A 72,089-nucleotide genomic window follows, 5' to 3' on the forward strand; every position below is an offset into this window, starting at 1 on the left:
GCCTCTCTTTTTTTGGAGTATGCGCATGTGTCACAATAAAGGATCCCGTGCTATTTTTCAGCACGGGATCCCCTTTTCTTAGCAAACCTCTTTCATAAACCAACCTCTTGGCTGCCTTGTTGGTAAAAGGTCTAGTCTTTATATTCTGGTTCAAAAAAACATTAAGATTTCATAATGTCATATTTTGTCTTCTTAATCATAATATCTTGTCTCTTGCATAGCATGCCTAAGAATCACCCTCAAACCAAGGATTTTTGTAGAGTTTTTAACAAACATGATCATGCAGTTTGTGGGTATCATCTAATGGCTAGGATTGTGTACTTAGCAGCGACACGTGAGCATCGTTTAGCCTCATGGCGGCAGACCATAATCGACGGTCTTGTTCAACAGTCAAAACAAACAATCACAGTGACTTTGTTGTAGAGATTCTATAACCTAAAAATCTCACTCATGTAATAATCTCAACCAAAAAAAAGGAACCTTCCTGAATGATGTATATCAAAGTACCCATGTAAACCATCGTACGAATTTTGTTAAAATAGCAAACTTCTAAGGAAAATCCGAACTTGACTATTTTATGGACGGTAAAATATTTCAACATTTCTCATGACTCTGGTTAAAATGGCAAACTTCACAGGAAAATCCTAACTTGCCTATTTTATGGACGAGGTCAAATATTTCAACATTTCTCTGCCCCTCCTGCCCCATCCTAAGTTCCATTTTCTTTGGTTATTACCCATAATGTGTACTGATGATAAGGGGATAATTGACGGACACAAATGAGGATTTGGTTAGTTCAAGAGCTTTGTTGGAATCCTGTTGTGTTATACTATACTATATTTTTGTATGTAATTTAGATTATTTTTAGGGGCCGTTTGGATATGCGGATTTTAGTATCAGGTTTTTAGTTTGAAAACAGGGTAAAAGAGGGTTCATGATCAAGCTGCTGTATGCTGTCTTGACAGCGTTTCTTGGATTTTAAGTGAGAAAATCAGGTTCTAAAAATCTTTCCTGCATCTTGAGATTTCTAAAACCTGGAAATTTGGGAGGATCTGCTACTCTCTTGCTGACAGAAAGAAGGGCGAGAAGTCAAAAACGACAGCTGGTCCGCCTCTTCTCTTGTCTCACAGCTACAATTTTGAAGAAATCCCGGATTCTAAAATCCGCGTATCCAAACGGCCACTTATTGTTTACAAGCATTATCTTACTTATTTAAAAATTTAGATTAGTCAATAGATAAATGACTAATTTATCTGAATAAACTGCGTAGACATAGACAAACACTAATGGTAGACTGAACATTCTAGCTTCACTTGCAACTCTTTTCTTTCTTATTCTCTTCAAGTCTTTTAAGCTATTATTCTATTTTTCAACTTCCTTTCAAACTGCAACTTGGAGACTTTAGGGCAGAAAAGTTAAGCCATTTTACATGAATCAGGATAATGAACTTTTATCAGTAATCTCCTCACTGCCTAAATTTGAATTACAATAAAATACCAATTTTTTTCTTTTACTAGTTCTGCAGAAAACTGGCAATTGAATTGTGTGTTGCCTAATAATCTTATGTCTAAACAGAGAGAGAGAGAGAGAGAGAGAGAGAGAGAGAGAGAGAGAGAGAAAATCATTTAAGTTTCATATGAACTCGCCAAAAATAGCCCCATGAATATGCGGCATAAAGAGGCTCCACACCAAAACAACCTGAGGTCAAATAGATAACCCAAGAACAGAGAAACTATTTCCCTTCATTCCAAATGAAGACAAACCTGTTCATCTGAGACAATCTCTTGTCATTACCTGTATAGAAACCAAGAGGAATGCTAAAACAGGGTGCTGCCTTAAACTTTAGCAAGGTGCCAATTTTCGCCATCCATCTTGGTTTGACGGTCTGGATTAAACCCTTTACAAAGGTGAGAAAACTGGCTACCACTGGAAGCAGCAGCCATCCCCCAACTTTCTCTGATACTTACCCACCGACGCAATAATAAAGCCCTTACCGAAAACTCTCTCTAGACCCATCAAACAGTTCATCCTTTCTGTGCTTCTTATCTTTGTCACTGTGCAACAAGCTGATGCAACAAAAGATCTGTGTACGAATGTAATCAAAAGATCCACAGCTATATGTAATCAGCATGTTCTCTACGAATGTTTTTGGGTCACTTTGGGTCAGATATGTCTAACAATTCTGTTCCTCAAAAACCCACAGAGCAGACATTCGTACAATTCGCTCAAGAAAAATGCTACAACAGAAAATGCTAGAAACTGCAAGCCCATCAACAGTATCTCAATCCAACATTTCCCTCAAACTTCAAAGGCAGTCACTTCAAGAAGAGGGGATGGAGAATTTTGTTCAACTATTTTTGAAATAAAAGAGCACTTTTGCATCAATAGAGAAGTTCCCCATGGTCAAGAAGCTGGGGAGAGGAAAATGATAATGGACAAGGGAGAGGGGAATGAAGTAAAGCGATCAGGGCTGTTCTCCGCTGAGTGTTTGTGCCGGGTTATAGGAGAGAAGCTGATGTGAAAAAAGATCAGTACGCACCCCTGGCTAATTGGGGTGAACCAGCAACACTTTTTTGGTAGGTAAGCTGGGATTGAACCTCTGACCTCGAGGTTGAAGAAGAAAGCCTTGACCGTTGAGCTAGAGGGCTAGAGGCCCAATCCTATCAATGGCTACACACTAGTACTATACTAATAGGGACAGACTCAATTTTTGGCTAGCTAGTCATGATGGTGATGACAAAAGAAGGGAAGGAGAGGAGAGAGGAAGAGAAAAAAAGGTATCAATTTTTAGGATTAGGGTGAGCATGACAGGTGCAAGGTTCCTTGTTACCCAACTTCCTCCCTTTAGGCTAGTGTTAGTTAATCTAGCCATGTCTAACAAGGATAGATGGCTGAAGTTGGTGTTTCACTTTAATTGAGGTTGTGCCCAAATGGAGCATTCCTCTAGAACCAGGCCATTCAAAAGAAGAAAACTAGATTTACAACTGAAATGGTTCTATTGTCTACTGGGATTCATCAACAAACAAAATAGAAGCTTCTTGCTTGGTCAGATAAATGGACCCAAACTATAAGCAGCTAAACAGCAGATAGCATGTAAACTCAGCCCCCACCAATCAAGACAGGTGGCTAACTTAAAATATAACTAAGTACTTCTAACTTCTAAGTCCTAGGTTCTAACCAACGGATGTTAGAATGCCTAGATGGAATCAAATAAGAGAACGAGAAGCATCTCAAATATAAGACTACATGACACAACAACTAAGATCTGGAGAGGGAGGGGAAACATATAGATCATCTGTAAACCATAAGTTGCTGAACGGCATATTTACAAATTCAGATTATGGAATAATTCGACGAGGCAATTGTTCGAATAAAAAAAGGAAAATGTTTGAAAAAAAAAAGGAAAAGAAGCATGCATTTTTTATACTTAACAAGGCACATATCTACTAATACTACATATACATTTATTTTTTTACATAAGACACGTCAAAAACCAAGTAAAGGTAATGAAGTGCAAGTGTTTACTAATTAGGATATGAGTTAAATTTTCACTAGAAAGTCATTTTCAATAATTTTAAATTTCTTGTGAGATTTAAAAACAAAACATGAGAAATTGACAAATCATTCCTATTTAATTTGAAAAAATGAGAATTAGATAATTATTAGGGATTTTCAAAGTTTAAATGGGGCACAAAATAATTGGTTTTTTTTTTAAAGATTTTTTCAATTATTTGGGAATTTTGTAACTGTGGTAATAGGAACTACTTATGTGTTGGTCATTGGAAAGGTAGACGCATACGTCAACACATCCCATAATGATATTAGATACCCTTGCAGATAAAGGTGGAGGCAGAAGTAGGCACAAGATCAGAGAGCACACAACTAAATACAGGTCAAGTAGGCAATCAATCCAATCAGATTCAAGCACAATTTATAAGTGATGAACAGGGTAGAAGCATTTCAATCCAATAACTTACAAACATGTGATGCAGAAGGTCACAGCAACACATACACATCCATAAATGCCTGCGCCGTGAAATACGACAATACCATGCCAAAGAACACATATAAAGAGTAAAATCAAATAACAATGCAGACAGCCTTTTTGGCAGTCAGGAGCCATAGAAAGAAAATCGAGCCATGGAGATTTTAACATTATTTGTATGAAAATCTATCCAACAAACCACAAAATAGACTTTAACGTAATATTGAATTGTAATAAAAGAAAAAAATAGATTTTCCATGAAACTAACTAATAGACGGAATGGTCAGATTACACTAAACAAAACTACTTTTTTCACATGGACTATAAGTTACCCCAATTTTGCTAGCAGGAGAGCACTCTCAAGAGCGAATATTTAAATAGGTGCTGCACATGTAGTTCTAAAATGTCCTGTCTGATTGCAACGGCTACAATGTACAACTCGCTTTACTCGGCCACGGTCCTCCGCACGAACTCGTTTCTTTCTTGGCCGTCCAGGTGGTCTAAGAGACTTGGGTGGATTTATAATCATATCAGGTCTGTTACCGCCATTTTGTGTTCCCTCCAACAACTCATTCCAAAGGCTTTTATCAGGAACAGGATGTATAGTTTGTGAGTAGGTCTTGCGATAAGTTGCCACAGTAAAACAACTCTCAGTGAACCGGTGGACATTCTGCCGGCAAGAAAGTAGGGCTGCAACAGCATGGGCACAAGGCAAGCCATAGAGCATCCACCCACGACATATACAGTTCCGATTACGAATATCAACAACAAATGTTCCTTCGTGAGACATAACTTCGAATTCTGCTTCATTTGCACGGAGCACTTGGTAGCTCCGTGCGTGCTCAAGAGCTTCCTGTACACGCCTCTCAGCAGAGGGCACAAGTATTGTTGTCCATTGCATACTAGTCTCACGGCGTTCATTGAAAAAAGTCATTAGCTGCCTTCGGATAGACTCCATCATTTGAATTATTGGAAGCCCAGAAGCTTCAAGTATCCAGTTATTTAATGATTCGATTATATTCGCAGTTAGATGCCCCAACCGTGTTCCCTCGAAATAGGCCGTGGCCCACAGACGTGGTGGAATGCGTCTAATCCAATATGCAGCATCTTGTGAAATTTCTTCAATCTCGAGTATCTTGGCCTCAAATTCGATAACCGTGAGCGCATGAGCAGCCTCCCAAAGGAGGTTAACAAGCATAGAATTATTGAACTCTTTGCGAAAGCTATCGCTAAGGTGACGCATGCAGAACCCGTGAAATGCAGTCGGAAAATTCGCATCCACTCCATCGACAATTCCTTTCTGCCTATCGGACAGTATTGTGAGCATCAGCATGTTCTCTGTATTAAGCTCAAGTAGGTTATGCAGTTCCGATAAAAACCACATCCAATTGTCATCATTTTCCTCATCAACAACCCCAAATGCTAAAGGAAATAGAGCACCATCTCCATCAAATCCAGTTGCAAAAAGCAATGTCCCAAGATACTTGCTTTTCAAAAGGGTTCTATCAAGCCCAAGAAGATGTCGGCATGCATTGAGAAAACCATAGATCGATGCATGAAAAGAGACAAAAAGGCGCTGGAAGCAGTTATCTGTTGGATTTCCGTAAACTGATGCAATACTTCCTGGATTAGTCCGTTTAATTTGGTCACAGTATTGTGGAAGAAGCCGATAACCTTCTTCAAATGACCCACGAACAGTAGCCATTATCCGCTCCTTTCCTCGCCAGGCCTGCTTGTATGATAAGGTGATCCCATGAACCCGATGGATCTCTTCTAATATCTCCTTTGGTTTGCAATGTGGGTTCTCACGGAGGCGTTCTTCCACAGAGTTTGCAACCCATTGAACGGAAGCCTGTTGATGGCCAAGATGGTTGATTCCTCTACAAGTATGTGACTCATGAATGGTCCTAATCGTGAATGTTGGAACACCCGGAAGCTTTGCAGCATGAATGCGCCATGGACACCCCTCGCTCGCACACTTTGCTGTGAAACGGGACTTGTCGGACTTTACTGTCTGAATTTCAAAGTGAAGAGCAATAGCTGCATCTCTTAATGCCCTCCGACAACTCTTGACATCTGGAAACTCTTGCCCGACAGTCAAATCATGGTTCGGGAGAGGAACAAGTGCACGGGTCTGAAGGACAGGAGTGAGTACTAGTTGGGGCTCGGAAATTACCATATCCTGGGATGGTTGGACAGCCAGCTCATGTACCTGGTCAACAGCTAGCTCTAAGTTATGGTCAACTCCTAGCTCATGGTTCTCTGCAACAGCCAATTCATGGCCTTCGGGCATATCTAACTCGTGGTTCTGAGCAACGAGAGATATGGCATGGTCATGATCGGGATGAGGATGGTGATTCTGACCCAGTGCTAATTCATTGTCGTGATCATGGTCATGGCCATGCTCTTGTTCATGGGCATGTCCTAGAGCTAATCCGTGCTCATGGGTATGTCCTAGAGCTAATCCGTGCTCATGGGTCTGCCTCAGAGCGAGTTCGTATTCGTGGGCACGTCCTATACCGAGTTCATGATCATGGGCTGGCCCTAGACCTAGATCATGGTGGTTCTGCCCTAGGCCCAAGTCGTGGCTATGCCCGAGTGCTAAACCATGGCTTTGTCCAAGTACCAAATCGTGATTAGCCATGACGAACAACAAAATGACAGAATACAGATATCAATCACAACAATCCGCGACAACCTCCAAATATGAAATTTACTGAAACACTCAATTTCAACTGAAGATTGCCACACTTATACCTGCATCAAAGTACACCCGACTTACAAACAAATAAAACAGCCCAATATGCAGTATAGAAAGATCCTACACTAGATGCCCACACAGTTGCCCACCAAGAACATGAACGTGGAAAAAAGGAAGGCCAAAATAGAAATAAAAAACAAAATAATAACAATAAAATAAATACCTGAAAAATCCTCTTCTCGAATCCACGAAACAATAAACCCAAAACCCCACCGAATTTCCCACTGAAACATGAAGTTGAACTGCCCTGCCACATAAAACCAAAAACAAATCAGAAAAACAGCAAAAAAATCCAACATCAATGAATGGAAGATAAGAAGATGAAGAAGAAAAAACCTAAACCATGAGAATCACCAAAAAAAAAAAACCCTAATACTACCGTAAACCATAACAAGCACTGAAAAAAACCAACACTACAATCTCCTTAAAAAGCAAGATCACAACAAAAAAAAAAAAAAAAGGAAAAAGGAGAAAACAGATAACGCTAAAATTATTTTCAGAAACAATACCTGAAAAAAAAAACCTTAGATTCCAACACGAAATTCTCGTCCCAGAAAGAACAGATCTCGAGGGTTTAAAATCTTCACAACAAACAACGTTCAAGAGTAGAACTCAAAGTTGAAGCTAAGAAATTTCTCAGGGATAAAGAGAGAAAGATCTCGGCTAGGGTTTGAAGCCTGAGATTTGAAGAAGAAGAAGAAAAGGGAGGGTTTTTTTTTCTTTTTTTGAAAGGGAGAGAGAATTGGCGGGTAATTTCAGGGGTTTGGAAAACCTAAAAGAGAGAAGGGTAAGGATTAGGAGAGAGAGAGAGAGAGAGATTTTGCAGGGGTAAAGGGTAGAAGAGGGTTTGCAGCGAAATGAGGGGAAGAGATTAGAAGAGTAAAGATCTGGTGGTGATAAAAGAAAAGGGGGTATTTAGGTCAATGTATAGATTCAAGTTTCTTCGTATTTAGGATAAATACAAAACTACCCCTTTAAAACAAAAGGGGGTATTTATGTCAATATATAATAAAACTACGTTTCTTTGAATTTATTCCAAATACAAAACTACCCCTTTTGGATTTGGTCTCTCTCGAGGGAGAAAAACTTAATTCCTTCGAATATATTGGAAAATTTATTAAAAATCTGCTTATTTTTTTAAAGTAAAAATCTACTCAAGTTTTGTTAAATGACTAAATGCAGTTTATTTTTCACATATTTAGCAAAACTTACTTCAAACAAACAGGTTTTAATTAGAGATGGTTAGTGTTGAAGAAAAATTTTAGAAGGGATTTGCTAGCGTCAATCGCAAAAGACATTTTGGGGATGGTCTGTTGCATGTCAGAGCAGCCACACAGGCTGACTTTTTAGCAACTTTTGTCGTCGTCATTCACGAAGTGGCTTGCAACAGACCATCCGCAAAATGCCTTTTGCGCTAGCAAATCCCTTCTTTTAAATATAGATGAATGCTAAACTGAAGCAACCAAGTACCAAACTGATACACCAAAAGCTTTAGAACAGATGGAACGCATTAGGCTAGGCACTTTAAATCTGTCCCATGGTATGCTGGGTCCCACCTAATCCCATACCTAGGCAGGCCCGCACTCAGGACTGTAACATTCTATCAAGTTTACAACATCCGTCGTCCTCGACAGCCCATTCTATATGATGGCTTTCTCTCTCGCTCTTTTACTGGGTAGCAGGCCCCCACTCAGGACCGTAGCATTATTCCCGCTTATCGCATCTGTCAGCCTCGATGGCCCATTCTATTACGGCTTTCACTCTGGCTTTTCTTTTTCACCCAGTAACCCTTTCCATGTAATCCTCTCCACAAGTCACCCCTTCTGTGACTCGAAGAACGGACTTTGTGGCAGCTTTGATATCAAATTAATGTTAGGTACCTAACTAATAAGCCAAAAGCTCTAGAGCTAATGGGATTAGGCCAGGGCTTTCAAACTTGTCACATGTCAAACTGGGTCCCACCTAGTTCCACACATAGTAAGGCCTCCACTCAAGACCGTAACAGAGCCCTTCCAACTGAAAAACACAAAAATAAAAAAATAATAAATGCAGTTGAGTGACATGGTTCTAATGGGGCGCCCCTACTAGGGTGTTTTGTTTTTTTTTTTGCAAGGGTGCCCTTCATTTTGACATTCCACGTATCTGTATATACAATATATATAAATGAAAACCCACAACTCTAATTCATATAACCATATGATAACAACATTATAACTACCACATACACACCATAAGATGCCGTATCATACCACCACACTCGTGGCTTGGTGTGCGTCCATAGATGGGGAAAGGAGTCGAGGGGGTTTCGAAGTTTTGTAAATGAAGAGTAGTTTTTCTTCCATGATCCAAGGTTTTGTTTAGTTACAGAAAAAGCAGTTGTGTGGAAATCTAGGGTTTGAGGAGTTTTACAGGAGAGAGATGAGTATCGATCATGGCAAATGGAGAAAATATAAATCCATTTAGGTTTCTAGTGAGACGATGTTTGGGAAGGAATATGGAACAATTCGTTTCGTAAGGGGAGGGGCGATAAATGCACGAATACATGGGCCGTGGATCAAAGAGTGTGGTTTTATAGGTTCCCTTTGGCTACAAGAGTGAAAGCAATCAAAATTCAAAAACATCATAAATTCAAAACTCAAAAAACATTGAAACATCTCAGAAATAATAAAAATATTGAAAAATTTAAAATTTTCAAAAAACATAAAAAAAGTTATAATATATTAGGAGAGTAGTTAGGAAAGTCTGTTTCTGAACTACGTTGGCTTGATCATCTTCTACGGGGTACGTAAGCAGCTTGAGATCTTCATCCCAAGTCCAGTCAAACCTTTTAAACAAAACTTTGCAAATCTTCAGAAATAAATCATTCAAACCTTTTAAAACAAAAATCTTTTAAATAAAATTTTACAAATATTTTCAAAAGATCTTCCTCTAGAGTTAAAAGTTTGTCCTAGAAGTATAGAGAAACTAGAGTTAGGAGTCTGTTTTAGAGTTAGGAGAGTCCTAGAGTTAAGAGCCTCTGTCTGGTCAGTTTGCCTATGCAGTTCGTCGCGTAGTCAACTAGTGACTAGAATAGGATTCACTCAGTTAGCCTATTGTTTCCCTAGGATATGGCCTAGTTGCACATAGGATGTAGGGCCCACCTGCATTAGTTTAGGGTAAAACTTGCATCAAGTTAGGGCATATAGGGTGTCCTAAAATCCACAATTCACTTTAATCGTAACATATCACCTGCAAGAAGCTTTAATAAACCAGTCAAGTCTAATTTAGTAGTCTAGGCACAAATATGCATCGTAGCTTAGAATAGGCCACCGAACTACGATGATCTTGATTCCAAAAAGAGGCTTGGATACGTAGGCAACTTGGATGATTGGTCATCCAGGTGTAGACACCCCATTTTGACCGGACCCTAAAATCCCGAAATCAAATAAAGTTCCCGAAATCCGAGTCCCGAAACCAAATTCAAAGTCTCCCAGAATCAAGTCCCAGGTTCCCGAACCAATTCCGAAAAGGAGCTTCAAGCGTGAAAGACCCCATTTTATTAGCTAAACCATACCCTAAAATCAATTCCCAATGAACTTCATATGCACCCATATTCCCTAAGCCATGTTCCCCATGCCCAATTAACCCTCATCAGCACTCTTCATAACATCTATATAATCCCCATGTAATATCACAACACCCATCCATACCCATTAATTCTAACCCCATGGCTTAAATTGCACATACCCATTTACACATGTACCATCAGACCCCTCCCATGCCCTATGGATTAAATCCCATATGCCTTAGCCATGCACCCTCTGATTAATTCACTCCATATCATATAATCCGTTAGATCACTCGGCTAACACTTTTTTTAAGCAAGAGTAGTATAGTTTTAAGAAGGCCACCAATTAAAAGTTGAAAGGGGTAGAGCAAAGGGGCAGATCTTGTTCAAGAGAGGAACAAGGCTGCTGTTGAGTAGGTGGAAAATGTTTCATTTTTTGTTAAAGTTGATGGCACTACTATTTACCTAGCCACTCCCCCTTTCAGAGAAAAAGAATGCTCATAAATACACTACCAAGGGCTGTCCAAGTGAGATGGGGGGTTAAATATATCATTTCCCATTTTTTAAGCCCAAATCGATGGGTTTTGGGGAGATCCCATTTTTCATAAAAAACAGGGGGAGAGAACGAGAGAGAGAGAGAGAGAGAGAGAGAGAGAGGGAGAGGGAGAGGGCATCTCAAACCCTAACCACTTCTACCATCATCTCCACCTATAGAAAGAGGTTCGATTGAGTTTTTGAAGGGGGGCTCTCATTTTCGTCAAATCAGGGAGAGAGGGAAAGAGAAGAAGAGCTAGGGTTTGCATCTTATTCTTCCTCCGGTCTTCTTCTCCGGCTACTCCCTATGGTGAGGTTGTCGGAGCTCCGGCGAACCATTTTTCAGCCTATTACCTCATCTCCTTTCCTTTATTGTCATGATCCTCAACTTTATCAATCTCAAACCCATTTTTAAATTCAGAAAGAAAGGAGAATACAATTACCTCAGATCTGTGAAGAGATGAGGGAAATCTCTTATTTGGCTGAGCATTAGTTCAAATTACCTCAACTTACACTTAAGTATCAGCGTAAGGTAATTCATCACACGTTTCTTCTATTTTGCTATTGCTTATGTGATTGACATTTCAATTTTAGTTCATTCTAGTCTGCTTCATTCTATGTATCTCATTTTCTTTGAAAATTTATTGTTCATAATGCTATGGTCAGTATATGCTTTTATTGAGAAAATGTGTTGTTGTAATGCTATGGTTTATGTTTGATTTATTTATAGCTAAAATTTTTAACCAACCTAAATAATGAAGTGCTATATAAGAAAGAGGTTTTATCAGAATTTTCTTAGATTTTGTGATTTCTTTTAATGGAGGATGGTCATTTTTATTCTAGTCTTGGTTGTTTAGATTACAGATTCCTTAAATTTACTATTTAGGTTTTATTTCCACCTTATATATTGTTTATCTCTTAAGCTTTCCAGTGTTGGTAAACTAATTTCATTAGAATTTCAGTTTCGTGTCAAAAGCTTGAATACTTATGATTATGTTTAGTGTCTGTGTTCCAATGCCCGTGTTTAGGAAAGGATTTTCAATTGACTCAATCTTCATTGTCTCTATCAAAGGTTAATTTATACTTCATTGGTTTTAACAGAGTTTTCGTGATGGCTTCATTTCCATTTCCTCATTATTAGTTTGTTTAGTCATTCAGGGCTTATGGTTAGATCATTATCAGTTGTCAGCTTGTTCAGTTTTTTTTAGTCTATAGCCAAGTCATTGTCATCATATATGTCAGAAGCTGAGCGCCTAGCTCATTGTCATGATTTAAATTCCAGGTTTCTATTGTTTATTTTCATGGGAAGTAATGCGCTTCTAGTCATGCATTGTCATTTGCATCTGTTAAGGATTGTCTGCATCCAAACCTTGAATACCCTGTGTTCATTATTGAGAGCTGATGTTCACTTAGACAATTGTATCTTCCTTATAGGATATGGTGATGTTTATGTCTGTATTCTCCTCGATATGTTGATCCTTATGCTGTTTAGCTTCCTCATTAAACTGAAAAGTTCTGTCAGTTGCATAGAATTAGTCTTAATTCTTTACTTTAATTCAACCCTTTAGTATAAAGTGTACAAGATTTTTATGATAGGTCTGGGTTGTCAAATTAGTCATCTGATTAGGTTTTGATCTCTAGGGAATTCTACTATAGCAGATTTTCACTCACTGAACCTTGTTATATAGTAGGTGATTGGGCATTGGATTTGTGGGTTGTATTTGGTTAAGGGGCCTATAGACCAAAGCAAGCTCATAGTGTGTTTGAATTAATGTTTATGAGGAGGTCAAATATTATGTCTGATCCTTGGACACAAGTTGATAAATGGCTGCACTTATTAATGAATGCTAACTATTCATTGTTGTTACTACTATCTAGACTACCTTCTTGTACTCCCAAATCCTAGCAAGATGCTTGGAACCTCACCTAATCCTTGAAGCTTGGCCAGGGCTTGTTGCTTTGATAAAACCCGCTTTGATAAAACCCCATATCCATGGCAAATGATTAGAATAGTTATTTGGATTGCTTCAAAGAGGCCAAGGCACACCTGAATATTATCCTTGAGCTTCTTGCCTGTATGCCCTTGAATATAGGCTGAAATGTTGATTCATATTGATTCTTTGTTGTGAAGGATATTAGATCTTGGCGCTCCAGACAACTCACTTGAATATGCCCTTCAAGGCTCATGGTTTAATGCTCAAGTCTTTTACATCCCATCATTTAGCTCTTGCTTTATGTTTCTAAGAACTAGATATATTTATATCTTTCTTTTGTATCTTTACCTTCGCCTCCTATGATCTAAGAGCTAGACATTCCAGTACCCTTGATTTGACTATCGCATTTGTGTCTCTTTTAATATGTACTTATGTCTTTATTTTTCTTCTCCTAATTTCTTCTAGTGTACATGATTATTGTTTCTTGGGGTTGTAGGCCTGGGCCGCTTTCTCTAGACCTAATATTAGCATTAACCATTGTAGGTTTATTCTAGTGAAATTGGACATTAATTCATAAAGTGGACAGCAATGTTCGCAACCTAAAAAAGCTTTGTCTATTACACAATAAGAAATGTCAGAACACAGTTACAATTGATATCAGTCCCATTTTTTGTGTGTGGATGCTAGAATGTTTGTCTTACCTGGATAATATCTATAACTTGAATGTCCCTCTTGTATCACTTAGTTAGCTTGTGAAAAGACCCTGAAGAGAGTAAATATACTTGATCTCTTTTTAGCCAAGGAAGATTACTCAACGAGATGTCAGCATAAGAGTAATTTTAATATTCACATTTTTTTGTTGTTGTACAGTTGTTATCTTAAGTGTATACGATGGTCTATTAAGTCAAGTTGCAACATTCATTTCTTGTTTAGTTTGCTGAGCAAGTAGGAGTTGTTTTCGAATTGCAAAGAATTTGATTTTTTTTAGAAACCATAAAAGATAAGATAAGTGGCTATAATGAGAAAATGTGGTTGTAGCATTATGACCGTAAGCTTTTGGAAGTAAAACATGCATATGAATGCAAGGTCTGTCACCACTTTTGACCCATATGACACATTTTAGAGGGTTTCATGAATGCTTATGTAGTGATGTTGGATGGCTTAGATATCTTAAATCAGGTGTGATAATATACACCTAGTTTCCATTATCCATGAAGCACAAGGTACACTTGTTGTGCAACATATGTAATTAACTTTAACAGAAATTGTTCATAAGAAATTTCTATATTGGTCAATATTGTTTGGAAGTTATAGGAAACGTTGGTTTTGAGTGTCTTGTTGTTATTTGTATAACATGGTACTGATTTCAGTATGATATAGTTATGGTGATTTCATTTTTAGTTGGAATAACTTGTCTTAAATAAAGAGTGTAAAAGTTATTTGTCTCTTACTGGTCAATAATATGAGAACATGACATGTGTTGAAATTTGTTAATATTTGATGATACCTTTGTTCTGATATTAACACCCTTGGACTTGGTCTATCGAATGAGGGTTTACTTTATTGATGAGATAAGTGTTGTTTGGATTATTTTGAGGAATTGTTTTAGCTTTGGCAACTGAAATTGACTTGTGAGATTAAATAACATGTTTAAGGTTACAAGTTTTACAAGCACTGTATAGCCAAGTTAAGGATATAAATGTGTTGAGTTCATTTGGAAGGATATTAAAGGTAGCATTGTGGTAGGTCTTAGCATTTGTGATGTGGGTTCATAGGGTTGATCATAATGTGATAATTCTTCTTCAATATATAGTTAAAATTCTCATGAAGGCATTGTAGTGTAGCCTGTCATGCTCTCAACGTTGTTATTTATAGAGATCTTACGTAAGTTTTCAAAATTTTATATAGTTTTATCAATAAAGGAGTCATCCCAAGCCCATCCATAGGGGACTTGCTTGGTTCAAATAGCACTTCCCTCTTCATTTAGTAGACCAACCCAATCTTTTAGACACCCTTAGACATTAGAAGCCTTCTTATTGTAAGGGCAATGAAAGAGTCATCTAGAGCCCCACTAGGAGACACACTATGTCTCATTAAGGCGACTCTCCTTTGGAGACGAACTTGTTGTATAGAGCCTATCCTTAGGGAGTTTACTTTAGCCTCATTTATAGAATCCCTACTAAGTTAAAGACTAAATTAGTCTTTTTAGTTGCCCTACCCTATTTATCATTGCAAGGGCAATGATAAGGTTACTTGGAGCCCTCCATAGAAGACATTCAGTGTCTAGCTAGAGTTAGTTGTCTCTCCCATAGGAGACAGTCTTTGTCTCATTGGCCCCAGTTATCCTCTTGTTTTAGGAGACATGCCATGTCTCATTAGCACCCCTCTTAGAGTCACCAGTTTAGGAGTTAGTCCATTAGCATAGGAGCTGATCCTTAGTTAGAGAGTCAGTCTTTAGATAAGGAGTCCACCTTCTAGTTTAGGAGCCATCCCTTTAGGTTAGGAGTCTGTCCTACTGCCATAAAGTCATAGGAGTATGTCCAATCGTCATAGGGAGCTAGGATTTTGTCCAACCTTTCATCAAGTTATGGGATTCTGTCCAACCCTTGCGAAGTATAGAATTCTCTCCTTTCCTTTTTAGGAGTCTGTCCTATAAATATGAGTATACCCTTTAGCTCAAGAGATTATATCCTTAGTGTTGACACTCCTCCATGCTGTGTATCACGGGTTGTAGTCATATAGGTTCCCTTTAGTTGAAAGGGTGAAAACATTTCAAAAAATGAAAAAAAACTAGAAAACTTTCAAAACATCAGAAAGTTAAGAGTCATTAGGAGAGTAGTTAGGAGAGTCTGTTCCGAACTACGTTGGCTTGATCCCCTCCCACGGAGTACGTAGGCAGCTTGAGATCCTTATCCCAAGTCCAGTCAAACCTTTCAAAATAAACATGTTCAAATCATTCAAAAACACAGAAAGCCTTAAAGCAAAACTTCGCAAACTGTTTTCGAAAAGATCTTCCTATAGAGTTAGGAGTCTGTCCTAGATGTTATGAGTGTTTTAGAGTTAGGAGTCTATCCTAGCTAGGAGTCTGTTTACGCCTCTGTCCGGTCAGTTGGTGATACTCTTCGCCGACTGATGACTAGAATAGGATACGTTAGTGTCCCATTGTTTTCCTTAAGATACACAGCCTAGTTGCACATAGGATGTAGGACCACCTGCATTAGTTTAAAGCTAACTTGCATTTAGTTAGGGCATATAGGGAGTCTTAAAATCTATAATTCATTTTAACCTAAATATCATTCAAGAAACTTTAAAAACTAATCGAGTCTAGGATAACATTCCTAGATGTGTTAGGCATTGCAATTTAGAATAGGTGCAAGAACTGCGAGGCCTTGATTCCTGTGAGAGACGGGGATACGTAGGCGGCTTTGGATGAATATCAGACCATCCAAAGGTTTGGGCCCGAAAAATAATTGGAGTTTTAGGATTTGTTGTTAGTGTTTTAGGGTTTGAGTTTATGGTTATCATGGTTTCTTACATAGGACCATGACTGTGTGTTTTCTTTTAGACTGATATTATTTCCTTATTTGATTATTCACATGCTTAGTTGTAGCTCTTACATGTTCAGTTGTAGCGTTTGTATGCTCATCTTATCTAGTTACTGTTCATTCACATGCTTAGCTATAGCTCTTTACTGATTTTAGTTTATTATCTCCTGATCACATGTCTAGCTATAGCTCTTTACTATTGCTGATTATTATTTTTACTATCATCTACTAACATTTGCTTACTATTCAGGTTTGTTCCTTTAGCTATAACCATGCATGTGTTTGTTTACCACTTTCTTAGATGTGATGAGTTAGGGTTAGATGGATGTATAGAAACTGGTAACAGGGTTATCTGTTATCAGATTAATACTAGTCTTCTACGCCTTTTTATGAGACGGCAGATTCTAGTATTCATTCTAATGACAGATGATACTGGTACCAACTCTCTTTAGGCATGGATGTTAGACATGATGTATGGAGATAGGTAGCAGGGTTATCTCATATTGGATAAACATTAGTCTGTTACGCCTCTCTAAGAGACGTTGAATTCTAGTGTTCATTCCAATGACAGATGACACTGATATCAACTTTTCTTAGGACTTGGATGTTTATTTTTCTTTTGCTTATCCCCGAGGCATGCATGCTTAGGTAGACATCTTCTCGGGGATATCTATTCCCATTTCACATGATTTTGACTCAAAATTCTTTAAAGTTAATAAAAATTGCATAAGAGACCGAGTGCTTGCACTCAGGTGAATAGGGTGCTCTTCGGACCTTCCTCATTCGTCACCAGGCACGAACCCAAATTATATCTCTGAATTTATCCATTGCACAGAGCATTTATTTTGGTTCCATGGCCTATCCATGGATGACGACTCTAAGTTATTTTACGTACGTCTTGGTTTAAAAAATTTCATCTCCGGATCAAGAGGTATCTCACATACATCGCCACTCATACTGTGAGAGGCACTCTTTCGAGAGTTCCTTGGTAGAGCTCTCTTTCACATGTGGAGATCTTAGAGGCCGCTAGGGGCTCATCCCTCACCGATCTCGAGATTGGGGTCCACACCAGGCCCAGATCGTTGTGGTGCACATTTTTTTAGGTTCTTAGAGTTTTAGGAGGTTTGTGGTTTATTGGTTGTTATGACTCCTTGTATAGGAGCATGTTAGTGTGTTTTTTTTCTCTTATTTTGAATGTTTATTCCCCTTAGATACATCTCTTGCATAGTTTTGGGTTGTATAGTTTATTGCTTGTTACTATCTTCTGTATAGAGACATGCTAGTGTGTTTACTTCTTTCCTTTGATTATCTTTATTTCTTACACAACTTCGTATGTCTACACACACTTTGCTGTAGTGTTAAATTGCTTTCCTTATTGTTTATTCACATGTTTAGTTGTAGCATACTTACTCCTTCATTGCTTTCCTTATTGTTTCTTCACATGTTTAGATGTAGTATACTTCTTTACTGCTTTCCTTATTGCTTATTCACATGTTTAACTGTAGCTCTTTTACTGCTTTCCTATTTATTCTAGTTTATCATATCTCCTTATTATCATTGCCATTACCTACGTAGCTGTAGCGATGCATGTTATTGTTTAGATGTGATGAGTTAGGACTAGATGTGATGTGTTAGGATTAGTGGAGATAGGTATCAGGGTCATCTGATATTAGATTGGCTCTACTCTTCTTGGCCTCCTTGAGGGATGGTGGATTCTAGTATTTTTTCCAATGTGAGGTGATACTGATATTAACCCTCCACAGGACTTGGATGTTTTCTTTTCTTTTACCCATCTCCGGGTCATGCATGTTTAGGTAGACGTCTTCTCGGGGATGCCCGTTCCCGTTACACATATTTTAGCCCAAAATTCTTTGAAACTAATAAAAATGGCATAAGAGACCGAGTGCGCTCAGGTGAGTGGGGTGCCTAACACCCCTTACTCGTAACCATGCACGGACCCAATTATCTCTGGATTTATCCATTGCACAGATTGTGTTTTTATGGGTTCCGTGGCCTTAATCCATGGATGACGACTCTTTACTATTTTTAGGTACGTCTTGATTCCAGGCTCTGTTTCCAAATTAAGAGGTATCTCATATATCACCACTGATGCTGTGAGGGCACCATTTCGAGAGTTCCTTGGTAGAACTCTCTTTCACATGTGGAGATCTAAAGGATGAGAGGGGATCCATCCTCACCATTCTCGGATTAGGGTCCACAGGTGGTTTCATAGGAGTGAGGACAGGGCAGGGCGGGCAGATTGGATGTGCTAGCAGCATGGTCCAAGTACGACGACTCAAGAGGTCTTCAGCACAGGTCTCATTGCCCGTTTCTTTGTTCCAATATAAAGCCGGGCTCGGAGATCGATCGTGAATGCAGTGTTTAATATTCTATGTGTGTAATGGAGTAGAGCTTGTAAAGCTTCAAAGTAATCAATGAAAATTTTATGTGTCTTGTGTCTTTGCAATATTGTTGTTGTCTTCGGGGAGGAGTGTGGAGTGGTTGGTGAGGGTGATAGAAATGGGTGGAGTCGAGGTGGCCTTGGAGCATGATCAATTGCTGAAGGTGAGTTGTTCGTGTAAGGCACTTGCTCTATCCGGGCTTAGGCTATTAGAGATGGGTGAGGTTTCCCGATACGTTGCTCTTCCAAGGCTAAGCAGGGGGAGAATCCCACTGGATTGTAAAGAGGCCCACAAAGAGTCTTGTAAAGTAGTTAATGGGGTCATGGAGAACTCTAGTTGGTCAGGTCCTTAGAGTATTATGTTAGTCAGTGAGTTGTACTTAACTAGGCCGTTAGGCTACTCTGCTAGTGAATCTGCTGTTGAAATCCATAAAGCACTCGTCTAGCAAGTGAGTTTTACTCGTCATGGCTTCGAGGATGAGACATTCAACGAGCCTATGAGTTACACTTGTCTTGGGCTGCAAAACCGGAGAAGTCTATGAGTTCGAGAAGTCCATGAAGCACTCGCCGAGCCTGCGACCTGTACTCATTTGGGGTAGCGAGGCTGAGGCATTTGACGAGCACTCGTCTAGCCCGAGTTGTACTCATCTGGGGCCAAGAGGCTGAAGCGTTCGACAAGCCTGTGAATTGCACTCGTCCAGGGCTACGAAGTCAGAGAAATCCATGAGATAGTGAAGTTCATGGTGCACTTGTCTAGCCCATGAGTTATACTAGTCTGGGGCCACGAGGTTGAGGTATTCGAAGAGCCTATGAGTTGCGCTTGTCTGGGGCTGCGAAGCCGGAGAAATCCACGAGATGGAGAAGTCTGCGAAGCACTCGTCTAGCCTGCGAGTTATACTCTTCTTGGGCCGCCAGGCTGAGGTGTTCGACTACCCCGTGAATTTCACACATCTGGGTCTCTAAAGCTGGAGCTGGTTCCACTGGCAGAGTGACAATGTGCTGAGTATGCATGGAGCCCCTTCATCACTACAAGGATATAATAAACAGAAGGAGTTGAATAATCTGGCGAGGTCACAACACGTGAAGCACGTGTTGAGCCCTCTCGACGTGGAGATGATGTAACTGCCAAAGAGATCAACTCATCCGGTGAGGAGACGACACATGAAGCGAGTGTTGTGCCCCCTCGACATGGAGAGGATGTAATTGTCAAAGAGATAGACTCATCCAGTGAGGTGGGGACATGTGAATCGCGTGTTAAGCCCCCCATGATGTGGAGAGGATGTAACTGCCAAAGAGATCAACTCATTTGGTGTGGTGGCAACACGTGAAGTGTATGTCAAGCTCCCCTTGACGTGGAGAAGATGTAACTGCTGAAGAGATCAACTATCCGAAGAGTTGGCAATGCGTGAAGTGCATGTTAAGCCCCGTCAATGCGAAGAGGATGTAATTGACAAAGAGATCAACTCATCCAGTGAGGTGGTGACGCATGAAGCGTGTGTTGAGCCCCTGTCTACATGGAGAGGATGTAACCACTAAATAGATAAACTAATCCGGCAAGGCGGCGACACTTGAAGCGAGTGTTGAAACCCCTTGACACGGAGAGGATGTAACAACAGGCTGCTAATGCAGGGATGGAGCCGTGATGTGTTTGTGAAAAAGACCCTGTTGATGGAGTTTGTAGGGAACTTAAACGGGTAGAACTCACTCCTAAAAGTTAGCTGTTAGAGGGAGGGTGCACATTCCCTTATAACCCATCCCCATCCAATTCACTTTACCGATGTGGGACTATTTGCTTTTGCGTGGAACTCCAACAATCCCCCCTCCACGCAGAAGCAACGTGGACCATCTCACCCCTCCACGCCGGCTGCTACGTGGGAACCACGACTCAGAGGGAATTCCACCGTCCTCGGAGGCATACCTGGGTTACCGAGATCTTCCCGGGAGTTACCACGTCCCAGCTTTGATGCCATTTGTAGGGAATCTAACCGGGTAAAACTCACCCCTAAAAGCTAGTTGTTAGAGGAAGGTTCCCATTCCCTTATAACCCATCCCCATCCAATTCACTTTACCAATGTGGGGCTATTTGCTTTTGAGTGGGACTATTTGCTTTTGCTTTTGCGTACAAGAGAAGAGAAAGAGAATGAAAAAAGAGACAGGAGAAAGAAAAAGAGAAAGAGAGGAGAGAGAAAAAAGAAGAGAGTGGGCTTTTCTTCTTAGGTTTTTCTCTTGGGTTTTCTCTTTTACAGTCTTGGTTTGATAAGCAAGGAAAGGGTTGCGGGTTTGTGCATTCTGGGTTTAATCCATTGTAATCCTTGTATATTGTTTTTCTCATAGTGGAAGATTGTGTTTCTTGCCCGTGGAGTAGGCTTGGCCGAACCACGTAAAATCTTGGTGTTCATCTTGTAGCTTGCTTTTGTTACTTTTACTTTTCTGTTTAATTTGTGCACGATCAGATCGTTTTGCCCGGCTGATTTTCTCAACGGAGTTCTTTGACTTGATCCCTCAATAGGTGACAGTTCTCGGTATCATGTTTATAGCCCGGGGGAACTGATAGAACCTGCTTTTATCAACTCTTCTGCCACTAGATTGCAACCTTTTAGGCCATTGGAGGAGGCCCCATTCTCCTAGGATATGCATTAAAAGATAAACCCTAGCGGGGTGTTGAGTAGGGTATGCTCCCCATGCCTCGTGCAAGTGTTTCCGGTGTAGGTTAAGGCTTGTAATTCTCATCGCGTGGTTTGCTAGACTCACCTTTGAGTTGCGCCGACGCTAATTACTCGGTGTTGATGGAGGGGTGCTCCTCCACAGTTTTGGGTGCGTATGCACGCTCCTGATGTTCGACGAAGGTGTTGACCCAGGAGACTAGTTCATTCATGTTTTGTGGAGGCCTCCTCTGTGGAGACTGGAAGAGGGAGCGAGGAGTTTAATCCCCCCCTGAAAGGCAAACATCGCAATTTTGGTGTCAGAACCTTGAAGACTAGCTACAAAGGCTCTTTCACTGTATCGATGGAGGTAGGTTTTAGGGGATTTGCCTTTCTGTTATCTAAGAGGGGCTAAGGAGGAGGGAGGTCTCTGGCCATATGCTCACTGAGTTCCTTATAGGACCCGATAGATTTGGGTTGGAATGTAGTGAACTAGACTCGTGCAACCCTTTCTAGAGTGCAGGGAAAAATCAACACATGACAATGTTGGGAATGCCTTCCAGAAACATGGTGGGTGCGAATGCGTCCATGTATTCCCCAAGATCGGTGGGACCCTTGTATGGTGCGAACGAAGGCACTTGAAATTCCAAAATGGGGGGAGGTCGTGGTCAGGGTGATGGTTGTTGACCATTTTTGTCGTTTAGGTTCGAATGAGGATGTGCTGGCAGGAGGCTTACTGTCCTTGTCTATGTATGAGGTCACCTCTCAATGAAAATTCCAATATAATGCTATCCAAATCAATGCGTGAGTACGAACGGCCTGGATGCTAGAGTACTGCCTCCTGTTACGTTCGGCACAGCAGGCTGGTTCGACGTGTACCCTGTGTCCACAGACAAAAAGTTAAGGACCACCTGGAGTCGGAACTCCGGGGTCAGCCTTCGACACTCAAGTCAGATCGAGGCATCAAGAAAGGAGAACTGAACGAAGGAGAGGCGAGGAGATTGTCGTGAGCTAAGGGTGGATACACACACTTGATAGTATGTTTATTAGAGGGAACGAGCCCAGTTGTAACGACCCGATTCCGTCAAGTCGCTATGAGCAAAAGAAAAACCCAAAAATCATGAATTTTTTTTTTTTAAGATAATCAACAACCACGACAAAAATCTTATTCCAAATTAAATAAGTCTACCATAACAAGAGGTCCTTTCAATACTCATACTCCAAATGAAAAGTAAAGTTTTAATCACTAAAGTTCAAACTAAAGAGAATCCCGACAAAATAAAAATAGAAAATGACGCAAGACGTCATAGCGCAATAATCCAAGAAGCGAACTCTCTGATCACACGATCCCTTATCCCATGGTTTCTTCGTTTGCAAACGCTCCGCCATCTAACGCCTCAACTCCTGTGGTGGAGAAAACAACGTTAGAGCAGGGTCCTCCAGAGACCGAGCGGAGTAAAAGGAACAATATAAAAGGGCATGCAATAATAATTCAGATCCTTAGAAATCATCTAGAAGCAATAATAAATAACTGGAGAATAAAACTACACCATCTATATCAGTATAAACAGGAATGAATGACAATAATGAATGATATGTTATGAGTGCATCGAATATGTAAAATGAGACAACACTTTTCCCAGGTACATACGGCTTTTTCCCAGTTTACTTTTTTGACTTTCTCTTTTTTTTTTTTTTGCCGGTGTCCTTGCCGCACGACTACCCACTACCCCTATCCAAATGTAGTGGCGTTATGGACTCGGATTTCGGTCTCGCATTTAATGCCGAGCCGTTTCGGGGATACTATCCCTTTGAATGGTTTGCCAACGAAAGGCTGTACACGCTTCTCGCGTTGGCCTTTGGACCTTAGGTCCCAGGATGATACCACCACATCCTTAATTTCCCCTTCACTCTCCCCCATGTAGGATATGCAATTAGGGACTTTAAGGTACGTTACCTTTGCCTTCTTTTCATGCATCCTTTCACATAAAGGTTAGAAACAGTTTATTATTTATTTCATTTCAAGTAAACAAGTATAATGAGCTATACAGTTATCACAAAGAAAATAGTATACGTAAGATTACTTTGCATGAAACAAGTTATATTGAAACCATTACAATACAAGGTCTAGCTGTCACCTGCCTTGATTTCTGAGTGTGGGGACAATGCTAGGTCTCTACTAGCCACACAGAAAGGCCCCCTGAAAGTTTTATATATCAAGGGTGTTAATGTAGTACTTTGGGAATTCCTTCCTTATTTCTAATATTTTACACTATCATACGCTCTTTATTTTGCAGGTTTTATCAACGAGGGTTTGGGCGTGACGGAGATCTGAAACCAAGGAAAGTGTACTGGGTCTTTGATTGCAGATTTTGCGGTTAGCCATTTTGAAAGGGGTGCGTGCTTATCAAATGAATGCTAGGGTATTATGTCTATCAAATGAAAGAATGTGAAGGGGTGTCATTATCAAAATGATAGAGATGAAAATCAGCACCTTTGCTTAAAATTTTGAGACAAGGCTATATTAATCAGCTAAAATTATTAGTATAAAATAATGCTGAAAATCAGCAACTTCTATTAAAATTTTGGGAAAAGACGAACTGAGATTATGCCATTATTAAAACGAAATAGTGCTGAAACCAACAGTATATTTCATAAAAATTAAATGACAAACCTAATTTGTGCCAATATAAAAATATAATAATGCTACAACAACCTTTGTCGCATGTCTTTAGAAAAGACGAATTGGCTTTGTTTGTGCAGTTGTTAAAATATTTTTGGGCTGAAATCTAATAACTTTTTGCCCTAGCCATCTCCCCCATTTAATGTAAAATAAAACACCACAAATTAACTAGAAGGGTGTCTCAAGGGTAAAACGAGGTGCATATGTATATATAGATTACTTTATTTATTTTTTTCTTTTGTATCTTGCTTCCTTTGTTTACAGAATCCCTATATTTATTTTAACATAGGTGTGGGTTTTGCAGGTGTTGGAAAGTAAGATTGGGCATGGAAGAAATCTTGGAATAAGATGGTCGTGAGCAGACCATTGGATCTAGAATGAAAAATTTGCATATAAGCAAGGGCTTTTTAGGGTGTGGCTCTGAGTCAACATGGAATGGGTTTTAAAGAAATAAACAAAGAGGGTTCCATTGTATATAAGGTTGGGGATGCAATTCCATGGCTTAAAAAAGGTTTGATGAAGAAGTTGCCATGGAATTGAGGGTAGTTATTGATCAAGGAATTTCAAGTAAATTCAAAATAAACATACCTCTCGGCTGTGGTGAATGGTGAAAACGAAGTAGCAAGATGGGTTCCCGGCCAAGAACAAGGATGTTGTACCCGAGCCTCTCTCTTTCTTCCTCTCGCATCGTATTTCTTTCCCCCTTTTTTTATTTTTGATCTTAACAACAAGGCAATGTAGCTAATTTGGTGGGATTTTTAAGTTCCAAGCAAGGATAGGTGGTCCCACAAAAATATGCGTTCCACATAAAAATCTTGAGTTTTGCCCACGCTTCTCTCAATTTTAGAGATCGTAATTTCCCTCCCCAAAATTTCCAACTGTCTTTCCTTTTCAACCTTACTAACCTTCTTAACTTATCCAACATATGACCCTAATCACTTACTCTAATTATGCATATTGAATGGCTTTTGAATGTTAGTTCAAATTAACATCAAGACATACTAAAACATTGGATTTTAAAAATGATCTTCAAGTGGGCTCACACTCCTTAAGGAAAAGTGTGCACGTTTTCCCACAAGAGGGAAAACGTGGGACTCTCCACTTGCTATTTAATCTCCACTTTTAAGTTGTTTTTCCATGTAAAATAATTTTCAAGGAAAATCCTATAATTACTAGCCATTTCATGTATTTACTGAATTAAATTAGGGCCCTTGATTCTCAAATCGTTTGATCCAAGATAATCAAGGAAGGACGAATTAATCACTCTCGAGAATCGATCCAAGGCAGATCGATAATCTCAACCCTCAATTTTGATTCAATTGTCTAGAATTTACAGTTTAAAAAAAATAACTTTATAGATGAACGAGGGTAGTCGTTACATTCTACCCCCCTTAAAAGAATTTCGTCCCCGAAATTCTTCTCTCAATTCTTTGATAAGGGTAATTACATCAAGTGTTACACAACAAATCTTGATATGGTACTACCTAGCAATGATTGCAATCATAAACGGTATCACTAAATAACTAAAGCCGTACCTCCAAATAACTCTGGAAATTTTTTCTGAATATCGGATTCTCGCTCCCAAGTAGCCTCATCGACGCCATGGTGATGCCAAAGTACTCTGACAAGGGGAATCGACTTGTTCCGCAAAACTCTTTCCTTGCGCTCCAGAATGCGCACAGGCCCTTCCGAAAAGGACCAATCACCTTGAAGCTCAACCTCGTCCTCCTCTAGCACATGAGAAGAGTCGGGATGATATAGACGGAGCATGGATACATGAAATACGTTATGCATTCGTTCAAGGTTTGGAGGTAATTCCAAATCATAAGCTCGAGATCCAACTCGCTTAGAGATGCGATAAGGCCCGATGTAACGAGGGCTCAACTTACCCTTCCTGCCGAACCGCATAACCGCTTTGAATGGCGAGATTTTAACAAAAGCCATATCTCCCTCAGCGAACTCAAGCTCTCTACGCCGCTGATCGGGATAGCTCTTCTGCCTACTCCGAGCTGCCTTTAACCTCTCTCTGATAAAGGTTACTTTCTCAGAAGTTTCTTCCACCAATTTCGGCCCAAGCAACTGCCTCTCACCAACTTCAACCCAACACAATGGTGATCTGCAAGCACGACCATAAAGAGCCTCGAAGGGTGCCATCTGAATACTCTGCTGATAGCTGTTATTATATGCAAATTCGACTAGGGGCAAGTGTCGCTGCCAGTCTCCCCCAAAATCGAGAATACAGGCTCTCAATAGGTCCTCCACAATCTGGTTAACCCTCTCGATCTGACCATCCGTCTGAGGATGATAGGCAGTACTAAAATTTAGCTTCGATCCCAAAGCCTCTTGCAACCCACGCCAAAACCCAGAAGTGAACCTGGTATCCCTGTCTGATACTATAGAAGCAGGTACTCCATGCAATCTGATAATTTGTGCCACATACACCTCAGCCAACTTGTCCAAAGTCCACGTCTTTTTCATGACAATAAAATGTGCGGAGTTGGTGAGACGATCAACTATCACCCAGATGCTATCACAACCGTTCTTGGTTTTGGGCAAACCCATGATGAAGTCCATAGAAATGCTATCCCACTTTCACATGGGTATCTCCAAAGGTTCTAGAGTGCCTCCAGGTTTCTGATGCTCAATCTTTATTTTCTGACAAGTCAAGCATTTCGAAACATAGCTAGCCACTTCTCTTTTCATTCCGCTCCACCAGAAGTTTCTTTTCAAATCATGATACATCTTGGTGCTACCCGAGTGAATGGTACAGCGAGACTTATGGGCCTCATCCAAGATACTCCTTCTGAGATCTTCTTTAGCTGGCACACATATCCTGCCTTTAAAGTATAAGTAACCGTCTGCCCCAATTGGAAAATCTGGTCTGGAATCTACCTCTTTCTTCAACCTGACCAACTCTGCATCATCTGCTTTAGCTGCCTTTATCGACTCCAAAAAGTCCGACTGAACTCGAAAATTTGCTAAGACTGATTTTCACCCACTTTGCAAACACCCAAAGTCAAATCTCTAAACTGCTCAAGGAGTTTCCACTCTTCCATCATCAAGCATGCAAGTCTAGCACCTCCTTGCCTACTGAGAGCATCGGCAACCACATTGGCTTTACCCGGATGGTAGCTCAATGTAAAATCGTTGTCCTTTAAGAACTCAAGCCACCTCCTCTGGCGCATATTTAATTCTTTCTGATCAAACAGGTATTTGAGGCTTTTGTGGTCCGTAAAAACCTCAAATTTCACACCATACAAATAATGACGCCAGATCCTAAGCGCAAAAACCACAGCTGCCAATTCTAAGTCATGGGTGGGGTAGTTCACCTCATGCCGCTTCAACTGCCATGAGCCATATGCAATCACCTTCCCATCCTACATAAGTACACAACCTAACCCCTTTATGGAAGCATCGCTATAAATAACAAAATCCCCTTCTTCAGAAGGGAGGACAAGTACAGGCGATGAAGTCAACCTCTTCTTCAATTCCTGGAAACTGAGCTCACACTCCTCCGCCAAAATAAACTTGACATTCTTTCTAGTCAACTTGGTCAGAGGACCAGCCAATGTAGAAAACCCCTCAACAAATTTTCGGTAATAACGGGCTAGCCCCAAGAAATTCCTGACCTCAGTTGCGTTAGTAGGCTGTTTCCACTGCAACACTGCCTCTACCTTAACTGGGTCAACTGAGATGCCCTCCTTAGAGACCACGTGACCTAGGAATGTCACGCTCTCTAACCAAAACTCACACTTGGAAAACTTGGCAAACAAGTGATTTTGCCTCAAAGTTTCATGTGCTCTCCTCAGATGCTCTGCATGATCTTCCTTGGACTTAGAATAAATGAGAATATCGTCAATAAATACTACAATGAACTGATCTAAGAAGGGTTTGAAGATCCTGTTCATTACATCCATAAACATGGCTGGAGCATTAGTCAGTCCAAATGGCATTACCACGAATTCAAAATGACCGTATCGGGTCCTGAAAGCTGTCTTGGATATGTCCTCATCTCTGACACGCAGCTGATGATACCCTGATCTGAGGTCGATCTTAGAAAAGTGACAAGCTCCCTGCAACTGGTCAAAAAGATCGTCGATCCTAGGCAAAGGATAACGATTTTTGACAGTAACCTTATTCAGTTGCCGATAATCGATGCACAAACGAAGGCTGCCATCCTTCTTTTTAACAAATAAAATAGGAGCACCCCACGGCGAAGAAATTGGCCTGATGAATTATTTCTCAAGCAACTCAGACAACTGCTCCTTCAATTCTTTCAACTCGGCAGGGGCCATCCGATAAGGTGCTTTGAAAATGGGTAAGGTCCCTGGCTCGAGGTCAATGGTAAAGTCGATCTCCCTGTGGGGAGGCAACTCAGTGAGATCCTCTGGGAAAACATCAAGGAACTCACTAACCACGGGAATATCAGCTGCTGATAACCCTACTCCATCATCCTCTCTCTTCACATATGTCAAGAAACTTTCACGTCCTGTACTTAACATTTTCTGGGCCCTTAATGCAGCAATAATTTTGATTTTGCCAGGGCGCTTCACACCTTCAAACATGAACTCTTCCTCTCCAGGTATTCTGAACACCACCACCTTATGGAAACAATCCACACTCGCGTGGTAAGACGCCAACCAGTCCATGCCTAAGATGACCTTGAAGTCATTCATATTCAACAATACAAGGTCTCCCAAAAGCTCACGGTCCCCAATTTTAATTATACAACCCTTACATATCATGTCAGTAACTACCACATCGCCTACTGGTGTGACCACTCTCAACGGATGTAGTAAGGGTACAGAGATAAAGCTAATTCTCGAACAAAATCAGGCGATATAAATGATAATGTAGAGCCAGAATCAAATAAAACATGAACAGATATACCATTAACGAGAAGCTGACCTTCGATAACTGCATCAGATGCTTCAGCGTCGCGCTGACTCAAGGCAAAGACCCGATTGATAGGAGCTGAGGGTGCATTTCTTCCTTGGACCGGTATGTGATTTGGGTTTCGCCTCCACTGATTTTGCTGCTGCGGCTGGGGTGGAGGTCTAGGAGGAGCTTGCTGCTGATATGGCTGCCTGGCATACTACTGACGCTTCTTCTTAGGGCAATCCCTCTGCTTATGGTTCTGATCCCCACAATTGAAACAGACGTTCATTGTTTTCCAGCACTGGCCTGAATGGAATTTTCCGCAAAGAGGGCACAAGGTCTTAGATTGCGAACCACCATCTGTTCTCTGCTTTTTGAGTGGAGGTCCCTGATTCTTGCTAGCAATTGATTGAGATCTAGCTGCTTGTACTGATTTCTCACAGTCTTCCACCACTTCGGCCTTCTCACAGGCCTCTGCCAAGGTCCTAGTACCAAGGTTAACGATACTCGCCTTAATGGAAGGGCGAAGACCGCTAACAAATTTCCGAACCTGATTTGTCTCCATAGCCGTGTATCCAGGTGTAAAACGTGAAAGCTCTCTGAACTTGGCTCCATACTGAGCCACAGTCAATGCCCCCTGCTTTAGTTCTGCGAACTGCCCCTCCAACTGATCTTTTATGCGCTCCGGAAAGAAATGCTCATTGAAGCGGGACTTGAACTGTCCCCAAGTTCCAGACAAGACTGCGGGATAGTTCTGAACCACAGTCCTCCACCAGACACCCGCCTCTCCCTTTAGTAGGAAGGAAGCAAGACGAATCTTCTGAACGCTAGTGCACTCCATCACGGCAAAGATCCCCTCTACCTCTGTAAGCCAATGATCTGCCGCTAAGGGGTCACCTGAACCAGTAAACTCAGATGGATGGTAGTCTCGGAACTGGCGGTGTACCTGAGGGGCATCCTCACGAGGCCTCGACTCCTGATGAGTCCCAAGATTGGCTACGATGGCCTGAAGGGCGGTCTGATTAGTTACCTGATTTTGTCTAAGAATCTCTGCCAACATTTGTAGACCATATTGATTTTGGGGTTGAACTGGGTCAGGTCCATCCTGGCCATGCGCACCGGGCTGAGCTGGTTCATGTCCATCATTATTAGGGACATTAGCCTGGTTAGCAGCTCCCCTCATCTGATACATCTGCAAAATGAAAAATACAAAGTCATATATATATATATATATATATATATATATATATATATATATATATATCAATGACATAATCTTTTTATTGCTAGGAAGTATCATACTACTAGAAGAATTTGTTTGTCATTTATTTAGTATAAAAATTTAGTACTGTGTCTTCCCTTTAAGGGTATAGAAGTCAGAGTGCATATATTTTAGTCGTCAAGTCTTAATTGTCTACCCCAATCCTATAACCTATCCACACTCACGCAGTCCAAGTCTTTCACAAAAACCTAGAGCTTTGATAGCACAACTGTAACGACCCGATTCCGCCAAGTCGCTATGAGCAAAAGAACAACACAAAAATCATGGAATTTTTTTTTTTTTTAAGATGATCAACAACTACGACAAAAATCTTATTCCAAATTAAATAAGTCTACCATAACAAGAGGTCCTTTCAATACTCATACTCCAAATGAAAAGTAAAGTTTTAATCACTAAAGTTCAAACTAAAGAGAATCCCAACAAAATAAAAATAGAAAATGACGCAAGATGTCATAGCGCAATAATCCAAGAAGCGAACTCTCCAATCACATGATCCCTTATCCCATGGTTTCTTCGTTTGCAAATGCTCCGCCATCTAACGCCTCAACTCCTGTGGTGGAGAAAACAACGTTAGAGTAGGGTCCTCTAGAGACCGAGCGGAGTAAAATGAACAATATAAAAGGGCATGCAATAATAGTTCAGATCCTTAGAAATCATGTAGAAGCAATAATAAATAACTGGAGAATAAAACTACACCATCTATATCAGTATAAACAGGAATGAATGACAATAATGAATAATATGTTATGTGTGCATCGAATATGTAAAATGAGACAGCACTTTCCCCAGGTACATTCGGCATTTCCCCAGTTTACTTTTCTGTCAATTCTTTTCTGACTTTTTTTTTTTTTTTTTTTTTTGCCGGTGTCCTTGCCGCACGACTACCCACTACCCCTATCCAAAGGTAGTGGCATTATAGACTCAGATTTTGGTCTCGCATTTAATGCCGAGCAGTTTCGGGGATACTATCCCTTTGGATGGTTTGCCAATGAAAGGCTGTACACGCTTCTCGCGTTGGCCTTTGGACCTTAGGTCCCAGGATGATACCACCACACCCTTAATTTCCCCTTCACTCTCCCCCATGTAGGATATGCAATTAGGGACTTTAAGGTACGTTGCCTTTGCCTTCTTTTCCTGCATCCTTTCACGTAAAGGTTAGAAACAGTTTATTATTTATTTCATTTCAAGTAAACAAGTATAATGAGCTATACAGTTATCACAAAGAAAATAGTATACGTAAGATTACTTTGCATGAAACAAGTTATATTGAAACCATTACAACACAAGGTCTAGCTGTCACCTGCCTTGATTTCTGAGTGTGGGGACAATGCTAGGTCTCTACTAGCCACACAGAAAGGCCCCTGAAAGTTTTATATATCAAGGGTGTTAATGTAGTACTTTGGGATTTTCCTTCCTTATTTCTAATATTTTACACTATCATACGCTCTTTATTTTGCAGGTTTTATCAACGAGGGTTTGGGCGTGACGGAGATTTGAAACCAAGGAAAGTGTACTGGGTCTTTGATTGCAGATTCTGCGGTTAGCCATTTTGAAAGGGGTGCGTGCTTATCAAATGAATGCTAGGGTATTATGTCTATCAAATGAAAGAATGTGAAGGGGTGTCATTATCAAAATGATAGAGATGAAAATAAGCACCTTTGCTTAAAATTTTGAGACAAGGCTATATTAATCAGCTAAAATTATTAGTATAAAATAATGCTGAAAATCAGCAACTTCTATTAAAATTTTGGGAAAAGACGAACTGAGATTATGCCATTATTAAAACGAAATAGTGCTGAAACCAACAGTATATTTCATAAAAATTAAAAGACAAACCTAATTTGTGCCAATATAAAAATATAATAATGCTAGAACAACCTTTGTCGCATGTCTTTAGAAAAGACGAATTGGCTTTGTTTGTGCATTTGTTAAAATATTTTTGGGCTGAAATCTAATAACTTTTTGCCCTTAGCCATCTCCCCCATTTAATGTAAAATAAAATACCACAAATTAACTAGAAGGGTGTCTCAAGGGTAAAACGAGGTGCATATGTATATATAGATTACTTTATTTATTTTTTTCTTTTGTATCTTGCTTCCTTTGTTTACAGAATCCCTATATTTATTTTAACATAGGTGTGGGTTTTGCAGGTGTTGGAAAGTAAGATTGGGCATGGAAGAAATCTTGGAATAAGATGATCGTGAGCAGACCAATGGATCTAGAATGAAAAATTTGCATATAAGCAAGGGCTTTTTAGGGTGTGGCTCTGAGTCAACATGGAATGGGATTTAAAGAAATAAACAAAGAGGGTTCCATTGTATATAAGGTTGGGGATGCAATTCCATGGCTTAAAAAAGGTTTGATGAAGAAGTTGCCATGGAATTGAGGGTAGTTATTGATCAAGGAATTTCAAGTAAACTCAAAATAAACATACCTCTCGGCTGTGGTGAATGGTGAAAACGAAGTAGCAAGATGAGTTCCCGGCCAAGAACAAGGATGTTGTGCCCGAGCCTCTCTCTTTCTTCCTCTCGCACTGTATTTCTTTCCCCTTTTTTTTGTTTTTGATCTTAACAACAAGGCAATGTAGCTAATTTGGTGGGATTTTTAAGTTCGAAGCAAGGATAGGTGGTCCCACAAAAATATGCGTTCCACATAAAAATCTTGAGTTTTGCCCACGCTTCTCTCAATTTTAGAGATCGTGATTTCCCTCCCCAAAATTTCCAACTGTCTTTCCTTTTCAACCTTACTAACCTTCTTAACTTATCCATCATATGACCCTAATCACTTACCCTAATTATGCATATTGAATGGCTTTTGATTGTTAGTTCAAATTAACAGCAAGACATACTAAAACATTGGATTTTAAAAAGGATCTTCAAGTGGGCCCACACTCCTTAAGGAAAAGTGCGCACGTTTTCCCACAAGAGGGCTTGTGGGAAAACGTGGGACTCTCCACTTGCTATTTATTCTCCACTTTTAAGTTGTTTTTCCATGTAAAATAATTTCCAAGGAAAATCCTATAATTACTAGCCATTTCATGTATTTACTGAATTAAATTAGGGCCCTTGATTCTCAAATCGTTTGATCCAAGATAATCAAGGAAGGACGAATTAATCACTCTCGAGAATCGATCCAAGGCAGATCGATAATCTCGACCCTCAATTTTGATTCAATGGTCTAGAATTTACAGTTTAAAAAAAATAACTTTATAGATGAACGAGGGTAGTAGTTACACCAGTTCATCCGGGTGGCCCGGTATATATGATAGTGTTTGTTCCTGGGAGAGCCGCATATCCCGGAATCCACGCTTTTGGAGTGGGGGATTCCCCTTTTGTTGGCAGGATTTTCGATTTCTGAGGCGTAATGTTGCGGTGACGTGGACCCCGTATATCGTTGGAGATACCGGTGTGGCAGACCACACGTATACGATCCTAGAGAATGACGTGGTAGGAAAAGTGGTTTGTTTCTCCATGTGGTGACAAATTGGCGGCTAGCAGATTTAGAATCTTGTGCCGTGCAGGCGGAATCTGATATGGATACTGGCGGTGGCAGTATGAGATAGCGACAAGACGTCCAGCGTTCTTATCAAGTATGGCGTCAGGTGGTTCGGGAGGCTTCCAGTTGGAGCGGAAGGCTGAGCAAGGGCGAATGCCAGGATCACTCGGAGTTGGAGACATCTTCGGGCCGTCCGTTGAAGGGGCCCGATACCACTGTTCTGGCTGAGTCGCCTCTATGTGGTGATGATGCCGTGTTTGGGCATCACATTAGAGGACGATTCCCGCCCCCACACACAAACATCGCCCAAGCCATACATAGGGTGGTGCCCAATATTTTCAAACCTTATGTTTTAATGTGCCGGGCCTCAAATATTCTACGCCTATGTATTGCATGGGCCAAGAATGCCAATCCATCATAAAGAGACGCAAAACTCAAATTCTAAATTCTTCTTTCAAGAGCTCGAAAAGATGCCTTACATCAAGAGGCTAGGACCATCTGATCATGGCAGAAGTAACACCGATGGATTGGACTCGTGGTGCCGGATCGGATCAACAGATCGAATCCCGTGCCACATCCTAAGATGCAATATTGATCGGTGGGCCACCACTAGTCCGGCCCATCATTCCAATCAGAAGATAGCTAGCCATTGATCAATACCTTGATAAGAAACGTAGGTTGCTGATCGAAATGTCTTTTAGTCAATGTAATTAACAGGATCACCAATCATAGTAAGACGAGAGGCAATGTATTAGAGTCATGATAGCTGATAGGATGGGGCACTACAATGGTTTGATAATTGCACTAACTCACCTTGTCATTTATGTTTTAATTGGCTCATGAGAGCTTTTTGGGACTTATATAAATGTTTTACAGCTGGATAAGTAATATAAGAGAAGGAGAATTCGTGCAATTATAAAGCTATGCTGGTGCGAATATCAATAGCCTTCTCGAATTCTTTTTGGCAATCTTCCTGACTTCCTTCCATTGCCATTCTATCATTATTTCTCTCTTTTCTTCAAATTTCTCCCCATTTTCTTGAGACCCAGATTGTAAATTCTCTCTTCTATCAGAACTCACAATTGCAATGAAGATTCGAAGCTCTTTGATCTCTCCTTCAACTTCTCATCCATTCGATCCTACTCATTCTTCTATTTCCTATTCTTCTTCATTAACTCCATCTTCATCAAATTCCTCATCATCCATAGATTCAAAGACCCGATGTGAAGGCCTTGATCTCCTCGTAAAGGCAGTCATCCACGTGGCAGGGTCGGTGGTCTTTGGATTCCCATTTAGGCAGAGAAAAGTTATCAGGAGAGGAAAGAGAGCATTAAGATTCAAAAAAATAGTTATAACTGATATTGGGAAAGAGGAGGAAAACAAGAATGTGAAGAAACAGAAACAAGTGGGAATTGAGATGGTTTCAAAGCATAACAGAGGAAGGAGGCTCATGGCTTTGCCTTCTAAGTACCAAGATTCTGTTCTTCAGCCCTGGAAGCGCCGTAGCCGTCGGATCGATGGATCATGTTAGAAGTCTTTTTTCCGAGGTGGGTTTTCCTTCATAGGTGCTAAAATAATATTTTTCTTGTCAAATATTTGATTACATCTATTGTGTTTTTTTGACTTCACCCTTTGATGCAGATGGAAAATCTTTATTGGGTTTTCTTTGTCTAGCTTATGGTATTTACAGACTTAGTTGGATCCATGAATTTTGTTGTATTGGTTTTTGTGATTGCCATCCAATTTGGCTGTTCTTGCAAAAGGGGACTGTATTACATATACATGCATTGAATTTTATTCCAATGTTTGAATGAGTTCGAATTTGGGAACTGACTTATTGGTACCTTTTTTTGTTTTTTGGAAATTTCAGTTCTGGGTGGAAGCATTTGTTTTTTTAACTATATCTATTTATCTGTTTTTCCCCCCTTCTTTTTCTTGTTGAAATGTGTTTCGACAGGAGGAGAATTAGTTGGTGAGGTTGAACTTTTTGAAAAATGTCCATCTGTTGAAGCTTATGAATTCAAAATCAAGATCTCCTTTCTGTTTACCAACATATCCTTGTGGGGATTTCGTCATTGCGTGGTAATATTATTAGCATTTTGTCTCTCGTAGAGATAGACACGTTGCTAATAGGATTGCATTTATTACTTCCAGTCTATACGCTAAAATTAGTCTGTTCATTGTCTCAACTATTAGTGATGATGAGGTGAGGTCACTACCAAGGAAAGGGCTCAATAGGAGCATTTGAAAACTTGATGGACTATACTATCCAGTTATACTAAATTCAGCCATGATTGGCCCTGGTTATAACCTCGTTTTCTTATGAGCTGACAAACCATGGATTAGTACTTGGTAAACTTCCTTGAGGAAAACTCAATGTTAACTGAGTTGGGTCCTCTAAAAGATCAATCTAGTACTTAATATAGCTTGAAAATTCTGATTGCACTTGTTTTTGAGCTCAAAAGGATTGATTCATTGCTCCATTAAATCCTAAGCTGGACTACGACTTCAACCCTTACTAAGTTCATGTTTAGTTTGAGTTTCTAGACCTTAATTGATGATAGATGTATGCTGCAAGGGGCCCGTGAAACGCACACTACTAGAATCCAGTACCCACCAAAGCTACTCTCTCGGAAAGGAAATAATCCATAGACTTGATTTTGATATCAATCAAAGTATTTCTTACAGCTAAACGAGGAATTGGCTCACAAGTACGGAAATTAGGTACCAGCAAATGACCAAGAAACTGACTACCTGATAGATACAGGTGCCCGGTAATGTATTACTGAAATGAAGTTACTTTTATAGTAAACCCTCACCCGGTAGTTACCTTACCAAAAGCTGTTGTCTTAGGGGGCTCGAAGGAGTTTCAGTGATCTTTCTTTTTTTGGCAGGTGTTGGGTAGGAGTGATTGTTAGGTAAGCTGGCTTAAATCCATACCTCATGTTTGTAACATAGTTTCAGTAATCTGTTAAAACAATTTCAATATAAGTAAATTCCTTTCTTGAAGTCCACTTCTCTCGATTTGGATTCTCGCCATTTTATCCTTCCATAAAGACATGTTAATGTTTACAATTCTGCTATCAGTATATACAAAGGTCATGGCTTCAATCTCAAGTGTCTTCACCATCTGTATCTCGATTTCGTCTGTGATTATCTGCTAAAAATTGATAATCTGTTTGCACAGGCAGTTCAGTTACTTCGTTGTTGGGTTTTACTTTTGATGGATAATGATACCATCATATCTAGCGAAAGAAAATGCAGACCAGATTCAACATAAGATGCATACCTTATTAATGAACACTCCTGCCCCAATTTCTAGAGATCCTGCAAGAGAAATTGAATCAATGGACAGTGGTTGGGAGAATTTTATGCAGAGTTAATGTAAGATTTATAGGTTAGACTGAGGAATAGAGATGTTCTCAATCCATTTGCCTTCAATTATCTTCTTTTATCCTCATTTTGTAAACTCTAGTGTACCCTTTCACTTAGGATGGCATCTTGATAAAGATGTGAAGGGGAGCCTTCTCTCTACAGTAGCACATTTTTGGCTGTGGATGGAGAACATTGTTTAAATTCAAAAACTATTAATTTCAAATTATTTTTAATAGAACTCAACATTGACATCCAATGACATAAGGTTTATATTCTAATGCCAGCGTTTTACACTTCATGACACATCCTTACAGTACAGAATTCAACTCTTTCATGTCTTAATCGATTAAGGCCATGTTGGGCAACCATGAATTTTTTTTCTCCATGGAGTATTAGTTCAATCAAAGTGGTGAGAGAATGGTGGGGAGGTTGCGTGAGAGTAGTAGAGACTTGAGAGGGCATCTGTGAGGAGAGGGTACCCTGCGAGATATTATCCTGAGAGATGCATCACTGTGCGAAGGAGCAGACTCCCTCTATTCCAAGCAACATGATCCTGCTCCTCACCCTCTGCGGCTGCACCTCCCTCTATCCGCCTCTCTCGCGAAACGCGACACATTGTGGAATCAAGAATGAAGAAGAGAGTAAAAAAGGAAGTTGAAATCCCAATAGGCAAACCAAGAGGGGGGGTGTGAATTGGGTCTAATTAAAAATATCTACAATTTGCAATTTGTTTAACCCTAGAAATTTAAAGTGACTAGCTTGTTGATTAATAAATAAATAAGTAAAAGATATTATCATAATTCTTGCACAAAGGAGAGAAGAGAGAAAGAGACAATGAAAACAAGATTTATAGTGGTTTGGTATATCACAAGACCTACTCTACTCTTCACGTCCGCACGCAAGTTCCACTATCTCGATCCTCCTTAAAATGGCCGGATCAAAGAGCCGATTTCAATGACCAAGCTTTTCCTTTCTTGGGCCGAAGCATAAAACCCTTTACAACCAAGCTTCTCCTTTCTTAAGGGCTGAAGCATAAAACCCCTAACACACGAGCTTCTCCTTTCTCAATGGCCGAAGCGTGAAACCCTCTCTACAAACACTTCTTCTATAGAGTTGAAGCGTAGAACCCTCTTTACAAAAATGAATGGAAGAAAGAGATAAACACTCTCAAGCCTCTTTATAGGCAAATACAACTCTCAAGCTCATAAAGTCTCCAAATGATTGAAACTAAACGCTCATGGAGATCCTCTTGACAAGTAATGGATGCAAGTTCAAATATACAAAAGGATGATGAACAATCCTTTTGATTTTGAAAGTTAAAAGCTCAAATATTTGATAGATGATATTTCAAAAGGTTGTAATGAAGGTCATTTATGGGGTTTATATAGCCCTAACAAGTTTATGACCGTTTGGGGGCAATACTATAATTTCTGGGTTAGGTACACCTACACTGCGCAAGCTCCAACGACTCTTTTGCCAGACCAGGGTGGTCAACCGAGCTACGGCGGCTGACCGAGCTACGGCGGTCGCCCGCCCTTTATCGGGCGCTCTTTTTTTATTTTTGAATTTCGAACATCTGCGGTCAACCGGGTTGGCCGCGGTCGCCCGCCGAGGGCTACTTGTCCGACAAACATTTAAGCTTAAAAACATTGCACAGTCGCCCGAGCTGACGCGGTCGCCCGCCAAGGGCTTTCTGATTTGAAAATTGTTTGGCTCGAAAAACTTTCGTGGTCGACCGAGATGACCTTCCTGGATGGTTTCTTACCTTTCAGAAACTCCATCCGAGGTCGACCGACTTTCTTCGGCCGACCGACCCGCTTTGTTTCGAGGTTACTGGAATTCCGGCCAACAATCCGCGGTCGTCGGGCCTAGCTCGGTCGACCGGCCTTGTTTTAAAATCTTGATTTTAAAAGTTTAATCCAAGGGACTGGGCCAAGGTCTTTGAGCTTTAAACATGTGTTTTCAAATATCATATAAGAGTTGTAAAACTGATTTTCAAAGTGATTTGAAAACACTAAATCATGCAAACATAACATGTCAAGAGGACTCCAATGCATTCTAAACTATATAAACCTTGAGTCTTCTTGATCTTCAATCTTCTTAATTGCTTGCATGAGCTTTTTCTTGTCTTGAGATAGTCTTCAAACTTGATCTCACACTTATGGTTCCTTTGATTCTTCGATAGACTATACGGCTCCAAGGTTGACCACCAAGACTAGACTTTTTCCAAGACTATCCCTTGTTCTTCTTGCTTCAAGTGTTGATATGAATGAAGCATGTCTAAATCACAGCACTAACAAAACCAATAGCATCATATAATCAATTTGAGTTTATAGATCATCAAAACATAGGTAGAGTTGAACCCTTGGGCTTACATTCTCCTCATTTTTTATGATGACAAACCAAATTGATTATGAGGTGGAAGCTCCCCCTTAGGGCTTGAAAAATGTAAATCTAGCTCCCCCTCAATCTATGCTTATAATAAACATTTTAAATTATGATATTAAGTTTTGTTTATGAAGTGTTTAACATTAAAGCACAATAAGCATAGAATATGAATGCTATGTGATCATAAAAGGGACATACGAGCATGATATGAGAAATATGAACAAAGTTAGTCCACATGTCATTATCACTATGTTAAACATAATCAATTTACCTTTACTTCTCCCCATTTTGTCACATCAAAAAGGTGGGGAAAAGATATACCTATTGAGCACAACTAGAGGGATAATGAGGAATGTGATTACATAATAATGGTTCATATGAGCATGAGAAATAAGACTCTAAAGCTCTCCCCCTAAGGATTTGTCATTGGCCTAGGATAAAACATTGAAGGCAAGGCATGACAAGCTAGATAGCTAAAGATATAACAATGATAGCTTATGTTAGACAAACTTATCATGAAGATAGATGTGTATATCTTCAAAAGCACATGATAAGCATAAAGATAAATAGGATAAATGATTAATCAAGTGAAATGGGATCCTATAGATGAAATTCAATGGAATTGAAGGTTAAGGCTCAAAATCAGAAACTTATCAAGGAAAAATAATGATCGTATGAGGTACCACATGATAAGTCCAAAATGGGACAGATATAGCTTTAAAACTCCCCTTTATTAATGACTCACAAAATAAGTGAATCTAAAGGGATGTCCTACCATAGTCCTCAAGGGTCAACAATGTGTAGGTGAAGGAGAATCCTTGGGCTACATTAAAGGGATGTCCCCCTTTAAATTGCATGCTTTCCATAAACTAAATGAAATTATGAAACAATTTGGCACACACATGCATCTAAAGTTTGTTTTCAAAAGATATTACATTTAAGCACACCCTACAAGGAAATATTCAAGTCTTGGTTTTAGGTACCCAAACCTTTTTGGGTCCATCTATGTTAGTTTCGCAAGACTTGTCCCAATTTTGTCAAGGTGGTACTAATGATAGGTTATCGCGAGGATTGGTCCCATGACGAGCCTAAGGCCCCTGTTCTCTTTCTCTCGATATCTCTCTAGTTCGCGAAACAGGAAATACTTCTCAAAAATGAATTTGTCCCAAAGTTAAAACCTAAAAGCCCGTTTTCACACGGCACCCGCCTTTTATGGCACAACCAAAAAGCCCCTTTTCACACGGCATATCCCCAAAATTAACTTTGGTCTGTCAAAGTTTTCGAAAAATCCTGAAAACCCCCGAAAACAAGATTTCAGATGCAACAAATTGCCCACACCACTTTAAAGCATGAAATTTGGTTCAAATCTGATCGCGCGTGTTTTGGAGTCTAAACGAAGGAGTTACGGTTCACCGAAACTCCCAAAAACTCCCGAAAATCCCCGAAATACCCCTGACCGACCAAACTGGTAAGTGAAAATCGCAATTTGCGAATTTTAAGTCGCAAATTGCGATTTAAAACCGTAATTTACGAATTTTAAGTCGCAAATTGTGATTTAAAATCGTAATTTGTGATTTAAAATCGCAATTTGTGATTTAAAAATTGAAAATTCCGATTTTATTTTGAAATTTTCAAAAAACCTATAAATAGGGGTAGAAGTAAAAATCAGTCTTTATCTTCAGAGATCAGAAAAAAATCAGATTTTCTACCTTTTTCCTAGTTTTGGACCTTCTTTTGAGAAAATGCTTTCTGCAAAACCCTAGTTTCCTTTCCAAAAAAGAGAAACCAGAGAAAAACTCAAGGAGCTTACACTGAGGGCCGGCATTCTGCCAAATTTCCGAGTACTCAGAGTGACACAACTTTCCAAGCGCTGTTGTTCTACCAAATTTCCGGAGAACCCGGAGCTACACTGCTCAAAAAGCGCCGTTGTTCTGCCAATTTTCGAAGAACTCAAAGCTACAAGTCTTTCCAAGCGTCGTTGTTCTTCCGAACTTCGAAAGCTCGGAGCTACATCATCCAATCAGCGCTGTTACGCCTCCGAATCTTCTGAAGATGTCCCCACTTTATCGGTATATTTACATATTATTTCCTAGCTTTCCGCATTTCTATTATAAAACCCAGTATAGGGTAGTTATAGGGTCCGGGCTTCCTCTTGCCCTGAATCCTATAACGTAAATCCTGTACCTCTCTTTGTAAATTGGGTTACGTTCCCTCTCCTTATCCTACCATTTTGTCTCTGGTCCCAACATAGACAAAAGAGATAGAAATGAGAGCCTAGCGCTCCGACGGTGTTGAACAAACGGAGGGAACCGTAATCCACCTTTTCTTTCTTTCCTCATTTTAATTATCTAGATTAAGGCAGTCACTACGTGATTCTGGAGTAATCCATCGATGACCCGAATCACGCAGTAAACACCCCTATTTTGGATCATTGTAACCGATTTTTCTGGTAAACCCACCGTCTTTCCAAAATAGGAATTAAGCTTAATCGCAATAAAGGATAAAAAGTCAAGGCTTTTGATAAAGTTCTTTAAAAACTACCAAGTCAAGTCAAGAGATCGGGTTTTCCGGGGCATGAGGAGTGCCTAACACTTTCCCCGAATGTAATCATATCCCTTACTCAGATTTCTGTAAAGACCATGCCTTAAATAACAATGTAGAATTACATATTCTAGGCGCTGACCTAGATGATAACTTCGGTCACTTCTCTTCTTATAAAATTCGGATCTTTATCCCTAGTTCATTGGAAAAGCAGACACGGGTCATAGGCCCTGACCTAGATGGGGACTCTGAGACTATCTTTTCTACGAAATTTGGATTACGGTCCCAAGTTCACAGAAAAGACAGCCACGCATTAACACCCCCTTTGATACCTCATCATTCGCAACCCCGATGTGGCGTCCGCGAGAATCCTGGCTCCCACAGTGCCAAGGGCTCTATATTAGATATGAATGGGCAAGAAATTATCATTGAATCGTCTAGAGGACACAGGAATTTTCCAGTACATGTGAAAAAGTTAGGCACTAAAATATTAGTGACGAGGACTGAATGGTGTCTTTATTCGATATCCTAAGAGAATAAAGGGTTATAAACCCTGGTTCGCAAAATTATTTTGCGAACTGCAATGGTGCATCATTGAAAGAAGTATTCTTCTTAAATGCAACAAAGTGGGAAAGGGTCGCAATATTTGAGCAAACCTATAAAGACCAATATACAAGACATATAAGGATAGTGAGCAGAAAAGCACTTAACCTATTCCAACACTCTTATATAGTTATAGGTAAATCAGGCCGCTTGATAAGCGTGTCTATCTGAGCGAAGATTACAGTATAGTCTCGGACTGGGTAGAGACAGGATCACCCAAACTACAAGGAGACAATGTAGGACATTGATGAAGACAAATAACTAAATATGATCCAGATGGACTCTATATCTTCCTATTGTTTCTAGACTCTATTAGATCCATCAAAGGGCTTGGATCCCAGTGGATATGAATGGATCTATAGAAGGAAGAAGGACTCAAAAAGGAAAGTTGGAGACCTATAGGGCTGAACTACTGGCAAAAGGACAATAATCAAATGGCTAGCATTGACATTGACTATAAGGAAACCTTTCACCTATAGCTAAGCTACAGTCCATTAGGATTCTTTTGAAGTAGCACACTAGGATTACAGGATCTGGCAGGTGGATATCAAAACCGCCTTCTTGAATGAAAACATTCGGGGAGATACATATGCTCCACCTTAAAGGTATTTGAGGTTTCCGGAAAGAGTAATCAAAAGAGTGTGCGATTTTCAGAATTCAATGGATTGAAGCAGTTGTCTCGCGAGGAACCGCTATTTTGGTAAAGAGAGCACAGAGTTTGGCCTCTCAAAAAACATGGAGGAGGCTTGTATTTGTAAATAGGTTAGTGGGAGTGTTGTGACATACATTTTAGTGTTGTGTTATAAATAATGTCCTACATATTGAAAATGGCATAGGGACATTGTTCTACACAGGATATGTATTTCCAATTGCTTTGCCATGAAGGACTTGAGAATCCTGCATTCTGAGGCATTAAAGTGTTTAGAGATAAGAAACAAAATATCAGGGATGTCCAAGGAGAGTTGGACTGGATACTGTCTAAGCTCAGTTTTGCAGATTCAGGAAGGGTTAATTTCCTTTCGGTATGGAAATAGGTTTTCCAAGATGATGTCTTTTGGGATTTCTGAGAAGGAGCAGACGATTAGCACCAGTCTCCATATATTTATTGTGGGCAGTCTTATGTGGGCCATGCTGAGTACCAAGCTGAATATCTGTCACTATGTGACTGAGGTCAGCAGGTTTTGTTTTGACCCATGTCATGAGCAATGTAAAATGGTAAAGCGTATTTTTCTAGTTCCTTAAGAGGACTAAGCATTACTTAGTCAATTGGTGGGATGATGAGATCATTAATGGATAAATAGACACGGATGACAATATGATGTCAAAGGCATGAAAGAGTTTCACTTTTAGCTAATTAATTGAACAAGTTTTTCAAGCAAGATACCATTTAGGACCCTACGACTGAGGCATGGTATACCGCCATATGAGATATGGTGAGAGAGAGGGGTTGTATGGCTATAGAAGTTTTGGCATGAACTCCAGTTTGTTCACTCTGTTAGGAGGCCCATTATGTTATCTGATTACAACAAGGGGCAAAGTGCTCAAGCAAAGGAACTGAGATGTCAACCGAAGTGAAAGCACATCCTTCGGTGATATCTAACGATACTTGAGATCATCAACAGGGGTGATGTAGCCATAAATCAGAGTGCTTTAGAGGTTCACCTAGTGGATCCCTTAACTAAGACCCTTAGTCAAAAGTAGTTTTGACAAGAAGCTGAAGGAATGGGTCTGCAGTATATGCATGACTGGCTTTGAGGCCAAGTGAGAGATTCTTAGAGTTAGTGCCCTAAAAGCTAGTACATTTCATATTTCATGTCACTTTAATATTAATAAAGGTTTAATTTCATTACATCTAATGGGTAATATATGATTGAATATGTGTAATGTGCTTGTTATTCATCACATATTCGTCCTTAGGTAGCAAAGTAAGAATACCATGCTCAAGGATTCACAAATCCTAGGGAGCAGAGAGATATGGTATCCCAGTTCTTTGCAGACCTTAAAGGTTTCTGGTTGGGGTCGAGATTAGACATGTCTTCCTGTACACAACTAGCGCCAGTCTTGCCTATATGCACGTGTCGTGGAGTGGCTTATCTCAGTCACTTGGGTAGTTGACCCTAAGCAAGAAGAGTAGGTGCGATGATAAGATCGCGCACTGAACATGATCACACTAGAATAGCCTATGGACATTAGTTATTAAGGCTATTCTACCAGACGGGACCCTTTTACATGTCCTTAGACCTGAGGGGTCATATTGGCCAGTGGGTCCGGCCTAGATTCTTGGTCTATCTAACCGTGGTCCTTCTACGGGTCACCAGAGGGTAGTACTGGAGTCTTGGACAAACCCACAAGGCTAATAAGGATACCTGACATGGAATTCTCCGCCCCAATTACAAGGATATCATTTATAGTTTTGGTCGGAGCAGTAGGCCTATAATATAGCTTGGCCAGGCAGATTTGATATATGGTTTATTAAATATTTTATTAAAAAGCTTACATGTTTTTGAAATGATTTTGCAAAAGCATTTGCGGGCCCTAACTGCGTGACTGGAAGGTATACAGTGAGTGGGCCCAGGGCGTAGTAGTTGTCCATCCCCCGTAGGACTCAACTCGGTAGTTGTGGAATGGAGAAGGGACTTGCACATATTAGATATGATTAGGGGTATGGTGATTTGACCCAAACTGTGGGACCCGATCCCGCGAGAGAGGTGAGGCGCGAGCCGCCACGCTCTCTCTTGGTCTCTCGTACCCACGCGAATGGCGTGTGCTTTTTATTATTGATTTTAATTACCCAACCAAGCAGGCAGCAACCAAGCCATAGGGTGCAAACAAACGTGCAACCCAGTACCCATAAGGGCAGGGGTAAGCCGCCGAGCCTAGCAAGGTGTGATTTAATTCATCTTTTCCGTGAACTTGGGATCACTAAGGCAATCCGAATTCTACACAAAAAAGAGTGACAGAGTCCCCACCTAGATGAGGGATCTAAGACCCATAATTGACCAGAAATCTAGACTCGTTACCTGGTTACGAGAATGGAAGGTATGGGGAATTACCACCACATGCACCATTCCTGCCAGATAATCGGTCTTCAATTCCAAAAGTTAACTCTTTTGAATTTCTTTTAAATCGCTCATTTAACTCTATATTGTGCGAACTACATGACATGCATCCTAAGATCTAATTTCAGTGTAATTCCTAAATGTGTATCTTGATTTTCTTAATTTGTTTGAATTCAATCTAATTGAAAGTTCTCCTAAAATTCTAATTTTATGAAAAATCCTAAGTGATTTAATTACTTTTAATTTAAGGATTAATGTACAAAATCCCACCACTTATGTGTGGAGCCGACTCGTGATTGGTATGCCATCAAGCATCCAAGCTGCCTACGTACCCAAGCCTCACTGGGATCAGAGTCGACATAGTTCGGTGCACCTAAACTAAGCTACTTATGCCTAACTCATCTAGGACACCGATCTAGACTGGATTGACTGTTTTAACAGTTTAAGAGAAATTATTTAGTTCAAGTTGAAGATTTTATTATCCTAGGACTTCAGCTAAGATGCTATATGATCCTATCTAAGTGCAAGTTGTCCCTTAGACTAATGCAGGTTAACCTACATATTAGGTAACTAGGCTTGTCCTATGGGAAAAAGGGATATGTAGTGTAACTAGATCTATGACTCAATTGCTAATAATAGCAATCGGTCGTCATGAGGCTGAACTCCCAAACTCTAGGACACCCTAAAACCTAGAATACAACATGACACAAGTGTTCCTAAATGGGGCTCTAATGGTTCCTACGATGGGAAGCCGTAATCTAACGGTTCCAAAGACATGAAGTGAGCTAGTTCAATTTGTTGAACTTGATGATTTTCGATTCCTAAACATCTAAGGAATACCAAAGGCTTTATGGTTCGCAAGTTTCGACCTCGAATCGCAACCATGGAAGGAAATCATGCTCTCAACCCTTGTATAATTTTAGCACGTAAGTTATAGTATCTTATTGCCTGGCATATTTCTCAGGATTTTCATGGACAGTGGACCTCGGAGCCAATAACATACTATAATTTACGCACTCCAATTATGCTGGATCGATCGCCATTAGTATACGATTATGGTTACGATCTCGGCAGCTAAACTATCCTAGCATGTTATTTTTCAAAGGAAATCTATTACTCCTAAGATTTCTGTTTCAGATGGCTTATTGATTGAATACATTATGAAAAGTTAGGGTTCTCTGAAAATTTTCAAGGTGCTTTGAATTAATTTGGATTTTTAAATGAAATTATCACAATTGGATCAAATTAATGATTTTACAAAGAAGCCTATAGATAATTAAGTTATCTGTTTCAGAAATTTTAGGATATGATGTGTTCATGTAAAATATAATCTTCTTTAATTTTTCATGATTTTAAAGATTGAAATTCGATTTTTAATTGATTTTCCACTTTCGGGTCAGATTGATGACATTACACTAACAAATATAGCAAATTAATTCCAAATCCAACCAAACTTTTACTAGACCATTCTCGGACAAATAGAAAATTATGAGAAAACATTCAGACATTATTTCGATAATTATCTATTTTTAACAAATATATTCATATTCTGGTCAGAGCAATTAAAGATCAATATAAAATATTAAAATATGCCCAAAATTTTCGAGAAATTCACAATATGATTCTGACTGGTCATTTCATCTTTCTACCAAATTTCAGATTTTAAAGAGTTCGGTTAATGATATGTCCTTCATATACATGAAAATCGGTGATTTTATCAAAACAATTCCAGTAGAAATAATAAATCAATTCCAAATCTTTTGAAAATTTTTGTATGATATTTAAACATAAAAAATATACTGAGAACAAAATTTCAATCAGTTTTGAATTGTTTTGTTATATGAACGATTTTTAGAACCATCAAAATCCTATTTTCGAGTATTATTTAAACAAATTTTCGAGCTATCGAAACAAATGAAATCTACCAGAATTTTTAGATTTGTAGTGCTATTTTAACCACATAGCTTCACGAAAAACCATTGATTTTAAAACACTCACTTTGTAAAAACGATTCAAAAGCCATTAGACATCCAAATCAGTTAAACACCCAATTTTCTTATATAATGATTCATTTTTTACTAAAATCGATAATCAAATAAACTGACCCACCAAAATCATATTAGATAATTCATGGTAACTTTTACGGAAATCATGAAGAAAACAAAGAATAAACGGCCCTAAGCATGCTTTTCTAACTTTGATATTATAAAAATGGAGAAACCTACCGTTGATCGCGCTCCTTGTCTCTAGGGTGCGTAAATCCGAGATATACGCTTTGTCGCACCCTTTTATATGCTTTAGAAAAAAACTTTTGATGAAGTTGCGAACCGAAGCTATGTACGAAGACCCGCAGAAAGATGGCTGACTTGGCACAATGAAGAGATAACACCTCCAAGAGAGAATGAGTGAATCTCTTTTTCTTTATGAGAGGATTCAAGAGAGAGAGAGAGAGAGAGAGAGAGAGAGAGAGAGAGAGAGAGAGAGAGAGAGAGAGAGAGAGTGGCAGTAGAATTTGGAGGAAGATGAGAGAGGGTTGGGAAGCCACAAAAAGATGGACGTCCCTCCCTTTCCACACTCGTTTCCTTTTCCCATTTCTTTTTTAGAAAAACCAAACAACTCCATATATGTACTTCTTGTAACTTCCTTATGCTGCCTTGTACAAAAAAGAAACCTCCAAGAGAGAATGAGTGAATCTCTTTTTCCTTATGAGAGGATTCAAGAGAGAGAGAATGAGAGAGAGAGAGAGAGAGAGAGAGAGAGAGAGAGAGAGAGTGGTAGTAGAATTTGGAGGAAGATGAGAGAGGGTTGGGAAGCCACAAAAAGATGGACGTCCCTCCCTTTCCACACTCGTTTCCTTTTCCCTTTTCTTTTTTAGAAAAACCAAACAACTCCATATATGTACTTCTTGTAACTTCCTTATGCTGCCTTGTACAAAAAAGAAACCTCAAGAATTAAATAATATAAAGTTTCCACTTGTGGTCTTTCTCAAAAAAGAAGGTAAGAGAAAATATCTTATAAAACATATATTCTTCCCACATCTCATGTTTTGATTGTGTCCAAAATAACACTAACTACCAGCTGCTTGTATGGCATCTTTCCTATATAGAATTTCGATGATGTCACTTTCAAAGAAATTTTCTTTCCTTATTTTTCTTTCTAGGTGCTTCTCCCATTTAGTAACTACATATATATTCTGCCTGCTAAACCTGCTTCCCCCAAATCAATTTAGCAATGCTTTGGATATGTCGGCAATTTTTCTAAATAAGAGGGAGAGATTGAGACCACCGTTAGATACTTGCCTAAATGAGAGCTTTATTCGATTCATTCTTTTCCACAAAACCAGAGAGCTGCTTGCCTTGTTTTTGCCGTTATTTTTATGCCTTCTTTTCATGCCCTTTAGATAGAAACCAAGACTTAATGGGAATTCATTTCCTTGGATTCGGCATCAACCCCAAGTGGGTCCCATGTTGTATGGCCGAATTCTACATCTTGCTTCATTATTTTTTTTAAAAATTGGTGGGGCCCACTCCATAGGATAATCTAAACCATCCGATTAGCGAGTCATTAATTTAAATGGGATATGCTCAATAAATCATTCCTTATAGGGCAATCCAAACCGTTATGGGTGGGTCATAACACGGGAGGCTGTGCCCCGCCAACCTCTTCCATAAAATGATCCAAATTGTCCATTTAGAAAGCTTCGGCATAGACAAGTTGTATCCTCCAAATATCACCTCCATGGAATGATCTAAACCGTTCATTTAATGGGGTAATTTGAACCACTCAATTGATGGGATTTGATGTAAATTGACGGTGCCCGCCAAACTATTTACATAGGCCGATCCAAACCATTGATTCGATGGGCGACTATGTAAACCGGTTGCACCCCCCGAATTGCTTTAGTGGAATGATCCGTACCATTGAAATGATGGTCCACTATGTAAATTGGTTGTGCCTCTCAAAATTAATTCTTATTACAATGATCTCGACCATCAATTTGATGATCCACCGCTCAAAACCAATTTCATAATCAGGATCTAAACCGTCCAAGCGATAGCCCCTACATTGTAGATTCATTATCCTTCTAGGAATCAACACCTTAGGACAATCCAAACAGTCCAAACGATAGGCCAAAAATGTAAATTGGTTACACCCTTTAGAACATTTCCATGGGCTGATCCGATCCATCCGAATAATGGGCCGCAAGGAGAATATACTACACCATCTTTAAATCACTCCCATATGATGATCCGAACCGTTCATTTGATGGGCGACAATTGATGATCTTGACCGTTCAAATAGTGGGCTGCGATGTGATTTAATTCCATAGGATGATCCAAACCATCTATTTTAATGGGCCACAGTGTAATTAGGTTGTACCTCAAAATTAGATCCCCACTAGAATGATCTCAACCATCAATTTTATAATCCAAAGAGCAAGTAGGTGGCGCCATTGTCATAGAAAGGTCCGAATCGTCCATTTGATGGGCGAAATTCCGAATGGATTAATATCCCCAAAATCATTTCCACTAGCCACCTCAAATCATGATATCATGCCCACTTCAGCCCACATGCATAGTAATATATTAATCAATTGGGCCATTGGCTCGTCTAGTGGACCCCACAAAATGATGAACGAATTTGGGAGTTTTTCCAAATTGACCGAATCATGGTCATACCACCCAACTCATTTACACTTCCTACATCTAATTAAAGTTAAAATCAGCAGGGACTCTTCCTCATTCAATAGCTAGTATTTAGATAAGAACAACTTTTGATGGGGCCCACTAGCTAGCGTAAGTTGTAAGGAAAGAGGGTGTTGGGTAGAAAAATCCAAAAGTGAGATTAGGGACCCTAAGAAAATTTTACCGAATGGTGACACTTGGGTTTTATAAATTCCATATTGCATTGAGGCTCCCAAACTAGCCGGATATCCATGGAAATTCTAAATTTCAATAGCGGGCTCCTCTTGAATTTGGCCAAACATCCATTGATTGAAATTCTGCAATTTTTGAAATACAAATTGCAGGCCTTGCTTTAAATTACCGAAACACCAACCATTGTCAAGTAACATTTTTGAAAAATGATATGCACCACCTCTTGGCGAAAATTTATGAACAATAATAAAAAGAAACATATGGCGGGCTCCGAAATTCCAACTTCTTCAAATTTTCCATGAAAAATGAACTCCAAAGAGAGGGATAAGAAAATGAGATAGAAAGTGATGGAAGTAGAGGGAAAAGGAATGCTATGGAGAATATGACTTGGGACATAGAGAAAAGCTCGAGAAATCGGAAAATGGCCTTCAAATGAAAAATGCTAACGAAAACCTTTGTTGGTTAAAGCGGAGCAAAATGGGGGTGTCTACAGACGGCCATCTTCAGGGTTATGTCTCGATGGAGGCCACTGATCCAATGAGATTATAGTTATTGACTACCAAGCAAAATCGCAGTGGGGCCCATTATTAGGTTCTGCAGGATCGACCGTCAGATCCATGTAATGATCTCACTCATAACTCGAATGACCCATTTATATCCTTTGGATAAGGGTCCTGCATTTACTAGATTGTATAGATGGACTAGATTTGTCGCATTTGATGCAAGGGAAATATTTACGTAGTTCCTTCGGTGTATACACACTGTAAGATGCATTTGGAATACCCAAAGAGCTAATTGTTAATTTAGGGTATTTTGGGAATTATAAAATACTATGGATGGAGCTTTTGTCCCATTCGATTGGAGGAAATAAGTTTATTTAATTAGAAAAATTAAATAACAAGTGTGTGTTTAGTTTATGGACTCGTTTTACTAAAACAGTCATAACTCTTTGATCTTTTAGCCAAAATGACTGTGTAAGTACTTGTTTCTAACAACTTTGTAATTTATGCCTTTTCCAGATTCAGCCATCTAACAGTCCAAAAACGAAGTCGAAAATTGGTCAGTAGCTTTGTAACGGGAAAGTGGAAGAGGAGAGAAATTCTAGAAGATTTTTTAGGGATTGGTTTTGATCCAATAAAGCAACCCACTTTTTGAAATTGGAGAACACCCAATGTGGCAAGGGTAAAATGTCCAACCATGTTTTCAATATTCTCTAAAATATTTGGTTTCTATTTTTCAGAGGGCAAGCAAACTAGTTTTCTAATTTCCAACCAATTAGTGGAGAAACTTTAGGAAAATTTTAAAATAGAAAACACACTCTATATAAAGACAAAGGGGACGTTTTCTAAAGCTTTATTTCTGCTATGTTTTCTATGTCTTCAAAAATGCCCAACTCTTCCCCTCTCTTCTCTCCTTTTTAGTTCTCTTGAATCCCACTTCTAGTTTTGTAAAAACCATTAAAGCTTCATCAAGAAAATTCATATTTCCCATCAAAAAGTGGTGATATGATCAGCGTACACAATTGAATAAAAATTATTCAATTTCCCTTCACGCAACTTGAAGGAATCCATCGGTTCAACTTGCAGGTCCGCGGCGATGAGATCGATCGTGGCCGTTCAAAGAGTAGATCAAGCTGAGGCTATTACTGTGGATAGTCACAAAGGTAATAATTCTAACTTTTATTTTACTTAAATCACCATAAGATCATCTAGACCCCAGGTTCCTCGGTTAACAGGCAAAATCGGCGAGAAAATTTTTGTTCTACCCGATTTCTAGTTCCACTGCATGTAGCGATTTCACCCGGGGGTGAAAACCCTTTCAACATTGCCCATAACGACAAACGAAGGAGCAACATCAACCAAAGAGAACAGATGAGTGATTGGTAATGCAATTGACAACAACTATTCAAGGATAAACAAGATGCTATACCTCCATAAAATAGAGATCCACCCCAAGCCAAACCCTAAGAGTGTTGATTATTTATCAAACCTCACTGATGGACTGTCGAAAGTCAATTGATACGGTCCATTAACAACCTAGCTATTAGGTTGTCTAGAATCAATCGTAACATTTTTTAAAATTATCTCTAGCATTATGCATTTTATCTCACTTTGCACCACCACATAATCCTTATTTTAGGAGGCATAGCTCATATTTCATACATGAACTAGGGCAACCTATCATTCCTTATTATAAATACTATGCTCTTTTAATCATTAACTTACTTTATGATCTACGAATTGCATTTCAGCTACTTCACTTTCACATTCAATGATTTTCTAAAAAAATTGTACATATCGTATTTCACAGCAGGTAGATTAGCTCGAGATATTTTCAGTAGTTATTCTCAGCTACGACGTTTGCCATATCAACATGGCCGTATGAAATGTTCATTGTTTCCTCAAGTATTTTTTTTTTTTCTCCATTTGCTTTCTTTCTCCTCCACTTTTATTTTCTTCTTGTTTATCTTCTTGGCCTCCCTATGTCTTCAAATGGGGCGGCACTCAGGAAGGGCAATCCAAAGGGATCTATTTTCTCATAAATATCAAACCTAAAACTTGGAACCCCATTTCTTTCATATTCACTTCTTTTCCAACATGTTACAAAGAGAGACAAACATAAACACATAAAGTTGAAAATACAAAAAGTAGGTTAAAATAATCGGTAAACCCAAAAAAGAAGGAAATAAATTTGCATCTCTTTGTCCACCTAAAAAGGAAGGAAATAAGTGTTAGAAAAGGTGTAACCCCAGGGCAAAATCGCTACGCACAGCGGAACTAGAAATCGCGTAGAATAAAAATTTTTCTTCAATTTTGCCCTTTAGCCCAGGAATCCTAGGGTCCAGATGATCTTATGGTGATAAAAATAAAGCATAGAATATGAAAATTACCTTAGTTGTTTTGGCGAAGAAGAACCTCTACGTGATCTACTCCTCGAACGGCTACAAATGATCCAATCGCCACGGCACCGCAAGTCGAACCGATGGATTCCTTTATTTTGCACGAAGGGGTTGAGAACAACTTTTGTACTTAGTTGTAATCTGATCTAAATCAGATCCTTGGATGGGAATTTGTATTTTATTTGATGGAGCTTTAAGAATCTTTCCAAAATCTAGAAGTACCAATTGGAACTAGAACGGAGAGACAGAGAGGAGAAACTATGACGTTTTCACAAGGGTTGCTTGGGCATTTTTTCAAGCTTGGGAATGCCTTAGAAAACGTGCCATATTTGTTTAAAAGGAAAAACTGTAACTCCTTAACTTTCTGACACATTCAACGATAACCCTGTAGTTTCAAACTCATAAACTACACCCTTTGACTCTTCAATGTGTATAAGGTAGACTTCAATGTGTATAAGGTAGACCCACTCTTTTGAAACACTGTCAATGCTAATTAAGATCTCGCCTCTAGTCGATCGACTAGAGAACCTTCTCTAGCCCACCGACCAAAAACACAGTGGACCCACATTGTTTGGATGATCAAAGCATTCATTCGATGGGCCCTAACATAGATAGGGTGTGCCCAAAAAACCAAGTCCATAGGATCATCCTAACCCTTCGATTTGTTTACGGACCGTCAACTGAGGGGGTCTACCTTATACACATTGAAAAGTCGAGGGGTGTAGTTGATGAGTTTGAAACTATAGGGTTATCGTTGAATGTGTCAGAAAGCGGGGGGTGTAACGGTATTTTTCCCTTGTTTAAATAGAGTTTTCTTTCTATTAAAAAAGGTTTCCCTAAAGTTTCTCTCCTATTCCTTGTGAAATTGGAATACTAGCTCACTTTACTTTTGAATATAGAAACAAATATATGGGGAATCTTTCGAAAATTCCTTGGACATTTTCTACTTCCCATAACGGGAGTGAATTCTTTTTTGTAAAAGTAGGTTGCCAAGTTGGTTGCTAAAAGATCTCCTAAAGAATCTCCAACAAACTCTCTCTCTCTCTCTCTCTCTCCAAATCAAATATTCCTTTCCAACTTTTTCTCCAATAAGAATAGAAAATAAGATTTTTATTTAATTCAAAAAACCAAATGAAATTTGGAAATCCTCTTGGCCATTTTTGCATAGGGCCCACTTGGATTTCGTCCTATGTCGTTTACCACATTGGCTTTTCAATTAAATTAAACTTGCATTTAATTTTCTAATTAATTAAATAAAAATCCTCCCATCCATTTACATAATTTCCAAAATACCCATTAGTTAACATTTAACTAAATAGGTATTCCAATTGTATCTTATAGTGCATATACACTATTAGAACTACATATGTCTTTCCCTTTGCATCAAATGCCACGAAACTAGTTCGTGGGTGCAATCCAATAAATTTAGGACCCCTATCCGAAGGATATAAATGGGTCATTCGAGTTATGAGTAGGATCGTTGCAGGGATTCAACATTTGATCATGCGGATCTAAAAATGGGCCCCACTGTGATCTTGCTCCGTAGTCAAAACTACAATCGCATTGGATCAGTGGCCTCCATCGAGACATAATGTTGAAGATAACCGTCAAATCATCATACCCCTATTCACATCTAATATGTGAAAATCCCTTCCCTTTTCCACATCTACTGAGTTGGGTCCTACAAAGAGTACCTTTCAGTCAAGCAATTTGGGCCTGCAAATGCATTTTTTTAAAATCATTACAAAATATATTTTGGAAAACTTTTGATAAACCTTTTATCAAATCCACCTGGCCAGGTAATTTTATAGGCCTACTGCTCTGACCAACACTGTGTATGTTATCCCAACAATTGAATGGAGAATTTCATGTCGGGTATGCCTATTAGTCTCGTAGGTTTGTCCAACATTCTAGTACTACCCCGAGGTAATCTAAACAAGAACCACTGTAAGATAGACCAAGAGTGAAAGATGGGCCCACAACCAATTTGATCCCTTATGTCGAAGGAAATAGGGAGGGTCCTCTCTGGTAGAATAGCCTGCCCACAGCCTATTCTAAAGTGATCATGTTTAGTGCGCAATCCCATTGCCACACCCACTCTTCTTGCTTAGGGTCCACTACGTAAGTGACTGAGATAAGCCACTCTAGGACACGTGCATGTAGGCAAGAATGGTGCTAGTTGTATACACGAAGAGATCTCCAATCTCGACCACAACTAGGAACATTTAAGGTTTGTAAAGAATCGAAATTCCACATCTCCTTGGTCCCTAAGATCTATGAATCCTTGAGCATGGTATTCCTACTTTGCTCCCTAAGGACAAATATGTGTCAAGTATAATAAGCTCATCTCACATATTAAATAAAAACACTAATAAATGTCATGAAATGAAACTTTTATTAATTAATAAGCAAGGTACACTGGTTTATAGGGCACTAACTCTAACAATAAGTTTGCATCTTTCTCTCTCTACACCCATAAAAGAAGGAAATACATTCACATCTCCCTCGCTTCTGAATTTCCCTAACATCTTTTCCCACTGCCACCATCTACTATCTCTCCGGCTTCCCTGAACTAACAATCCTTCGTTTATTACCTTCTCTTATGACCTTCTTTCTTGTCCATCAACTGGTCATTTTGGATTGCAAGTTCATAAACCTATTGTGACCACCAGCTCATCTATAGTTTTTGCTTTTAGATAACAAGAAATTATCAACACCTACAATTTTTCTTTTGGATTCTCTAGTTCCTCGATGGAATTACATCGACCAGCTTCACTTTTTGCCTCATTAGCATCTCAACAACTTCATCTAACGGAGGATCACCAGGTCTTTGATACACTTGGTCCGCTCCTGATTTCATATGCCTCAGGTTGGTTCTGTTGGTCCAAGGGTTCATCATCTTACCTTGTTTTGATGATTCTCAAACTAAATTGATTATGTTTTTTAATACTGATCAATTTGCCTTGAAGTGTTGTGTTAAGATTGGTTAATCATGAAATAAACCAACACACCACTTGGTCGTGCTTGAAGATGTACTACACAGGAGTCAAATGAGCTAGAGATCACATGGGCCAACTTACCTTGGAAGAACATTCAATGTGGAGCTCACCTCAACACACTCAAGCAAAACAAACACATAATGGAAGATCTATGAAGACCAAGACCAAAGAGAAGTGTAGTTATATTTAAACTTGTTGTACATCATTTTCTCTTTGGATTTCCAAGTCAAGGCAAGCTTTTCTAAATATGATTTTCAAAACGACTAACACTCCCCGTATTAAGAACTTAAATGGTTAAGTGAATGTTCGTGAGATGAACCAACATATTTGGACCCTCATTACATTCTATTTATCTTTGTTAAGGGCTTATAAATATACATTCAGGAGGTTCATTTAACTCTCTTGAATGAATCACCAACCATTCTAAGCATTCAAAAACACTTGCAAACCCTTTGGCTTAAACATTAATTTTTCTCCTCCAAACTTGCCTTGCACTTGCAAATCTTTAGAGTTTGGATTTAGGGCTTTTATTTACAATCTTTTGTGGAGAATATTCAAGTATCAATCATTGTGCATCAAGCCTTCAAGAGAGGCAAAGCAATCTTTTTCTACCATTCATTGTAAAGGTGGCTAGGGCATCCTATTCTTAATACCCTAGGGAGAAGCGCTTAGAACTCGGCGAAGAAGGATAGTCGGTGTAAAGGTTGCAAGGGCATCCTCATTTAATACCATTGGGATTGTAATCGCCTCGGAGCCGGGCATCGTGGAGGTCTCAAATAGTGGAAATCCTTGAGGACGTTCTCAAGAAGAGTGGAGTAGGGCTTTGCCCGAACCACTATACATCGGTGTGTTCTTCTCTTATTCTTGCACTCTCATCTTCGTTTTTGGTTTGGCATTTTCTTTTACTTTGATATTATTTGAACTAACCAAAAATTAAGCAAGAGAAGAAAAATTGAATTAGGTTAAAATTTTGATTTCAAAAAGGGATAAATTTTTGAGAAAACCAATTCACCCCCCTCTTGGTTACAAAGACCTTATTTCAATTGGTATCAAAGCCTCGTCTCTATTTTTCAAAACTCTAACCGGTTTAGAGAAAAGATCCTAAAATGGCAAACTACCCTCAACACCATGAAGGTTAAGTAAACACTAGGCCACCTTATTTTGATGGAACAAATTTTGGATATTGAAAATCGAAATGAAAATCTTTTTAACCTAAGACTACCAAATTTGGAGGGCCATTCAAAATGTATATACCTTGCCCACTAGAAATCTAAATGGATGTACTGAAGCCGAACAACAACCCTCAAAGTATAATGCCAAAGCCATGAATTCTTTAATTTGTGCTTTCTCATCCGGAGAATTCAATAGAGTCTCAAACTTGAATTCGGCTGAAGAAATTTGAGACACCTTAGAAATTACCCATGAAGGAACTAACCAAGTTAAGGAATATAAAATGAATCATCTATTTAGGCAATTTGAACTTTTTCAAATGACACAGGATGAAACCATTGCCGATATGTACACTAGATTCACTAACTTAGTTAATGGGCTAAGGGGACTTGGGATACAATTTTCAAATAGAGATTTAATATCCAAAATCCTTAGATCCCTACCTCTATAATGGGAATCCAAAACCTCCGCAATCACCGAAGCCAAGGATATGAACACATTAAATCTAGATGAACTAATAGGGTCCTTGATAACTCATGAAATTATTTTCAAAACAAAAACACCCGAAATTAAAAGTAAAATGAAAAAAGAAAAATGTGTTGCTTTTACTTGTAATGTAGGTAATGATGAAGAAGTGAAAGGAGATATGGAAGATGAGGTAGCTTTCCTAACAAGAAGAATCAAGTTCTTACAAAGGAATATGGGAAACATGAAAAATAGAAAGACCAATCCTCCATTCAAGAAGAAAGAAGAGCTCGGTGACAGATCATCTCAACCCCGATGCTACGGATGCAAGAAACTTGGACACATTCGTTCGAATTGTCCACTCAACAATCAGCCTACTCCAAACAATCAATTCAAGAAGAGAGAAGGCAAGAAAGGAATGACCGCCACATGAGATGAAGACAAATAAAGTGAATGTGAGCCGGCTGATAGAGAAGATTGCATAATCGCAAGGAATGTGTGCTTCATGGCTTCAACAAATGACAATCAGGAGGTAAGCATGTTAAATGATGTTATTACTTTAAAAGAAGTTCTTGATTCTTTGCAAAGTGCACATGATCAACTAGAAATTGAACTTGATAAGAATGCATCTTTTGAAAACTCTCTTTCTAGTTTGACAAAAGAATTTGGTTGGTTAAAGAAAGATCATTATTTCCTATGTGATGACAATGAGAAATTTGAACTTGAAATTCATGATTTGAATGCTACCATCAAGAATTTGAATAGAAGTAGACAAGAGCTAGCCACTGAAAACAACAAACTAAAGCATGAAAATAGTGATTTATCTCATAAATATGATGATTTGAAGAAACTATTTGAAGGTTTGAAAATGATTCACTAAAACTGGATAGAATTGTTAACCTTCAAAGATGGTCACGTGATAAAAGTGGACTTGGACATAAATGTGATACTACAATGTCAAACTATAAAAACAAATTTGTGAAAGCTTCTTCTAGTGGTACCGAAACATGTTTTTATTGGGGTCTAGAAGGATATTATAGGGTTGCTTGCATGTATGCTAAACAAGACAAGATCAAATTAATGCAAAAGTAGAAACAAATGGACATAGCAAGATTAGAAAAATTTGGGTACCTAAGAGATCTCACTTTCCTATTCATATGTAGGTATGTCTTAGAAGCCACAACAAGAAGAATACATGGTACCTTGATAGTGGATGCTCTAGGCACATGACCGGAGGCCTCACTCAATTTGCATCCCTTTCACTCAAGGATGGTGGAGAAGTTACCTTTGGAGATGACAAGAAGGGAGAGGTTAAAGGACAATGCACCATAGGTAACTCTACCTCACCCATTCATTATGTACTTTATGTTGATGGCTTATCTCATAATCTTATTAGCATCAGTAAACTATTTGATAATAGGTTTGAAGTAGTCTTCAACCCTAACAAATGCATTGTTAAAAATAAGATAGATGAAAATGTGCAATTCATAGGTTCTAGAGACAATAACATTTACACCATTGGGCTAGATGATCTTAGATTACAAAATGTAACATGTCTCAATGCCATTAGTAAAGATTCTTGGCTATGGCATAAGAGATTGGGTTATTGCGGAATGGATCTCATTTCAACCCCTCCTCAAAAGACATAGTTAGAAGTTTGCCTAAGCTTAAGTACACCAAAGATCACATTTGTATAACTTGTCAATTAGGCAAATAATTAAAGAGTTCATTTTTTCCTAAAAATATGATCTCTACCACTTACCCCTTGCAATTACTTCATATGGATCTCTTTGGTCCAATGAAGACAAGTCGTTTAGGTGGAAAGGGGTATGTACTTGTTATTGTGGATGACTATTCACGATTTACATGGGTCATATTTCTAGCAGATAAAGATGAAACCTGTGAAAATTTTTCTAAGTTGTGTAATCAAGTCCAAAATGAAAAGGGTATAGCCATATCTTACATTAGAAGTGACAATGGAACGAAATTTGAAAATATACACTTTAACACTTATTGTAATGATCATGGCATAAAACACAACTTCTGGGCACCTAAGACACCTCAACAAAATGGGGTTGTAGAAAAAATAAACCGAACCCTTCAAGAAATGGCTAGATCAATGTTGCACCCTAGGTACTTTTGGGCAGAGGCAGTTAGCACCGCTTGCTATATAATAAATAGGGTGTATATGAGGCCAATTTCTAAGAAAACACCTTATGAGCTTTGGAAAAACTTGAAACCCAATATACCCTACTTTAGAGTGTTTGGTTATAGATGCTATATCTTGAATATCAAAGACAACTTGCATAAATTTGATAAGAAATCGGATGATGGCATATTCTTAGGGTATTCTAGACATAGCAAAGCATATAGATTGTTTAATAGCAGAACCCTAATTGTAGAAGAATATATGCATGTTACATTTGATGAGAGAGAGCCAACACTTCAAGAGATGCCACATGATGAGAATGAACCTATTGAAAATCCTTTGCCTAAAAAGGGTGTACCTCCCCAAGAAGCTACAGGTGATACATTGCCTATTGTGAAAGTTGAGGATGAAGAAAATGACTCATTACCTAGGGATAAGGGAATATTGGTAGATCATCCGAAATTCCAAATCTTAGATGATGCCACATCGCCGATAAGAACTAGATCATACTATAGAAGTGTGAGTAACAATTTGGCATTCATATCCGAATTGGAACCTAAGTCCATCAAGGAAGCCGAAAATGATGAATATTGGTTGATGGCTATGTAAGAGGAATTGAATAAATTTGAAAGGAACAAAGTGTGGAGGTTAGTGCCTAGGCCTAGTGATCATCCAGTTATTAACACAAGATGGGTGTATAGAAACAAAATGGACGAAAATAGAATAATCACTAGAAATAAAGCTAATCTTGTAGCCCAAGGGTACAATCAGGAGGAAGGGATAGACTATGATGAGACATTTGCTCATGTTGCCCGTATGGAAGCTACTAGGATACTTTTGGCATATGCGTCTCATAAAGGATTTAAATTATATCAAATGGATGTCAAAAGTGCCTTCCTAAATGACTATATCCAAGAGAAAGTGTATGTTAAGCAACCTCCAGGTTTTGAAGACTACAAATATCCAAATCATGTCTTCAAGCTTGATAAAGCTTTATATGGATTGAAGCAAGCTCTTAGAGCTCGGTATGCCAGGATTTGTACCTTCCTAGTAGAGAGAGGTTTTGAGATGGGCAAAGTGGATAAAATATTATTTATCAAAAGAGAAAATCAAGATATCATTCTTGTTCAGATTTATGTAGATGACACCATCTATGGCTCGACTAATCAAATGATGTGTGATGAATTTGCAACCCTAATAAAAAATAAATTTGAAATGAGCATGATGGGTGAGTTAATTTACTTTTTAGGACTCCAAATCAAACAATACCAAAATGGGATATTTATAAATCAAGAAAAGTATACAAAGGAGTTAATGAAGAAGTATGGGTTGGATAGCAGCAAGACATCAAGAATTTTAATGAGTACAGCTGCTAAGTTAGAAAAAGATGAATTTGGCAAATCAGTAGACCAAAAGATGTATAGGGGTATGATAGGTAGTCTCGTCCATTTGACCGCCAGTAGACCAGACATTATGTTTACTGTCTATCTCTGTGCTCGTTTTCAATCGGATCCAAAGGAGTCTCATCTATCTGCAGTCAAGAAGATCTTTAAGTACTTAAGAGGAACCCAAAGTCTGGGACTATGGTATGAAAGATCTAATTACTTTACTCTCACTGGATATTTAGATGCAGACTTTGCGGGTTGTAGAGTGGATAGGAAAAGTACAAGTGCGACTTGTCAATTCTTGGGCAAATCACTTGTTTCGTGGTTTAGTAAGAAACAAAATTCAATAGCCATGTCCAGAACAGAAGCAGAATATGTGGCAGCTGGAGATTGCTGTACACAAGTCCTATGGATGATAAGCACATTGATGGATTATGAAGTTAAATTGGAAAATATTTCCATCCAATGTGACAACACTAGTGCTATAAACTTGACAAAGAACCCCACACAATACTCTAGGACCAAACATATTGAGATTAGGCACCACTTCATTAGAGGTCACTCACAAAAAAGGGGACATTTTTCTAAAGTATATCAATACTAAGGAACAATTGGCTGACATCTTTACAAAACCCCTTAGTGTTGATAGAATATGTTATATGAGAAGTGCCTTAAACATTTGGAGTGGAGATCAAGTCAAAGAAATTGCCAAATAAATACTTTATGCCTTTCACTTGCTTATCTATATAGTATATATGTATCATCCTTGTTTGGTAGTATCTGCATGAATGAGATGACAAACCTTAATCTTAAAAGTCACTCAATTGGTGCCCTTAGCCTTCTTAGTTTCTAAGAGGGAGATGGTACATTTACCTTAATTAAAATACATAACAATTTGGCCTCATGCCAGAATCTCAATCATGAACAGGTATATGTGCATTAATTGGCTATATACTCATATCATATCCATTTCTTCAGGGGGGAGTTTAAAATGTATGAATCACTTGCTTATCATGATATGTTTACTTATTTTTCTTTAGATTTAAAAAAAATAAAAAAAAACACAAAAAAGGGGGAACAGGGTTTGGCTTCATTCAAAAGCTTAAGGGAGAGTTTTATAGCTAATCAACATGAATTCTTTATTGGATATATCCTTGTTCATGTATGCGCTTAAAACTTGATCAATTCTTCTTTTTGTCGATGATAGAAAGGGGGCAATTTTGGAAATTGATTATCTATTCATGTTTCATATGTACTATCTGCTTTCACTTGTTATTCTTTATTTGTGCATATGTTGAGGGGGAGTTCTTGCATTCACTTGCCTATCATGTCACTCCACACACACACCTCATAATCAATTTTGTTTGTCATCATAAAAAAGGGGGAGATTGTAAGCCCAAGGGTTCGTCATCTTATCTTGTTTTGATGATTCTCAAACTAAATTGATTATGTTTTTGAATACTAATCAATATTCCTTGAAGTGTTGTGTTAACACAGGTTAATCATGAAAGAAACCAACACACCACTTGGTCGTGCTTGAAGATGTACCACAGAGGAGTCAAAGGAGCTATAGACCACATGGGCCAACTTACCTTCGAAGAACATTCAATGTGGAGCTCACCTCAACACACTCAAGCAAAGCAAGCACACAATGGAAGATGTATGAAGACCAAGACCAAAGAGAAGTGTAGCTATATTTAGACTTGTTGTATGTCATTTCTCTTTGGATTTCTAATTCAAGGCAAGCTTTTCTAATTATGTTTCTCAAAACGACTAACACTCCCCGTATTAAGAACTTAAATGGTTAAGTGAATGTTCGTGAGGTGGACCAACATATTTGGACTCTCATGACATTCCATTTATCTTGTTAAGGACTTATAAATACACATTCAAGAGGTTCATTTAACTCTCTTGAATGATTCACCAACCATTCTAAGCATTCAAAAACACTTGCAAACCTTTTTGGCTTAACTGTTTATTTTTCTCCTCCAAACTTGCCTTGCACTTGCAAATCTTTAGAGTTTAGATTTAGGGCTTTTATTTGCAATCTTTTGTGGATAATATTCAAGGAGCAATCATTGTGCATCAAGCCTTCAAGAGAGGTAAAGCAATCTTTTTCTTCCATTCATTGTAAAGGTGGCTAGGGCATCCTATTCTTAATACCCTAAGGAGAAGCGCTTAGAACTCGGCGAAGAAGGAGAATTGATGTAAAGGTTACAAGGGCATCCTCATTTAATACCATTGGGATTGTACTCTCCTCAGAGCCGGGCATCGTGGAGGTCTCAAATAGTGGAAATCCTTAAGGACGGTCTCAAGAAGAGTGGAGTAGGGCTTTGTCCGAACCACTATACATCGGTGTGTTCTTCTCTTATTCTTGCACTCTCATCTTTGTTTTTGGTTTGGCATTTCATTTTACTTTGATATTATTTGAAGTAACCAAAAATTAAGCAAGAGAAGAAAAATTGAATTAGGTTAAAATTTTGATTTCAAAAAGGGATAAATTTTTGATAAAACCAATTCACCACCCTCTTGGTTATAAAGACCTTCTTTCAATTGGTACCAAAGCCTCGTCTCTATTTTTCAAAACTCTAACCGGTCTAGTGAAAAGATCCTAAAATGGCAAACTACCCTCAGCACCATGAAGGTTACTCAAACACTAGGCCACCTTATTTTGATGGAACAAATTTTGGATATTGAAAAACCAAAATAAAAATCTATTTAACCCAAGACTACCAAATTTGGAGGGCCATTCAAAATGGATATACCTTGCCCACTAGAAATCTAAATGAATGGACCGATGCCGAACAACAACCCTCAAACTATAATGTCAAAGCCATTAATTCTTTAACTTGTGCTTTCTCACCTGGAGAATTCAATAGAGTTTCAAACTTGAATTCGACTAAAGAAATTTAGGACACCTTAGAAATTACCCATGAAGGAACTAACCAAGTTAAGGAATCTAAAATGAATCATCTATTTAGGCAATTTGAATTTTTTCAAATGACACCGTATGAAACCATTGCCAATATGTACACTAGATTCACTAACTTAGTTAATAGGGTAAGGGGACTTGGAAAATAATTTTCAAATAGTGATTTAGTATCCAAAATCCTTAGATCCCTACCTCTATAATGAAAATCCAAAACCTTCGCAATCATCGAAGCCAAGGACATGAACACATTAAATCTAGATGAACTAATACGGTCCTTGATACTCATGAAATTATTTTCAAAACAAAAACACCTGAAATTGAAAATAAAATGAAAAAAGAAAAAGGTGTTGCTTTTACTTATAATGTAGGTGATGATGAAGAAGTGAAAGGAGATATGGAAGATGAGGTAGCTTTCCTAACAAGAAGAATCAAGTTCTTACAAAGGAATATGGGAAACATGAAGAATAGAAAGCCAATCCTCCATTTAAGAAGAAAGAAGAGCTCGGTGACGGATCATCTCAACTCCGATGCTACGGATGCAAGAAACTTGGACGTATTCGTCCGGATTGTCTACTCAACAATGTGCCTACTCCAAATAATCGATTCAAGAGGAGAGAAGGCAAGAAAGGAATGACCGCCACATGGGATGAAGACAATGAAAGTGAATGTGAGCCGCATGATAGAGAAGATTGTATGATCGCTATGAATGTGTGCTTCTTGGCTTCAACAAATGACAATAAAAAGGTAAGCACGTTAAATAATGTTATTAGTTTAAAAGAAGTTCTTGATTCTTTACAAAGTGCAAATGCTCAACTAGAAATTGAACTTGATAAGAATGCATCTCTTGAAAACTCTCTTTCTAGTTTGACAAAAGAATTTGGTTGGTTAAAGAAAGATCATGATTTTCTAGAAGATGAAAATGAGAAATTTAAACTTGAAATTATGATTTGAATGCTACCATCAAGAATTTGAATAGAAGTAGACAAGAGCTATCCACTAAAAACGACAAACTAAAGCATGAAAATAGTGAATTATCTCACAAATATGATGATTTGAAGAAACTATTTGAAAGGTTTGAAAATGATTCACTAAAACTGGATAGAGTTGTTAACCTTCAAAGATGGTCACATGATAAAAGTGGACTTGGACATAAAGGGGATACTAAAATGTCAAACTATACAAACAAATTTGAGAAAGCTTCTTCTAGTGGTACCGAAACATGTTTTTATTGTGGTCTAGAAGGACATTATAGGGTTGCTTGCATGTATGCTAAACAAGACGAGATCAAATTAAATGTAAAAATAGAAACAAATGGACATATCAAGATTAGAAAGATTTGGGTACCTAAGGGATCTCACTTGCCTATTCATATGTAGGTATGTCTTAGAAGCCACAACAAGAAGAACACATGGTACCTTGATAGTGGATGCTCTAGGCACATGACCGGAGACCTCACTCAATTTGCATCCCTTTCACTCAAGGATGGTGGAGAAGTTACCTTTGGAGATGATAAGAAGGGAAAGTGTAAGCCCAATGGTTTCCACCTTGGCATTCCCATCTTATTTTGATGATTCCAATACACAAGTGATTTATGATCACTAATGTGTTTGATTGTCTAAGTTGTAGATCACATTGGTGCTAAGACAACATTGCTTGGATTGAGGCCAAGAAGATCTCATTGGACCACATCATGAAGGCCAAAGACATCGAAGTCCAAGACAAATGAAGATTTAAAGAATCCATTGAAGATCAAGTTATATTAGATTGTATTAAGATCCAATCCTAGTTTAGGATTTTGAAAGGCATAATTAAGTAAATAAACACACACCCTAAATATATAAGTGATTGTCTTTGTGGAGTTCCAATACCTTGGAACCCTCATAGCAATCCCAACTTGGTGTTAAGTTGGAAGCCTAAAAACAAGAAATGAAAATCTGAATGAAATAGGCTTCTCGGAACTCCGAGAGAAATTCTTGGAACTCCGAGAAATATTCTCGGAACTCCGAGAAATGGTCCAATAGACTTTTTCCAACTTATGTGTGTATTCCCGGAACTCCGAGATTTTTTCTCGGAACTCCGAGAACACTATAACGGTCGGAAAAATAGCCGTTGGGAATTTTTGCAGGAATTACCACAATGCCACTGAACGGTCATATTTTGGTTTTCCTATATATATGGGCATTCTAAACTTCAAGACGATCAATCCTAACACTCTAAAACTTCATTTGAACATCCAAAGAGTGAATCAAACTTGATTATGCCTCTAATCCTCTAAGATTAGGATTTGGATCTATAGGCTCAATTTGTACATCTTCTACAATTTGTAAACCCTTGTGAGGGATTTTTTGTTCTTTCTTTAGTCAAGAACTTGTATCGGGTGAGTGTTCGGAGAAGCGTAGCCCACTCTCCGTGGTGAAGATTGCCACCAAGGTTAAAGGTAATCGGAATTTGTAATCGGCACCGATCTTCGCCGAAGTTAAGAAGATCACATAGTGAAGCCATCAACGGGTTTGGTTGGTGGAGTGGAGTAGGCCTCAACGTTTGGAGGACCGAACCACTTTAAAATCTCGGGTGCAATCTCTCTTACTCTTGCTCTTTATTTTGCATTTGCACTTTAGATTTAACTTGTGTGCTTGAACTTTATTGTTGATCTCTTAATTTCCAAAATTGGGTTTGAGTTTTCAAAAGAGTTAAAACTTGTTAGCAACCTAATTTCTCACTCCTCATAAGTTGCCGTACTCGGGACCACCCTTGGAATTTCAGAAAGGTTAAAGGAGAAGGCATCATAGGTAACTCTACCTCACCCATTCATGATGTACTTTATGTTGATGGCTTATCTCATAATCTTATTAGCATCAGTCAACTATATGATAATGGGTTTGAAATAGTCTTCAACCCTCGCAAATGCATTGTTAGAAATAATATAGATGGAAAGGTGCAATTCATAGGTTCTAGAGACAATAATATTTACACCATTGGGCTAGATGATCTTAGATTACAAAATATAACATGTCTCAATGCCATTAGTGAAGATTCTTGGCTATGGCATTGGAGATTGGGTTATGCCGGAATGGATCTCATTTCAACTCTCTACTCAAAAGACATAGTTTGAGGTTTGCCTAAGCTTAAGTACACCAAAGATCACTGTGGGATCCGATCCCGCGAGAGGGTAATGGCCCGCGAGCCGCCTTCCTCTCTCTTGGTCTCTCGTACCCACGCGAATGACGTGTGCTTTTTATTATTGATTTTAATTACCCAACCAAGCAGGCAGCAACCAAGCCATAGGGTGCAAACAAACGTGCAACCCAGTACCCATAAGGGCAGGGGTAAGCCGCCGAGCCTAGCAAGGTGTGATTTAATTCATCTTTTCCGTGAACTTGGGATCACTAAGGCAATCCGAATTCCACGCAAAAGAAAGTGACAGAGTCGCCACCTAGATGAGGGATCTAGGACCCAGAATTGACCAGAAATCTAGACTCCTTACCTGGTTACGAGAATGGAAGGTATGAGGAGTTACCACCAAATGCACCATTCCTGCCCGATAATCGGTCTTCAATTCCAAAAGTTAACTCTTTTGAATTTCTTTTAAATGTCTCATTTAACTCTATATTAATGTGCGAACTATGTGACATGCATCCTAAGATCTAATTTCAATGTAATTCCTAAATGTGTATCTTGATTTTCTTAATTTGTTTGAATTCAATCTAAGTGAAAGTTCTCCTAAAATTCTAATTTCATGGAAAGTCCTAAGTGATTTAATTACTTTTAATTTAAGGATTAATATACAAAACCCTACCACTTATGTGTGGAGCCGACTCGGGCTTGGTATGCCACTCAAGTATCTAAGTTACCTACGTATCACAGCCTCACTGGAATCAGAGTCGATCGTAGTTCGGTGCATCTGAACTAATCTACTTATGCCTAACTCATCTAGGACACCGATCTAGACTGGATTTACTGTTTTAACAGTTTAAGAGAAATTATTTAGTTTAAGTTGAAGATTTTATTATCCTAGGACTTCATCTAAGATGCTATATGGTCCTATCTAAGTGCAAGACACCCCTTAGACTAATGCAGGTGAACCTACATCCTAGGTAACTAGGCTTGTCCTATGAGAAAAGTGAGGTGACTAGTGTAACTAGATCTATGGCACGGTTGCTATCCATAGCAAACGCCCGTGATGAGGCTGGACTCCTAACTCTAGGACTCCCTAAAACTTAGGACACAACGTGACGTAAGTGTTCCTAAGGGGCCCTAAAGGTTCCTACGATAAGAGACCGTAATCCAACGGCTCCTAAGATGCGGATCAAGTTAATTCGATTTGTTGAACTTAATGATTTTCGATTTTTGAGAATTTTCGATTCCTAAACACCTAAGGAATACCAAAGGCTCTATGGTTCGCAAGTTTCGGCCTCGAATCACAACTATGGAAGGGAATGATGCTCTCACCCCTTGTATAATTTAGCACGTAAGTTATAGTATCTTATTGCCTGGCATGTTTCTCAGGATTTCCGTGGACAGTGGACCTCGGAGCCAACAACATACTATAATTTACATGCTCAAATTATGCAGGAACGATCACAATTAGTATACGATCATGAATGCGATCTCGGTGGTTAAATTGTCACAGCATAGCCAATTTACAAAGGCAATCTATGAACCCTAAGATTTCTGTTTCAAAAAAGTTAGGGATTGAATTTATGATGAAAAGTTAAGGATTTTTGGAGATTTTTACTGACCTTTGTATTGATTTGCTATTAAATTGTGATTTAATATCATTAAGACCAGATTGCTATGATTACACAGTAACCCAGAGCAATCGAACTCCAAATTAGTTGAAACATTTCCAGTAACAACATATGGATGATTGTGGCTTACTCGAAAAATTACATGAATTATCGTTAAGATTTGATATCAATTTCCAATTTTTTAAATTCAAATCAGATTATAGACTAACACAGCAACCTATATCATATCAATTTTAAATTACTCCAAACTTTCACAGAATAGAGATATAGATGATTAGAGCTTATTGAAAAATTGGCATGAATTATCATTAAGATTTGATATTAATTTCTGATTTTTCAAAATTCAAATCAGATTATAGATTAACACAGCAACCTATAGCATATCAATTTCAAATCAACTTAAACTCTTACAGTATAAAAATAATCATACGATTAGACTACTGTATGACTTTCATGAATTTTTATTACGATTAGATGCCCATTTAAATTCACACAAAAATCAGATGAAACCAAAGAATTAATTAAAAAGCAAACCTAATGGTATCCTAAAATCAAATAAAAAATTCCAGTAGATATATGATAGATTATAAATTTTTTTTATCAAAATTTCAAAACTTAAAAATTAAATCTCCTCCAGAAAATTGGTTTTTAAATATAAGAGATCAATTTGCTTCTTAGGCGTTAAAACCCGTTTATTAAAATAAATTGTAAAACCTTACCAAATCTTTGCAAAATCAAATGAAAATATTTCTTTAACATTCCAGTAACCTAAGTTATTGGTTTGTAAAGAAAAATTTGGAAAATCTCTTAATTTAATAAGAAAAAGAATTATGACACGTAAAACAGGGAAGCGATTAGAAAACAGTGAAAACCATATTTTTTAAAAATATTTTTCAATGGAAACTTCCATTTATTATTAAGCTTTAATTCTGAAAAGTTTCATCTATTTTTAAAACCATTTGGTATTTATTAAAAATGGACGAAATTTAAAATAATTAATAATCTGATTAAATAAACTCCAAAAAATATGAAAATTTTTGGGTGATCTAAAAACCTTGTAAAACTACTGGAAACAAAATTTTACTAAATTTGGACATGATTTGATATACTTTTGGCTCCATTCATCAACAAATAACCATTTTCGGGGTTATTCTTTGAAAAATAGAATGAAAAATAAAACGGCCGAACCACGGTTGGAAATTAAGTTTCCAGTAGTTTTGTATTTTATATAAAACCCAAAAAATATCAGTTTTTTAAAAAGAACCATGTTTTCAAACACTTGCTTTCATAATCTAATTTAAATCCATATTGAATAAAAACAAAAGAAAACCATTTTTAAATGAAGGAAAATTAATTTTTGGATCAAAATTTGGATTTTAAAAACTCATAATCTATATTATAACATACTGGAATTTCAAATAAAAACTCATTGATTTGATCCATCAAAATTAAAACCCTAGCATGCTTTTTCTACTTAACAAAGATGAGGAATCCTTACCGTTGATCGCGATCCTTGTCTCTAGGGTTGGTGATCCAAGATATACGATTTGTCCAACCTTTTTATACGCTAAAAAAGATCCAAAGAACACTCTAATAATCCTTGATTGTGTGATGCCTTGGAGAAGAAGAAGGAATTCAAGAATTCATTTTGTGAAGAACACTTGAGAGAGAGATGAATACACTTCAAGAGAGAGGAGGTTTTTTTTCTTGGGAGGAGAGAGAAAAAAGATGAATTTGGATTTTTTTTGGATCTTTTCTAGGATTTTTTGCTTTGATTTTTATACAAAAAGCTAGGGTTAAGAGAGAAATAGTAGTTTCCAATTTGAGAGCTCCCTTTTTGGCTTGTTTCCAATTTTCCCCTCTTGCTTTATTTCTTTCTTGTTTCCAAATTTGATTTGATTCTAATCTTAATTTCTTGTCAATCAAGACATGCTATTCTCATTCCACATTGCTTCTTCGGAAGAAAACTTTTTTAAGCAATCATTCCTCTTTTCCTTTCTCCTTTTCTTTTTTTTATTCTTTTTATTTTTCTTTTAACAAATATGATGTCACTATTGTGACATCATCAAGGTTGGGTGCTCAACTCATGTGGGTCAGCCATGTAGGGTGCCCACCATGGTGGTCGACCCATATGGGTGAACCCACATGAGCTCCATCTTTGCGGGCTTCAGCCCAATAGGCCATTTTACACGGGTTTCAGGTTTTTCCGTAAAAAATTAATAAAATCTTTCTAAATTCAACATTCTATATATGGACCCAACCCATTTGACATTTATGGTGCATCCCTCACACATGATCGGACCATATTTTTTGGAAAATAACTTTTTGGACCAAAATGCTCTTATTTGATTGTTAGACATCTAAATGCGACTAAAATACCCTCAGATTGGTTCACCCTTGAAGGAAAAAATTAAAAATGGAAAGTCTTTGTGGGCAAACTTCAAAATAGAAACTTTCAAAATTGGGTCCTTTCGGTGAGCAATATTAAACAGGATCATTTGGTATCCCCTAAAAATACCCAAAATGCCCACAACACTTAGAATTTCCAAATTAAGCGAAACCCCTGAGAAATTCTAAATTTAGCAGGTTTTCCAAAATTCAGGAAATCATTCATAATCTCTCAGACATATTTCGGGGATCAAAAGAATTACACAGGGAAAGACCAAATTACCCCGAGGTGCTAGAATTTGGCGAGACTAGGGAAAATCCTGAGAAATTTCAAAAATAGCAGATTTTCGAAAATTCATGAACGGACTCAAGATTTCTTAGACATAACTTAGGGACCAAATATGATATATTGGAAATGTCTAAA

General features: G+C 38.6%; 2 protein-coding genes and 2 long non-coding RNA genes across 5 annotated transcripts; 2 read left to right on the forward strand and 2 right to left on the reverse strand.

Annotated features, from left to right (window-relative positions):
• Window positions 1-4,124: 4,124 nt before the first annotated feature.
• LOC143883613 (uncharacterized) lies at window positions 4,125-7,625 on the reverse strand. 2 transcript variants are annotated; one of them, XM_077386959.1, is made up of 3 exons: window positions 7,256-7,625; window positions 6,910-6,988; window positions 4,125-6,742 (listed from the first exon to the last, which is right to left on the reverse strand). In XM_077386959.1, the coding sequence occupies exon 3, from the start codon at window positions 6,627-6,629 to the stop codon at window positions 4,359-4,361; it is 2,271 nt and encodes a 756-aa protein (XP_077243074.1). In that variant the 5' UTR covers window positions 6,630-6,742; window positions 6,910-6,988; window positions 7,256-7,625; the 3' UTR covers window positions 4,125-4,358. The 2 variants fall into 2 exon arrangements, with proteins under 2 accessions (XP_077243074.1, XP_077243073.1); XM_077386958.1 differs by having other exon boundaries at window positions 6,910-6,993.
• Window positions 7,626-10,883: 3,258 nt separating this feature from the next.
• LOC143883614 (uncharacterized) lies at window positions 10,884-24,859 on the forward strand. The gene is made up of 3 exons (XR_013252442.1): window positions 10,884-11,359; window positions 23,647-23,745; window positions 24,337-24,859. It is a non-coding gene; the product is annotated as an uncharacterized LOC143883614 (long non-coding RNA).
• Window positions 24,860-29,127: 4,268 nt separating this feature from the next.
• On the reverse strand, window positions 29,128-30,093 carry LOC143882959 (uncharacterized). The gene has a single exon (XM_077386332.1). It carries the CDS (start codon window positions 30,091-30,093, stop codon window positions 29,128-29,130), a length of 966 nt encoding a protein of 321 aa, XP_077242447.1.
• Window positions 30,094-34,613: 4,520 nt separating this feature from the next.
• On the forward strand, window positions 34,614-35,517 carry LOC143883615 (uncharacterized). The gene is made up of 2 exons (XR_013252443.1): window positions 34,614-35,234; window positions 35,329-35,517. It is a non-coding gene; the product is annotated as an uncharacterized LOC143883615 (long non-coding RNA).
• Window positions 35,518-72,089: the final 36,572 nt, after the last annotated feature.

The sequence above is a fragment of the Tasmannia lanceolata genome, unplaced genomic scaffold, assembly GCF_043159265.1.
Source record: "Tasmannia lanceolata isolate RefF3 unplaced genomic scaffold, GAP_Taslan_0.1 ptg000008l, whole genome shotgun sequence".
Lineage (NCBI taxonomy): Eukaryota > Viridiplantae > Streptophyta > Magnoliopsida > Canellales > Winteraceae > Tasmannia > Tasmannia lanceolata.

Excerpts from the sequence above, each read along its gene's own strand:
- LOC143882959 (XM_077386332.1), bottom strand. The coding sequence starts at position 30,093 with ATGAGGGGAGCTGCTAACCAGGCTAATGTCCCTAATAATGATGGACAT.
- LOC143883613 (XM_077386959.1), bottom strand. The coding sequence starts at position 6,629 with ATGGCTAATCACGATTTGGTACTTGGACAAAGCCATGGTTTAGCACTC.